The sequence below is a fragment of the Magallana gigas genome, chromosome 3, assembly GCF_963853765.1.
Source record: "Magallana gigas chromosome 3, xbMagGiga1.1, whole genome shotgun sequence".
NCBI lineage: Eukaryota > Metazoa > Mollusca > Bivalvia > Ostreida > Ostreidae > Magallana > Magallana gigas.
The window spans coordinates 10,939,580-11,011,668 of NC_088855.1; the positions used below are offsets into that span (position 1 = coordinate 10,939,580).

A 72,089-nucleotide genomic window follows, 5' to 3' on the forward strand; every position below is an offset into this window, starting at 1 on the left:
ATCTTGGGATATGATAGGAACTGTTCCATAGATGTGCATTACGGTTTTGAAAAATTAAATTTAACCCTGAGGCCCATTACCTACCGGTTAACATACCTTTTGATGCCCTTTAAGGATCAAGAATATATATGCTTAAGGGGTGGGGATCTCAACCGTTTTCGAGATATTCGTGCACTTCCTGTTCAAGGGGGGTCATGACCACCCCCGGGGCCCATGACCTACATACCGTTTGATGCCCCTTGACACAAGGAACAAGAATATATATGGTTTAAGGGTGGGGATCTCAACTGTTTTGAAGATACTAAGGGACTTGCTGTTTGAGGGGGTCAGGACCACCCACAGGGCCCATGACCTACATAACATTTGATGCCCCTTTTGATCGGAAACATGAATATATATGGTTTAGGGGTCATGATTATAACAGTTTCTGAGATATATGGTAATTTCAAATTCCTGGGGGGTGGGGATGACCCCTGGGGTCAGATCTAATAAACCCTATATATTGCCAGTAACAGCCAAAATATGATTATGAAAACCCTATATTATTATCTTTGTCCGTTTTCAAGTTACCATTTACAATAGAGTCTACGATTCTTTCTACAAGGTTCAATGTTAGACCCCACACCCTTTTGACACCCCCTCCCCCCCTCCCCCGAAAAGTGGTTGTCTAACCCAAAATGAGAAATATCAAACCAGGTGCACAACTAGATATGCAGGCCTATCATATCCTAGAGTTTTGTATAATTCTGTTCAGCCATCTCTGAGAAATAAGTTCAGAGCAGGGAAGAAGAAAAAGAAGATGAAGAATAATAATACTTGTATTAAGAACCGTACAAGAACAATAAGTCTCCAAATTTCATTCGGGAGAATTAATAATAAAATTGAAATAGAGATACGATCATCAAACATCAATAATTTAAAGATAATTGACAATTTCTGATTCTAAGGGGGTCAGGATGACCCCTTAGGGTCATGACTTACATGCCATAATGATCTGATGCGCCTGCATGACCTAAGGAGAAATAAAATCTTTGGATTAAGGTGGGGATCTCAATGGTTTTTATGATATTTAATAATTTCAGGAAGAGCACTAATGGGATCATGACCTACATACCATCTTAAATGCCTTGAAAAAAGAAACAATAATATAATATGTACATGATATATGATTCAATTTAAGAACCCAGATATAGATCAATCATCTGTTTTTTAATACTTCCTGTGTATATATACATGTACATGTATTAGTTTGTGTTTTGTTCTATACTATTCATGTTCATGACTGTATTATGGCTTAGTCTTATTTTAAATTACATTAAAAAATTGTCAAATATATGACTTGGAACCCCACTCCCAAACAAACTCAAATATAAACTGTCCCCCCCCCCTCCCTTGTCGAATGATCTATTAAAATCAAAATATAATTTGGGTGTCTAAAAACTTTTATAAACTGGTAAAAAATGTTATTCTTAAAAAAAATTATATTACACCTTGCATAATTGACAAATGCATCTATTGAGATATGATCAGAGGTCATATTTCTACCTTGGGATCAATAAGTAGTATTCATTGACAAGTTAAAATTAATAACAATAAATGATTCAAATTATAAATGTTTATACTCCACATTCACCCCCCCCCCAATCTAACCTGGTTATAAAGATTCAGTCTTTTTAATACATTCTTACATGTGTACAGTAGCAAATTTTTCTTGATTGCTTTTTCTCTCGTGATTCACATTAACATTTTGGAAATTGCTTAATTTTTAAGATTTATAAACAGAATGTTATATGCATCACTTCCATGTGTATTCGCCTATTTGGGGCAATTGTAAAGTCTCCTAAACAAAGCAGTGACATCATTAGGCTAGGAATTACCTACATTGATCAAACACTACTGTATTACATATGAATAAGATAAAATACATTATTATTTCTAGTTCTAAAATGTCAGGGTGTCTCCAAGGGGGCATAATCTATATACAATTTTACGCGCAATGACACAAAGAGCAAAAATAAATTATATGGTTTAGGGATGAGGATCTCAGATCTCAGAAGTTAACAAAATATACAGTGTATCATATCATTTCCTATTTCATAAAGGCAGGGGGGGAGTTAAAGACAACACCTGGGGGTCATTAATGTACTTTACACCATTTGATGCATCGATCATAATGACATTAGAAGATATTTTGTATTTTCCTGTTTCGTGGGGCCAGAACAGTCCCATAAGGTCATGACCTACATTGTATTTGATGCATTATAATACATTAAGAAAGAAATGCTCCTTCCTTCCTATTATAATACACCTACTTACATGTAATACACAAATTTAATAAGAAATTGTTTATACAGGGTCAATATGGGGTCACTCAATAGTGCATGCAGTCTGACAAATGAAAAAAATAACTTTTGCAACTAAAATGACAGAAACTTTACAAATGCGATAGGATAGGTAACGATGATAAGCTTATTTAAATATTAAAAGATAATATGATACAGTATGCTGTCAAAGGGAGATTACATTTAGAAAGTGAAAGTAGAACTTACATTATGTATGCTGGCATCTCATTATATTGTGCTACTGCTACTACATGTATTATGCTTACCTAAATTGGTCAACATCATAATGATAATCCAATTAAAACACAATAATGAATTCCTTTAGGTGATCTTAACTAATCCTTTTCTGCATACGGAAAACACAGACATGTATGTATGAGTGTTGCTAAAACGCGGAACGGAAAACGGAACGGAATGGAAAATATCATCACGTTTATCGCTTAAAAAGGGTATAGACTGGCCAGAAACGATTTACTTTGTATCTTTTATCTATATCTAATGAATGATTATCAGCATGTTGCTATCTTATTAATATTCATATGAATGTCTATCAAGTATAGCATTGTATTCATTCGGCTTTAGTTGAGTTCGAAACGGAAAAACCAAATGTATACGAATTGTGAAACATTACCATGATTACACGAGCAAATTAGCTATAACTTTTTTGCTCATTTTTCTTATATGGTATTGCTGGCATATCAGCGTAACGTACGCAGTTAGTGAAAGCGGTTTATGCGTGTTTTGAGTATTTTTATATTTCAAATATGATGTACATGTATATATAAACTTACATCAAAATTGAATTATTTTCGGTGTTCTAGACGATCTTTTATCATACAGACGATACAGTATAATTCAGATGGAAGAAGAAAAAACCGTAGGACTGACGACATTAAAAATTAAAATACAGTAAACATTAAAATACCCGGTAATTTGTGAAACAAGTAATTTGTGAAACTAGTATTTTTAGCAATGCAATTTTGTTTACGTTTGCATTACTAAGCATTTGTTTATTCCAGCAGCTATATACATATGATCCGTATAGAGAGCTCTAGACGTTGCATGGTTTGATTTTCCGATTATATATTGGGACTATAGTCTGTCGATCCCAAAATATTCATGCAGCACATTCGGGCGATTTATAATGGAAAATGTTGATATCTTTTCTCCATTTGGAAGTCACTCAGAAGACATTGCACAATTTTTCAACACTATCATCCGGGTCTGTTGAAATGCAAAACCCCGTAGACTTCTTTATTTTTAGCCGTGTATTTATACCAGCTGATAAGCTAGAGAGGACGTTTTAAAGAAAGAATAATGATAATGTTTAATGCTTCTAAAAGAGAATCGCTTGAACCCTGAGGTATATATAAATATAGAGCAAAAAGTGAATCGAGGATATTTTGGGACAGAATATAGGGGTCAATGCATGTACTGTTAATTTTGAGGAAATAAATATTCTTGAATAAATGATCTAATATTGCTTATCTTTCAAAAAAAATAAAAAGGTACATAAAGTATATCGTTTTAGCATGATTAACAAATCTATGAGGTAAATAACATTAGATAAGATTTTCCGTTTTCCCTTCCGTTCCGCTTTCCGTTCCGTTTTCCGTTCCGCGTTTTAGCAACACCCACGTAGTATACACGTGAACCCATCTAATCGAAGAGCTGGGTAAAACTAGTACCCGCTAATGAGATATGCAGACCTGTGTTGTGTACGTAACTTCAGACAAAGATCATACTTTGTAACATGCATGTATTTTTATGACATATTCTTCAAATCCACTTGCACTATAACAGCTTTAAGGTGGTGCAGGACACCTGCATATTGTGATGTACATGTATACTTTCTATTGAGATAAACAATTAAGTATATTAAATATTGATTAAATATTTACCCCCAAAATAATGTTACCTAACATTGAAGCGCAATGGGTTAGAGCGTTTACATGTCTGTAAGAGCATTGGGGTCCAAGGTGTATTTTTATGGTAATTTTACAATTGATATAAATGAATTTTCATGGGGGGTTGGGGGGGGGGGTCAGGACCCCTCACTCCCACCCCTTCTCTAGATCTGTGCTCACGATGATGTTCATGTAGGCACACAGAAGCAAATCTAAAACCGGCAAACGCCACGGGGAGGGGGCATAATTTAATTTTTAATTTTGTTTGTAATAATTATATAGATCATTATACTTTCTATTACATAAAATGTTAAGATTATTGATTAACTGAAAATTCACTGCAAACAGTTCTACCCCAAATTGCACATAAAGTGCTGCTCATGTCACGATGTGTATTATCATATGGGAAGGGATCTCATCCTTCAGTAATGAAAATTATAAATTTTAATTGTATTACCGGAGCTTGCATGTAAACTGGTACAAAACAGTGTTATTTAGGGGCAAACACATGGTGCGGGTATTACTGTCTAATGACAGCATCTAGTTTCATTTGCTTGTATCAGATTGGGTGCAAGGAAACAGGAAATGTACGAAACATTCTAAACGAAATACTCGAAACACAAAAATACGACAAACGAGTACGTCCGGTGACGAATGAATCCCGATCAATTGGTGTCAGTGCTTCTCTGTTTATTTCAGGGATAAAATACCTGAACGAGAAAACTGGGGTATTTTCCGTTACAAGTTTCTATGGGTAACTTGAAGAGATGAGTATCTCGTTTGGGAACCTAAGCTGTACAACAATGTGTCTTCGTTTAAAAGAACCAACAGCTTTAGGTGGGGATTTCTACTATTTACTTGTCAAATATACAGGTGAAGTCATATGGTGGCAGTTCTCAGTCTTTGAGGCTCGCTGCAAAGTCCCTTACTTCCCATTTTAAAACCCAAATATGTCGACTGGTTTTTTCTATTTGGAACCATGATAATAAAACAGTATACATTTTAAAAACTGATAGACATGTTGGTTTATATCATTTCTTTGAAAACAGAATATGGTCTATTGCAGAAAACAACTCAGCTTAAAGTTTCATTTACTCTGAAAAGGAAGTACCGGTTTTATCTGTGGAATGTAGTCGTTCCTGCAATTCTGTTGGGATTTTTAAAGATCTTTGCGTTCCTCATTCCTGCTCAAAGTGGAGAGAAGGTTTCATTTGCGGTGACCCTTTTCCTGTCGAATGGAGTATTCCTGAGAATTCGGACTCGGTTTGTCTGATTTGCGCTTACATGGTGATTCAGCTAACTCTCGAAGTGTTGCTCGTCTTTATTGTGAACATGCACGTACACATCTGTAATCGAGAAAACTACCTCCTGTTCTTGCAATATGAAATGCGCCTGATTCGGCTTTTCAAGAAGACATCTCTAGAAGAATGCAACAGAAGACACAATGAAAGGAATACTGATTGGATGGTATTGTCGTGTGCTATTGACAAACTGATGTTGATTTTGATGACAAAATGCACTACCGTACAATGCCTTTATCAACCATTTTAGTAAGAGTAAAAGATTCGCAAAAATATGTTGCAAAGAAAGAAAATACAAAGTGAGAGATATGAGGTGAAATATCGTGCGACACACTGCGTTACTGTTAGGGTTCTGGAAACGGGTAGTTTGGACCAAGGCTCATACTCTTCCCTTATGTCATTCAGCCTGCAGTTTTAGGGCACTGATTCTCTTGATGACGATTAATAAAGGTAGAGGTAGTTTCCTCATCTCGGGTTACGTTAGTTTACTATGGTACGACGGTTTTCTTTACCTGGGACTAAGACTATGGAAATATGAAAATATATTTGCCAAAAACGACATTTTGAACCAGACTTGCATCATTTCGCGAGATGGGAAAGTCTTTTTTCTATCAATTGCTAAATGCAATGTATATACCCACTGTTGCCATTTCAAGTTTGTGAAACAAAACTCAACATAGATGTACATTGCAACTGCATTGCGTCTATCTTTTGCCGTGTTGTTAATAGTTTAGATTCTAATTAACTTTCATGGAACTCTAAGAATCGATTTTCCTGTTTATGTCGCCATTGATTTAATTGTTTTACTTTTTATTCTAATAATCACTGCAGTCAACATATTTCAAAGATGCCATTTTCAGTTAATCGAGCTACGAAGCGATTCACGTGTTATAGCCGATTCCTTGACTGCAAAAATCGGCAATGATATTGAAAAAGGTTTCAAAAGTAACCTTATTTCATATAACATACTGTATAACTTAATGCACTGCTGTTTGTGTTTTAGCTTTTTGTGCGATGTTAGTCTTTTATTTTTTTTTTTATCACAGCCCGTATGACTTTAACGTAACCTACGATTTTTTGATAAAAAAAATTAAAACTGTCGAAACAGAACTTCTCCTTGATAGTGGCAATTTTTTGTCCAGAGATTATAACCAAAACGTCTAATTACCGATTTCTTGAAGTCATAAAAACTCTATTTTCCTTAATTTTCCAAACTTTCTCCACATTAAATAGTATACGAGGTTTGATTGTTGGTCAACGCCTTTTGCAACAGAGAACACAAAGTTTTAAACAGTACAATGTGTCAGTAAAACTCAAGTCGCCCGGATTTGTCGTAGCAGCTGTGTCGTAAGGAATATTACCATAAAAAATTATTGGCAGTTCATGTTGTATATCTTTTGTAACGAAAACATTTAAAGCGTAAATAGAATTACTATTTCGACCGCTTGTGTTTTCTCCTATCAATGTGACTTTAATCAGTGACATTTTATTTATATCTCACTTCTACTTATCATATACCTTTTCAATTATCATTACATTAGTAGGTTCGCCATCGTTGCACAAATGATCTTTCTACGTTTGATGGAGATGAATCAAATTTATTTGGTAAGCCGAATGCTATTTACTAATTAAAATCAAATACCTGTCGAAAAAACTTTGTTGAATTTTTCCCAAATGCCTCGTATAAATGTATTGTCGAATGTGATGCTTATTAATAGTAGCCATTCAATTGAAACGGACTGTTTCCCCTTGTGCATTCAGTTAATGGACCCGATTAGATAGCCTTCTACGACAATAAAAGACAATTGTGTTTTATATCCATTCAAGCTCTTACATCATCGATTGAATTATCAATAATTTTGCCAAATATCTCAATAAAGCTTTGTGTGAAAAAAAATAAACGTTTTTTCATTTACTTGTCGTCACACGTCTACTTCTTTAAGCACATTTTATAAGCATCACTGCTTCTAAAAATGGCTGGTGTGAGAACATTCTTATGTGGTTTCGTCTTTTTCTATTGCTTAAGTCTCATTGGGGGTCAGGAAACAGAAAATGTACGAAACATTCTGAACGAAATATTTGAAATACAGAAATACGACAAACGAATACGCCCTGTGAGAAATGAGTCCCAATCAATTGGTGTTAGCGTATCTCTGTTTATTTCAGGGATAAATTACCTGGATGAGAAAACTGGGGTATTTTCCGTAACAGGGTTTCTCCAGGTAACTTGGAGAGATGAGTTTCTTGTTTGGGAACCCAAGTTGTACAACAACGTGTCTTCGTTTACCATTCCCCAAGATAGCATTTGGATACCTGACTTATTTCTCAGGAATGGGGTAAAAGCAGCAACTGGTTTAGGTGGAGATTTCTATTATTTACCCGTCAGTTATACGGGCGACCTAATATGGTGGCCGTTCTCGGTTTTTAATGCTCACTGCCAAGTTGATGTCGCATTTTTTCCGTTTGATACTCAAACCTGCCGACTGGTTTTTTCTATTTGGAACCATGATAAGAAAACCGTGAACATTGTAAAAACTAACAGATACGCGGGTACATACCATTTCTTTGAAAACGGAATATGGTTGGTTGCAGGAAACAAAAGTTTTTTAGAACTGGACGAAGTTTGGGAATATAGCCAGCTAACTCTTTCATTTACCTTGAAAAGGAAGTACCAGTTTCATCTGTGGAATTTAATTATTCCAATAATTCTGTTGGGATTTTTAAAAATCTTTGCGTTCTTCATTCCTGCTCCAAGTGGAGAGAAGGTTTCATTTGCGGTGACCCTTTTTCTGTCGTACGGGATATTCCTGAACTTGCTCACCTCATCTTTGCCTGAGAATTCGGACTCGGTTTGTCTGATTTGCGCTTACATGGTAATTCAGCTAACTATCGGAGTCATGCTCGTCTTTACTGTGAGCATGCAGGTACACATCTGTAATCGAGAGAAATACCTCCTGTTTTCGCGATATGAAATGCGTCTGATTCGGCTTTTCAAGAAGACGTCTCTAGAAGAAAGCAACAGAAGACCCAATGAAACGGATACTGATTGGACGGTATTGTCGTCTGCTATTGACAAACTGATGATAATTTTGATGACAACATTTGAGTTCTTTTTGATAATTTTATTCTTTGTTTTATTCTATCTAAATTGTTAAGATGCGACAAACCCTCGAAGAGTTTTGTGAGTATTATTACGAGAACATATTTTTAAAGTGTAGAATAGCAGATAACCTATCTGAATCAAACTGTTTGGTTCTTTTATTTTGATGTCAAAGGAAATATTTTAGAGATTCTCCGAAAGAGAAAAAGCTGCCAAGCTTTGCTAGTTTATTGTAGGAAAGAAAAAGGAATCTGAGAGAGAGAGAGAGAGAGAGAGAGAGAGAGAGAGAGAGAGAGAGAGAGAGAGAGTTGACATTAGGGTTTGGGAAACAGGACCAAGGCTCAAACTCTTTCATTTTGCCATTAGACAGAATGCAGTTAGGTAGAAGGTAACAACAAGGAGACCTTCATAAACTTTCTTATATTAGATATGATTATCATAGCAAATAGATAGTCTATTTAAAATGGTTGTTTAAGCAGACAAAGAAACAAAACAATGCAAAACAAAACTTTTCCATAGCCATCAAGTTAATAAATAAAGACAAATGATGAGAAAAATACACGTATTCTTTGTTATGTAGAGTTTGGTTACATGATCAGCGACCATATGCGACTGTAAACTGACTCTTGGTTAGAAAAAGAATATAAGTTAATAATATATTTCTTGTAAAGCAATATGACAAACAGATTCGAAGACACGTTTGTTTATTTGTCAGCCCACACTAAGAGGCCATCAACTCTCTCGATGATGTTAATTAAGGTAGTTTCTTCTCCTCGGATTACGTTTATTTAGCTTACGATGGTAATAAGGTTTTTTTTACCTGAGACCAAGACTATTTTGAAAATATAAATCTATTTGCCAAAAAACGAGATTTTTTAAACCACATTTGATGTAAAAAAAAAAATGGACTTTTGAATCATGAAGAAAAATCATTTAACGAGATGAGAAGATTTTTTTCTATCAATACATAGAACATACTTGACAAGTCACAATGTACGGGTGTATATTAGTCTTTTCAAGTTTTTGAAACAAATTCAACATAGATATACATTGTGTACGCAATGTTCCTATCTTCGCCGATTTTTCAACATCTTCTCTTCTACTCCCATACATGTGAGGAAAAAACTGAATGCATAGTTATAATGTCCATGAAGCCTTCTACCAGAATTTTGAAATTCATGGCCCCTAGATCAGGAGGTCAGACTGTAGGGTGGACCAACTTTGGGCATATAGTGAAAATGTATTTTATCTTAGAAAATCTTCTTCTCTACTCCCAGATCATCGTCCGATACCCACGGTTGGTCTCGCTTCTAGCTTCTAAGAGAAGCGAGACCGACCGTGGGTATCCGACGATGCTCCCAGATATATCTGAATAAAACTGAGTGCATGGTTATGATGTCCACAGACTCCTTTACCTAAATTGTGAAATTCATTATCATGCCCATGGGACAGGGCTTAAGGCCCTATGGCGGGGTCAATTTAGCTATATAGTGAAAATGTATGAAATTTTAGAAATCTTCTTGTTTTACTCCCACACATGTGGGGGAAAACAGAATGCATGGTTTTAATGCCCACGAACTCCTCTACCTAAATTGTGACATTCATGGTCCCTGGGTCAGGGGTTCATTTCGTAGGGTTGGGAGGGGGGCAAAATGGCCATATAGTGTTAGTGAATATAATGTTTAAGAATCTTCCCATAGACACAGATCATGCAAAAAAAACAAACTGCATCATTAGAAAAAAAAATCATCCGGTCATAATATTTCATGTCACCTGCCTGTAAGGCAAGGATTATGGCTGGGAAGGACGGGGGGGGGGGTATGTTTTTATCTTATTATTGTATTCTGCTCAGGAATTTCAATGAAAGAAATGAGTTAATTTAACTGTTTAGAAAAGAAAAATAATGAAGCTGTCCATCAAAATTATCGATAAGATATTGTAAAAGCATTTGAAAAGAGTTCATGGAAGAGAATTATGACAGTTTATGGAGTTTTCTTCCCTTGCTTCTTCATAATGGAGTTATCTTCCTTTGCTTGTTCACATTTATCAAATTATCATTAAATATAGTTTAATTAAGAAGTTGTATGATCAAAGTAGTTTTGCAAGTATTTTTATCATTTAAAACAAAAACAGAATAAATAAGGCCCATATGAACATAAAACCTATTTTGAAAGTTAGCAGACCTGGGAAAAATATTATGTATGATAGTTGTGCTACTTTTCAGTAGTAGGTCATACACTCTGCTACAAGTGATGGGTTTTGTGCTAAACTATAGGATAAATAGGATTTTTTCCAAAAGATTTCAGGCAGGGAAGTGAATGTCATTACAATATTATAATTTTCTAATCCATAATGAAACTCAACTAAATGCATTTATGAGACTCCTTCACAATTTTGTACATGGGCTATGGTACTCAGTTGACCGTTTATTAAGGCCTATTGGCCTCCTTTTTCGTTTATCACGGAACTTTAAGAATACTCTTTTTCTGTTTATGTTTCCGTTTTTATTCTAAAAGTCACTGCAGTCAAGATACCATTCTAACGAATTTTCTAAAAATTCGTCCGTAAGTTATTCGATCCACGAGGCGATTCACGTGCTTTAGACGATACCGCCATTCCCAAAATCGGCAAAGCAATTGAAAAGGGTTTCAGAAGTAACGTAATTACAGGTAACATACTACAGTATATAACTTCTGCTGTTTGTGTTTTAGGTTTATGTGCAATGTTTTTTCTTTCATTTATTATTGATAACAGCTCGTATGACTTAAATATAACGTATTTTCAGATTAAGACTAGGTATCGATTAGAGTGAAACGCAAGGTATGGATGTTGCGCTAGTTGTAAACAAATACTTGTATTGCATTTTTTAAAATGAATACGATGGTATGTTTACAATCATTATTATGACAGTGACCTGTGTGAGAACATTGTTTTGTGGTTTCGTCTTTTTCTATTGCTTTAATCTTATTGAGTGTCAGGAAACAGGAAATTTAAAAAATATTCTAAACGAAATATTTGAAACACAGAAATACGACAAACGAATACGCCCTGTGAGAAACGAGTCCCGATCAATTGATGTCAGCGTTTCTTTGTTTGTTTAAGGGATAAATTACCTGAATGAGAAAACCGGGGTTTTTTCCGTAACAGGGTTTCTTTTGGTACGTTGGAGAGATGAGTTTCTTGTTTGGGAGCCTTAACTATACAACAACGTGTCTTCGTTTACCATACCCCAAGATAGCATTTGGATACCTGACTTATTTCTCAGGAATGGGGTAAAAGAAGCAACTGGTTTAGGTGGAGATTTCTATTATTTACCCGTCAGTTATACGGGCGACGTCATATGGTGGCCGTTCTCGGTCTTTAATGCTCACTGCCAAGTTAATGTCGCTTTTTTTCCGTTTGATACCCAAACCTGCCGACTGTTGTTTTCTATTTGGAACCATATGTATAAGCAAGTGAACATTGCAAAAACGGAAAAATACGTGGGTACATACCATTTCTTTGAAAACGGAATATGGTCTATTGCAGAAAACAAAAGTTATATAGAGCTGGACGAAGTTGGGGAATACAGCCAGCTCAATATTTCATTTACCTTGAAAAGGAAGAGTTGGTTTTATCTTTGGAATTTAATTATTCCCATAATTCTGTTGGGATTTTTGAAGATCTTTGCGTTCCTTGTTCCTGCTGAAAGTGGAGAGAAGGTTTCATTTGCGGTGACCCTTTTCCTGTCGTACGGGGTATTTCTGAACTTGCTCACCTCATCTTTGCCTGAGAATTCGGACTCGGTTTGTCTGGTTTGCTCATATATGGTGATTCAACTAACTCTCGGAGTCCTGCTTATCGTCATTGTAAACATGCAGGTATTAATCTGTAATCGAGAGAAACACCTCCTATTTTCGCGATATGAAATGCGTCTGATACTGCTTTTCAAGAAGAAATCTCTACAAGGATGCAACAGAGGACTCAACGTAAGGAATACCGATTGGACGCTATTGTCGTCTGCTATTGACAAAATGATGTTGATTGTAATGACAACATTTGAGTTCTTTTTGATAATTGTATTCTTTGTTATGTTCTATGTAAATGTTTAGAATGCAGCAAATCGTCGAAGAGTTTGGTCTTGTAAATCCAAGAAAGATAAAATTGTATATGTAAGTATAATTATTTACTAAAACGTATTTTTAAAAATGTAAAAGAACAGATAACCCTTCTGAAATCGAACTGTTTGGTTCGTTTAATTTGATGTAAAAGGAAATGTTTTAGAGATTCTCCAAAACAGAAAGTTTATTGTTTGGCAAAGTCTCATAATTTTTGTTTGGTAAATTGTTCTCTTCCTGAATTAGAATTAAACTAGAATTGATATTTTATGATCTATATGTAGTATTGCACACCTCAATTATGTGAAAACCAGCCAATGATTTGTCAAAATGGATTTCTTGTTCATCACATATTTCTTGCAGCTCTTAAGTAGGCGGATTACCACACACTGCAAAAATTTGATTTTTACAAGTAAAAATATTATTTACTATCAATACATGTAATAAAATTAGTCTTAAAACTGAGAGAGAGAGAGAGAGAGAGAGAGAGAGAGAGACAGACAGACAGACAGAGAATGAGAGAGAGAGGGAGAGGGTGTGTTTGAGAAACGGGTACTTTGACCAAGACTCAAACTCTTACCTTGTGCCATTAAACATAATGCAGTTGTGTCAAAGGTGACAACCAGAAGACCTTCATAAACTTTCTAATATTAGATATGATTATCAAAGCATGAAGATGGTCTATTCAAAATGATTGTTTAAGAATTCATTTATGATACTATGCACGAAAAATAAAACAAGCAGACAGAGAAACAAAACAATACAAAGCAAAACTGTTCCATAGCCATCCAGTTCGTAAGTAGAAAAAAAAAGATGAGAAAAGTACAGATATTTTTTGTTATGTAGAGTTTGGTTACATGGTCAGCAACTATATGCGATTGTAAACTGACCTTTTGTTAGAAATTAGTTTATAATTAGTTAATGATATATGTGTTGTAAAGGAAAATGACAAACGGATTCGACCAGTTTTGCACGATGAAGACACGCTTGTTTTTTGTCAGCTTACACTTATAGGGCACCAACTCTCTCGATGACGTTAATTTAAGGTAGTTTCTTCTCCTCTGGTTACGTCTGCTTAGATTACGATGGTACGAAGTTTTTTTTCCTGGGACCAATGCCGTTTTGAAAATATAAAAAATTAATAGCAAAAAACGATGCTTTTTAACCAACTAAGTGTATAAAAAAATGGAGTTTTGAATCGTGAATAAGGAATCATTTCACGAGAAGAGAAGTTTTTTCTATCAATACATAGAACATACATGACAAGTTACAATGTATATTGGCCTTTTCAAGTTTTTGAAATAAAATTCAACATAGATATACATGTACATTGTAATCGCATTGTTTCTATCTTTTGTTGTGATTAGTTTAGATTTTATTTTTGTTTTTCATGGAACTTTAAGAACACGCCTTTTCTGTTGATGTTTCCGTTTTTATTCTTATAATCACTGCAGTCGAGATACCCTTCTAACAAATTTTCTAAAAAATCCTATCGAAAATTATTCGATCCACGAGGCGATTCACTTGCTATAGACGATGCCGCCATTCCCAAAATCAGCAAAGATATTGAGAAGAGTTTCAGAAGTAACGCAATTTCAGGCAACGGACTGTTTAACTTAATGCACTGCTGCTGACGTTTTATATGTCTGTGCAATGTTTTTTTTTCTTTCATTTATTATTGATAACAGCTCCTAACGTGTATTTAGATAAGGACTATCGATTAGGGTTGGCAAAATGTACAAAATGTATATACTTGTATAACTATCAAGAGAGCAATATTTAAATGTTGGCATTAACAATTGTTCGTTATTAAATCGAACTGATTGGTTTAGTTTGATGTTAAAGGAAATTTTTCAAAGCTTAACTACTATAATTATAACGCGATAGAAAACAATTTTATCTTGGTTTGTACTCTTTTCGCAACAATTAATTTTTTTTAATAAATCCATAGAACAAGACCTGTATGAAACCATTTTTTAAAGAGAAAAAAAATATTTGGAATATGTTTTATCTCATTGAGGCAGTGCAAAAGTTTACATCATCTATATATAAAAGTGGAAAAATTTGACCCTTGACATGCCGGTATCATTATGGTTTTTTTTTCAGCCTTGTCGTTTAAGGCTCTTCTCTAAATACACCTAAACGAGGGTTGTTCGATAAGTTAAAATTATGTATTGTATGGTATCTTAAAAGCATCTAACTCAAAAATAGTGGAATGAACGTTACACTCCTTCAAAATATTGGCCGCGGTTTGAAATATATAACAAACGGCAAATACTTTCATGAAATGTGTCACGGTACGCTGATTTAGGTAGACCACTTGGGCACTGACTGATGGCTGAGTTAATGGCTTTTCGGGAACAGATAAAACTTTGTAAGTTTGGGGAAAAAGGAAAAAGTCGCATGAGGCTAGATCTGGATAAAATAGTGGGTGTGGCAAGAAGGTAACCTTCTTCGACTTTAAAAATTACTTCACAAGCTCAGATGTATGTAATGTCGCATTATCATGAAGTAGACGAACAAGTCTAAATACTGACACAGGGTGTCGTTTATGATAATATTTCTTGAGTTTTTTAAAATATTTTATAAATTAATTTCGGTAATACCGATCTGCAACACTTTTGTCCTTCGGCACCGAAATTTCTACGGCTAAACCATCATATTAAAAGAATATGCAATAAAGAAACGTCTTTGTGTTAATGGTTGTTTTGGCAACAATACAGTACCGATCAGACCCAACCTAACAGAAAGTAAACCCCAACTAAACCCTGGGTTTACTTTCTGGGTTTACTAGAGTGGACCCAGAGTAAACCCAGTGTAAACCCCAAGTAAACCCAGAGTGGACACAGAGAGTAAACCCCGATCAGAAGAATACCCTGAAAGCAGACGCTACATGTGAAGTCGCAATATACAAGGGGCAGGAATTACAGGCAGTAGGATGATAAGATAAAATACAGGTCTGCTTCACACTTCAGTGCGTATAGCTGACTCCAAAAGCAATTCTCGAGTAAACCGAAAGTAAACCCCGAGTAAACCCAAAGTAAACCCCGAGTGGACCCAAATTTTCAAAAAGTAAACCCAAAGTAAACCCAGAAAGTAAACCCGGGGTTTAGTTGGGGTTTACTCTGGTGTTAGGTTGGGTCTGATCGGTACTTTATGTCTTCTACCGTCTTTAGTGAGCCGTGTTTGGTTTCTAATTGTTTCTTACTGGCTAGAAATAGAGAGGCTCTGTTTTGTCACCAGTAAAGTATTTGCAAATTTTCTTTGATTGAACTTGGGAAATATTTTAACAATAAACAGTTTGTACTCGTACCCGTGTTTAAATGGTCATCCGTGGTAAAGAAATATTTGATTATCGATGTGGCAGAAGTTTTTTTGTACTTTAAAAATACATTTCAAAATCAAATGATTCAGTGAAAGCCATACGCCAACAGCATTGGTTTTATCACTAATCGTTCATCTGATATCAATCTAAATTATTTGCATGACTTTGAGAAATTTGCATTTAATTGCCCCTGTCAGTCACAAGTCGGTCAGATTTTCCTGCATCTTTGACGGACTCTTTCTCGGTCAGAAATATCTGTCTCCACCCACGAACAGTCTCATAAGATACCTCATCAGACACATTAATCCCCTAAATCCGAAAAATTCTGCACTTCCAAACGACCGAAGTTTGTCAGAATTTTTATATAAGCTCTGATTTATTAAATATTCTTAACCAGTTTCCCAACCATTTTTACAACAATGGTCAACGACTGACTCTATTGAAATGACTATAAGTTTAAAACTGTATGGAGTTGAAGGGTCGTGTTTATTTTGTGTTCATATCGTTTGAATGTATAATAAACTTTGCAAGAGCATCATCATCCACGAAATCGTGCAAAGCGTTAATAAGCGCTGTGCTCAGTATATATATATATATATATATATATATATATATATATATATATATATATATATATATATATATATATATATATATATATATATATATATATATATATATATATATCCAATGAATAATAAACACCGACTGATGAAGACCGGTAACACGGTCGAAATATTTTGAAAATGTGTTTTAAAGTTTTAATATATATATATATATATATATATATATATATATATATATATATATATATATATATATATATATATATATATATATATATATATATGAATAGTTTTCCATACTCCATAAAACACATTCATGATATATTTCAAATGAAAAATATTGATTCAATATAATCGTATTTATTGGATAACATTTAAGCATACCTTGTCAAGTAATTCAAAGCAATAAATGTACAGAAAAACTATTTGAATTTTACCAAGTCATTGATTAACAATAAAAACTGGCCTCTCATCGGCAGGTGACACCAAATCTATGCGTTGTAAAATCATGCAACTTCTAAAAAAATATAAAAAAATAATGAAAAAAAAGCCTAGTAGTTAAGCGAAATGAAATGACCGGGAAAGTAGCCTTTGTCCTCTTTGCGTCAAGTTTGGTTACATGGTGTGCCACCATGTGTGAAGGAAAACTGACCGTTGGTTTAAAAAGGTTAATTTATGATAAATTTGTTGTTGATGGATATGACAAACGAATTCGACCAGTGGTACATCAAGGGGACACTCTTGATTTAGATGTCAGCTTACAGTTTTCGTGCATCAACTCACTGGATGACGTGAAAGGTATTTTCTCTACTTCGGGTTACGTTATTTTACAGTGGTATGACAGTTATTTGACCTGGAACCCAGATCATTACGAAAACATAACGAAAATGTACTTGCCACAAAACGACATTTGGAAGCCAGATTTAGTGTTGAAAAATGGACTGAAATCATTTCGCGAAATGGGAGGTTCTTTTTTCTATCTATACGTTGATCATACTGGACTAGTTGTATGGTGGCCTTTTCAAGTTTTTGAAACAAAATGCCACATTGATATAACATACTTTCCATTTGATAGACAAATTTGCAACATAACACTAACAATATGGACACACACAATTTACGAAGTCAACATTTCCAAAAGCAACCACGGATTAAACTTTTACGAGTTTTACCCGAACGGACTATGGGCCATCGATTCAACTTCATACTTTGTAAATACCAGTTCCGATGAATCAGAAGTAACCTTTACCTTTAACCTCAGCAGAAAACCCGGATTTTATATTCTGAATCTGATTTTGCCCATTTTCTTTTTAGGAAATCTGAACCTTGTCGTTTTTTTAATCCCAACCCAAAGTGAAGAAAAGGTAGCATTTGCCATCACGTTGTTCCTCTCTTTCGCCGTGTTTCTGAATATTTTAGATTCCATTCTTCCTGAGAACTCTGAGAACACGTCTTTTCTCTGTCTGTATGTCGTAATTGAGCTAACCGTTTCCGTCTTTATTCTAATAATCACCGCAGTTCAGATAAGAATTTGTCACAGAAACCCTTCAACACCTTTCAGTAGATTCCATCGTAAGCTGATCGATCTATCGAGGCAAGTCACGTGCTACAGACGATACCAATTCCCCCAAAACGCAGACGAAAAGGATGAAATAGAAATTAAATCGGAAGTGACGTCATCAGAGGAAACAGATTGGACGGCTTTGTGTACTGCTGTTGATGTTTTAGCTTTCTGTGCAATGTTAATCATTCATGTATTTGTGATCACAGCTCTAATGACTTTAACATTCGTATACAGATAAAAATCTAGCATACTTGCAGTAAAACACTGTTACATCGAAGTGGTCTTAAGTTACAACTTAAATGAGCAAAATTCAAACTTTTTCTCAACAAATGTAGAACGGACACAAGTGAACCCCTTTCATATTTTTTTTCAGTTTTTAAATCTTCAAAATAAGTCTACAGCTGCGCAGTTCGACAGCTGTTCTGAGTGATTGAAAAGGCATTGTCCTGTTCTTGTATGCATACTTTTCAAACAAAATGACATGAAGGACTTCATATTTATTGATTTTATATCTTCATGCAACATTTTTGGCCAGTTTGGGGCAGAAACAAGCCAGTTCAAGAGATGTTTACAATCTTATCCTCAAATGTACAAGATCATCGGGCCGCACATCCCCCTTAAAGAAAAGTGACATTCAGTGTATTTACCTTCGTACAATGTGATCGATGTTCCTGTTTGCAGCGACCTAATGTTTTATCAAGATTGCGTTCTATTAGAATCCTTCTAATGTATTTTTGCTTAATTGCACCAGTATATCAATGCTATAACTTGTGAGATATGACAGCAATATCAACTGTGAGAAGTGCATGGAATAAAACAAATATTATACTAAAACACCTTAATTCGTCTGGAACTCGTATGTTGTAGATAAATATTATTGCACTGTTTTAATTTCTTTGATATCAATGTTTTAATGTCCATGGTTATAGTCGAGTATTCATTACAATCAAACTACGAGGTCATATCTATTACATATGTAAGTATCTACAGTCCATGTAAATACAGCATTGCTATAAAGTAAATAATTAAAATCGAGCAACCATTGATTGATGTGCAGGAGTTCATTTGTTTGGGTATACTGGTGTCTGTTAAACAGCAATGCAATTAAAGAACTTTGTAAACTTTTAATGAAAACAAATCAAACAACAGCTCTGTTTTTACTTGTTAAATAGCCCCATAAATTGACAGCCGTTAATGGTTCTTTAAATAAAAGTTAATACATGTAAACCACTTACAAAATGACTAAAAACAGATTTGTACAGTCCATCTCACTGCACTTTTTATCTCTCCCTTCCTTTCTATTTTAGTGTATAACCGTCTGAGACTTAATGGTACTACATACACTTGTTACAGTACGCATGTACTTCACTACACAACACAGTGGTCGATGCAGATGACGGTATTTCAGACAATTAAGTTGTAAAATGCACATTTTCGCCTGAAAACGCACTTCAAAACCACGTTCAAAATTAAAAGCGGTTGTGTTTTATATTACTCAACACAATAAATGTGAAGACAAATTAGGATTAGTCTATATAGAAAATAATTAATATGTGGTCCATGCCATTTTTTTCAAAACGAGCGCTAGCCTGATTGCAAAACAAAGAATTCTTTAACGTAACTCTGCATCTCGCTTACTTTATTAAAATTTTTGATCGAGCATTAGTAAATACCCCCCCCCCCCCCCCAAAAAAAAAAAAGCATTTTAGATTACATATACGATAAAAAAAAATTGGTTAATATAATGAAATTTATACGTTTTTAGCGTAAATCGCAAGGGTGTCCCTTTAACTGATCATAGTTTGTCATACATAATTATATCTTTACTACGACGTTTACTAATAAAGTAAGCGCCACGTTAAATAGTTATCTTACGTCAATCTCCTGGATAGACAAAAAGATTAAAATTTAAAAGTTTCAAAGTATGTCATTATTTTTTACTACCGCAAAAAATGACGAAATTTAACTGTCACATTTTACTCCCTATATCACTTAAGTTTAGAAAAATATATCCCATGAAAGTGTACAGATAACATTCAAGCTTGCATTACTTGTATTTTAAATGGATGATAGCTACATATAGTCTGTCAACTTCTCTGAAGAGCTTGATAATGAAACTGTACATGTTCCTTCGTTTTATATTACAAAGTAGTTGTGGACGCGATGAAGTATCATTGGATTAAAAATCTACTTTTTTAAATTAATAGTCTTATAGATTAAGTCTAGTTTCATCATTATCATTTTTTAAATGTATGAGCAAAACCTCCCCATATCTATTAATATTGCTGGTATGTTTTTGCTTCAGTATAAAGAGCAGTAACTGGTGCGAGGCATCGCTTTTTATTAACGTCATTTTATTTATCTTCGTAAAGTAAATAGCGATGTTCAAGACGACTATCATGTTTCACATAAACATTTTATTACATTAATAACGCAATACGAATAAGACACTGGGAAAAGTATTATAATGGGGGTTTATTTTACTATTTGGTCCATTGTTCTTTTGTGAGAAAGTTCATTTAACAACCGACTGTTATTTTCCTGAGTATACATGTACTTACTACCAGTTCACTATAGTGCCAATAATACCCATATTCTGGTCACCATTATATAAATAGTGCCTGTTTGGGAGGGCAACAGTTGAAATTGACACCCCGAGGAAACCATTGCCAACCGACGCGAAGCGGAGGTTGACAATGGTTTTCGAGGGGTGTCAATTTCAACTGTTATCCTCCCAAACAGGCACTATTTATTTTATTATACTGAATGTCTTAATTTTAGAGATTTTTTTTTACTGCTTTTATACAGAAATGACGTGAATTCCACGGCAAACCGTACGCGCATAATTTACGCGCATGTAACAATTCGTTGTGTTACCCGTTGCAAAGTTTGTTGCTTACGCTGAGGGTAATAGAAGAACGGATTATCAACTGCGCCTAAACCAATCAGATTTCAGTATTTAACATGAAAGTATAATAAATTACATTGACTCTGGTGATATAACCAAACTTGACAGCCCAATATGTTATACATGGTAATTTAGTTGCTTCACAAGTTTTCAGAATTCAGATTATCCCCTACAGGGGAGTACGCAGTATCCATTTATCGTTAACATTTATCCCAACCTTAAGTAGTGAACAGAAAATATCAAATAAGAGGTAAACGGTAAAATCTTTATTTGAAAATAAAAGGATAAAATTCAGTATCACAATATGTTGAACTAATGAGTTTAAAAACTAAATATCAAAATCATTGAACTTCTAAACCTAGAAAGTTGAGGTTCCATCAGAGACCGCACAAGTTTTGGTCAAAGACTTCATAAAATCTTGTCTGTGTTTGAAATTCAAAGAAGATATCTAGTCTTTAAAACTAGTTCAATCCATTTATAGCAAAGCTATGACACAAGATACAGTATATTTACAGTATTCCGTCAACATGCATAGTGGGTTTTTTTTCACTGAATATCTTAAAGCAATTTTTACTTTGATATACTCAAAAAATAATATATTTGAAGAGATATCTTTATGAAAGCATTTCTCAAAAAAAAATGATCAGAGTATGTATAATATTTAATTATAAATTTTAATGAAAAAAAAAGAAGAAAAAAAATAGACTTTGGTAATCTATGGTAAAAAATATTGCTGTCATTTGTGGCTTGTATAAAATAGCAAAGTAATATTTAAAAATGAATTCAAATTTCAAAATAAATAATATTCTCTGACTTTTTAAAAAAAAAATCATATACATTTACATGTATTTGTTTAAGAAAATTAAATTCAATAATGCACTAAAAGCAATATACATTTAGTACATGTATTGTTTCAAGAAAATCTTCCAAACATGAGTAAAAAATATTGCTGTTGTGTTTTCTACAAAAATGGCACAGATAAATAAAACTTATATTTTCATAATTAAAGCTCTTCCTTAAGTTTGTAGGGACCCTGTCTAAACTCTTCTGGGACTTCTTCACTGGCTTCTGACTTCTTATAAAACCCTCTCTGAGTCAATAACTGGTTGCATTCTTCACGGTTCTTGTGCTCCAACTCAATCCTCTGTTGAAAACAACATTCCATCAAAACATTTATCATAGCTATCTTTCAAAATATACTTACTAATCAAATAGACAATGCATCAAATAAAATACAAATGTAATTATTGAGAATATAATTCCATAATAACAAACAACATCAAAAATATTATTTGCACATCACATTCAATCTCTTGTAAATGATCTTTTAATTTTTTTTAACTAAATAATAAAATTTTATCAAAATATCAAGTATATAATATTAATAACATGAAATCTATATCATATTTATAAACTCTGTGAAAGTGTGGCTCAGAGATGATTATCAAATGTAAAAATTAAAGAATCCAAGACAAAGCTGAGCCTTCTATGTACTTTAACAACCCGTTAGTCAGTAGCAAACTTAATAAGAGTTTAAATTTTTCAAGACAAACATTTTGTATATTAATTAAAAAAAAAATGAGGAAAGATATAAAATAAAAAACTGCTGTTATAGCCTCCATATTGCTGCAGTCTATGACTATAAACCAACTTTTATTTGCAACATCTTTATTTCGCAATTGACCAGAAATAAACTGGGTCACTGTGACATATTTTAGTGATCATGCCTTATCCAAATATGTGTTGTTATTATACTCGTGGCAAGAATTGGTTTGCCGTGAGAAATATTTGCAACAATGAGACTCTAGCAAACCACATGAAAATTTCTCACACGCAAATAAAAGTTGTTTTTACAGTATTTGCTATTTGCCAACTATAGAAATATGTAGACGCCAATCATAAGTTTTATCCTATGAATTTGCAACATTTAAGTCCAAAGAAAAACAATTTTCAATAACAAATTAAATGATTATGAATCATTTTAGTGTAGCATTTAACCTTAAGAGTTAATGAAAAATATAACTTGAAAAGCCATTTAGTAAACATTATCATTTTTTTTTTTATTGTTTTATTACCTCCAGTTCCTCTCCACCTTTCCCTATGAGGATCAACTCGGGGGGAGCTCCTCCAACCTTCTTAAACTCTACATTATGACTGCAGTGTTTTAAGGAAAATCATATATTATATATGTACGGTTTATTATTCCTGTTCATGTTTTAAGTGTTTATCCCCAGTTACTGGTTAATACAAAGAGAAAATGGTGTCAGTTCTTAGATTTGGTACATGCATAATATAGTTAAATATTTACAATAATGAAAAAAGAATAATTATTTTTTAACCATAATCACCATAATCACTGCTGATAGGATACATACAAAAAATTAAGAGGCAAACAAATATGTTTGCAAAAGAATTTAGTCTTCTTCATGGGTTGGGTGTGGGAAATTTTCGATTTATAAGCCAATTCGCGGGAGTCTACCACAAGATGTTGGAGGCTAACATAAATGTCATTGACAGCTAAACCTACATAGAGGTGAAACGTCATAGTACAAAATGTCTTTGGAAGCAGCAAAACGTCTTGGCACAAACCATCCAGGTGAAACATCTTGTCACTCTTACACTAAACACTTGAAAGCATATTATTGAGGAGTGGATTTGTGGTTTAACTTTAGTTACTGCTAAAAACAATCTGACAAAAACTAAGTAGAATGTTCTATCGTTAAAATGACAGATGTCCTACGGACCTGGTTTAACCTGAGTGTAGCCTGGTCACAGTAAGATTATTCTTTCTACAGGTTCGGCACAACCCCCCGTTTGGTGGTTTGAGTCCCATTTGGTGGTTAAATGCCCAAATGGTATACCTGTTTTACCTACCAAATGGGACTCATTTTTCGTTCATCGTGGATTACATTTTTCTGAAGAAAAAGCGCATCATATTTACCACCGGGGCTAGTACTCAGACATGTTTTCTTCATAATAATACACTCGTTAAAAAAATTCTTTGTCGATTTTTCCGCACAGGTGTTTAGAAAAAGATGAAAATATTATGCATCCCGGGAGTCGCATATAAACAAATTATTTTTGTTTCCAAAAAGATCGATTTTATTTAAAAATCAACATGGCCTTACTCCTCGAACTCTTTACTTTCGATTCCTATCATCCGACAAGTGAAAAACACTTGGAGCCAATGAAAATAGTGATCTTTACTGATGTACGTTGAAAGCTCAATTTAGGTATGGAGGCCTATGCGTGCTTTTAATTTAGTAAAATGCTGCGATTAAAGTCAGTCAAATTGTTAAAAAAATACCAAAGGTACAAGGTTTTAACGAGGCGGGGTCTAATTTTGTAAAACTTCGACCCCCCATTGTGGCCCCACCCTACATCCAGGGGTCATGATTTTCACAACTTTAAATCTACACTACCTGAGGATGCTTCCACACAAGTTTCAGCTTTCCTGGCTGATTAGTTTCTGAGAAGAAGATTTTTAAAGATTTACTCTATATATTCCTATGTAAAATTTCGACCCCCAATTGTGGCCCCACCCTACCCCCGGGGGTCACGAATTTCACAACTTTGAATCTACACTACCTGATGATGCTTCCACACAAGTTTCAGCTTTCCTGGCTTTCTGGTTCTTGAGAAGAAGATTTTTGAAAAATTCTCGAAATTTTTCATTAATTTCTAATTATCTCCCCTTGAAAACGGGTGTGACCCTTAATTTTCACAACTTTGAATCCCCTTTGCCTAAGGATGATTTGTGCCAAGTTTGGTTGAAATTGGCCCAGTAGTTCTTGAGAAGATGTTGAAAATGTGAAAAGTTTACGGACAGACGGACAGACAGACGGACAGACGGACATCAGACAAAATGTGATCAGAATAGCTCACTTGAGCTTTCAGCTCAGGTGAGCTAAAAAACCTTTTACCTCCTGGTTTGTTCCAGGGGTCTTATCAAAGTTGTTTTTTGTATGCCCAATTTCCCAGTTTGTCAGATAATGGCCATTTTTTATTTGACAAAGACGAAAATGGTGATCTTTATAGTATTATTAAAAAATTTAGACATAGTTTAGTAATAAATAAATATATAACATCACATATTTAAGGTCATTAATATAAAATACATGGTTACTGTTTTGAAATATATGAAGTAAGCTATATTTAGGCGGGTTAAGAAAACGTGGCAGAGGGCTAGGCTTGCTGAACCCTCTTCACGTTTTCAACCTGAGCCCAAATATAGCTTATACTTCGAGACATTTATGTTTATTCCACAATATCATATCAATTTCACGCATCAAACGAGCTATTTTCAACAAATTTCGCTGAATATCTGCAGTTGAAACTATCATACCATGGAAACCAACAAAGCAAAGAGATGACGTCACAATACAAATGAAACGCTGCGCGAAAGCGTGCGTAATCGTTCTGTACTCGGCCTCCTTAAGTCATTAATTAGTTTAAAGTTAAAAAATTTTGATATCTTAGTTTTTAAGTACTTTTTAGTGAAAATTATTTTATTGCGCGTACATGCCTCCATATTAAAATTAGGAGATGGCATGCATCTAGAAATCATTCTTTTGATTGGGTGCAATTGTTTTTCACTTGCCGGATGATAGGAATCGAAAGTAAAGAGTTCGAGGAATAAAGACATCCTGTTCTAGACAAAAACCAACTCCAACAGTTAGGTTTCAGAAAGGATACAACAGAGGGAGATCCTCATAAATGAACCTCTTAACCTCTGGCAGCCTGTTTAAACGTCATCCACCACAGCTCTGTAAAACAGAAGAAAAAAAATTAAGGTAATCGATTTAAAAAAAAAACATTTTGTAAAACTATTTTCCAATACAGAGATACTCAGACAGTTCAAATGTGAAATACCTCCACTATAGCTCTGTACACTTCTTTGTCTTCCTCTGTTGCTAAAATGCCATGGGTTATTATACCCAAAAACAGTATGGTCCGCACGACAGACATATCGTGACTTGTGCAGTCACAATGTGTGTTGTGCTTTGTGTTTTCTCACGACGTGTCACACACCGGTTACGTTCTGTGAATTTATCGGGTTCGGGAATCTTCTAAATTGGAACGACAAAAATCCGAGACATTTGTTTTAAGAATTAAATTTTTTAAAAAAATTAAAAAAATAAAAACAAAGAACCAATAATATTAGTTTTCGATATATTCGAAATCTTTCTATTAATATCAAATATTCATTCAAATGGAATTATTTTTCATTTTGTTTTACTTCTTGAATACCATTAAATTTTATAAGTTAATGCAATATGTTAAAAACAATCAGTATAAAAAAATGAAATTGGAATATTTCTTCAATATCACAATTCTACAAAGTCATTGACATTTCTTAATTTTATCATATTAATAAGGACTTTTATGGTAATTAGCATTATCATAACAATTTTGGGGCACCGGAAGTTAGTGTTTCACCATATTGGTTTTTGTTGACATTGGTGAGGAATTTCTTGCCTACGAAATTAGTTTTTTTGTACATCAGAAAAGCAAGATGCCAGCAAAAGCAGAAGACATCATGAAAGGCTTTAAATTGTATCCTTTTAAGAATAGAAAAATGATACATTCATATTGATTTTAAATGATAACTGACATGTGAAAATGGTAATATTTCCTGATCAAACTCGCAGAGATTGTGAAATCGTAGTAAGTTACCTTAAAAAACCCACCAAGGGTTTATTCAGTGACTGAATATAGCGCTATAACAATGTAATTGTTGAAATAACATTTAGATTTGTTTTCAAGTTAAGCTTTTTCGCAACTTCTCAGGAAATACTGAGAAAGATGTAGAGAATAGTTTTCAGTTGTTTTCCATAGAAACTCTTCTCAAAGTTTTGAATTTTAAAATATGTGAAACGGCGTAACCGTTGAGCCGATAGCAGATTTTTTTATGCTTTAAATTGGTGGCGCAAATGAGCCGAAAGAAAATTTTTCAGCCTAGTATCCTGATTCAACTTTTTTCACAGATTTTCTTATATATATTAAGCCTTCGCAAGGCAGACTTCTTCCGCCTCTCACTGCGCTTGGTATTAAAACATATTTTCGTTCATGGCTAGCGAAGATGCAATTTCCATATATCATCATACTAATTTAGCTTCTGTGTCCTATTTAAGATGTTTGGCATCACATTCAAATAAAATAAACCTGATGTCCAAATATAAATCTATTGTCTGTCCCATGTTATTGTTTCCATTGCATTGGGACAATTTTAATTAAAATACACATATCTGTGAAAAAAGTACAGTTGAAATCAATGAAAGGGAAAATATTCAAGATACATTTATTCATTAATAATTTACATTTAATATCATTTTTTTACTTCAAAACAATCACAGGAACAAAACAGATTTCTTACAAAGATTAATAATGGAAAATGTTGATATTTTTTCTTCATTCTGAAGTCACTCTGAATACCATGTACAATTTTTCAATGTTATCATTCAGGTATTATTCAGATTGTTCAATGCAAAAACCCATAGACGCCTTCATTTTTTAGCCATGTACTTAAACCTGATAACTAGAGGGGGTGATTCAAAGGAGAAATTTTGGAAATTGTTCATTCTTTTGAATATCATATGAACCCCGAGGTATTTATGATTATTGAGTAATTACGCAAAATGTAAATTGAGGATATTATCTTGAGACAAAGTATAACTGATAAAAAATCTGTAGAATACTCCTTTAAAATGAGTAGTTAAGAATGATAAATATGGTTAAGTAAAACAACTTTAGAATAATCTATAGCAAATAACTTCATGTTTGTCAATTTTTCAAGATATAAAGGTGTGACATATGAACAAAGAAATCTGGGATTTTAATTGTTCATCAATGATATGCATGTCAGACCTGAAATTGTCAGTATATAATTTTTTTTTTCAAATCATGCCCAATATCAAATCCCAATATGTTTTGTTTATGCAAGCTTTCAGAAATGCAAGTGAAATCAATGCTACTGTGTATATTCATTATACACTAATACTACTGATACCATCCTTAACATGATAAAGAAATTGGATGAATTTGAGAGATGCTGACAATGGCAAAATTTTATGGCAGTCAAGTGATGATCTGTAAGTATTCTCTGTATTCATTTGGTATATTATGTGACATATGTCTAACTGGAAACACATTTTTCTGTGATCTTAAATATCATTATTTTTAATATTTACATCATAAAATTGTAGATCAGCTCCAGGGCAAGACCATGAAGGTAAATGTAGATTAAAATTATTATTGAAATATTGTATATGTATTCATAATTTATATTGATGTAATTAAAAGAAGGAACATGTTAGTACATGTACATGAAATATGATGTAAAAAAGACAGCACAACAAGCATTTTGTGTTTTATTTCAATTCAGAAGTCTAATATACAGAGTGTTTGTTGATGAAATATTTAATACGGATATTTTGTCACTTTTAAATGTTAAATGATCTTGTTACAGCAAGAGTTCCAAAGAAAATATTAAAGTGTAGAGCAGTTTCTCGGGAAATTAATTTTTCGTCTAAGGAAGCCATGGATAAATTCAGATTAGAGCAGAGAGTCTTATTTAAAGGAAAATGTCTAGAAGGTAAAGAGCTTTGACAATTATGGTTTTATTGTATTGATTCAATTCATTTTATAAAAGAATATTTATAGATGAATGTACACAAACTGAAAATTATCTGACAAGCACAGTGATCACATGACACATATTTAATGGATGGATACACATTGATGGGAATTTAGTCTCTAAAATGAATTAGGTCATAAATTGTCTTTCAATAAGAATAATATGACAATTAAATTTTTTCTAATTGTCTAGGCAAGGTTTTTTTTTCTCCATAAGTATGTTTTGCCCTGATGAATGTTCAGACCTGCAGCATTTCAACCTGTAATAAATTAAACTTATACCAATGCAGTGGACTGTATAGAAAAAGTATGGGGAACATATATGTAGCCCAGTCAAGGCCAAAATGAAAGAATGCTAAGTTTCTCAGGCACAGCCTCATTGTGTCAAATGCCTCTGCATCGAACAATATTATTTTCATTGAAAAGGAGAATTACTCAATTTTAAATATTTTGTTTTAAAAAAATCAAGTTGAGGTATTCCCTTGTCCAAATCTTGCAATAGAATACTGTGGAATCATTAGAATTTGTGGTGGCTCAATTTTCGTGGTATTCGTGGGTATACCTCCCCCACGAATTCAAATCCTCAACGAAAACAATTTTATAAAGAGTTATCTTTGTTACTGAAACAGTAACCAACACGTCCACGAAATTAAATCCCCACGAATTAGCAAAAAAGTCACAATCCTTGTAAATTGGCCCCCACGAATTTAAATGATTCCACAGTACCTGCTCACTGCCTACCGTAAAGTATCGTGTATAATATGTACTCGTGTATAATACGCACCCCAAATGTTGACCCAAATATGGCGAAAAAACATCAGGTACTAAGTATAATACGCACAGTACATAAAATTTAAATTACACCTACACAACTACACAAATGGAATATAAATTTTAAGTGTAAAAAATAAAAAATTATGATTTTGAATTTTTGATATAAATCCGCATTAGAATAGATGAAATGCAACAACTTTTGGTAAACAACTTTTTCTGGAACCGTACTGTTACGGAGATTGATCCCTCAGTATATCCCAAACTTCTTGGGGATCAATCTTACAATCTATAGACATTTAGAAAAACTTCTTAACCAAAAGTTGTTGCATTTGATACACATTAATGCGGATTTACCGGTATATCAAAAATTTCAAAAATCAAAAATGTTTATTTTTTGCTCTTAAAATTTATATCCCATTTGGGCTATTATATCCAAAACGGGTTATTATATCCCATTTGGGCAACTGGCCCCAACCTGATGAAGACACAAGTGGCGATGCAAAATAAACATGAAATTGGATATTTTGTTTGAAAGCTTTTTCCTGTAATATTTTGTCTGTTTTTAGAATGGTTCTTTGAGTTTGGCTTTGTAATACCTGGTTCCACTAACACTTGGCAGTCTGTGATAGAAGCTGCCCCAGAGAGTCAAATGATGCCAGCAAATGTTTTAACGTAAGTCTGGAGAAGAGGTTCATTTGGTTTAAAACCTGCATAATGAAATTAAAATTCCAACTAATTAAGGTTCACTTGTTATATATTGATGTAGAGAGGTTACAGGAAAACATTTATGTCAAAGGCTCAAAATCGATGTTTGTCAAAATCTATAAAACCTTGAATTAATGTATGAGGACATGATAATATTAAAAGGCCATCATTTTGCTTTTAAAAATGAAAATAATTTTTTTTGACTCTGTAGATATGAAACTGCTCTAGTAATAAATTGATAATAATTGTACTTTAAACATTTTATATTATGTCCATTTGTTTGTTTATTTCAGGGGTAATGTAATCATAGAGACACATTTTTTCGACGGTGATCTCCTAGTCAGCAAGTCCAAAGTGAAGATATTTTATGTATAGAACGGTTCACCAAGGCTGCAATTTTCCATTTCGCTGGTGTGTAGAAGATTACAATTCTGTTGATTTTATGAAATGAAAAGAATGATGACACCTGTGTTAGTAAATCATGAATTATAGTTGATCACAAACAGGACTCGCTCTGCTGTCAAGGTCATGGACTCGGACTTTGGATCTTCCTTTGTACAATGATTGAAAGACGACATAGAGTTACTGTTCCTGTTGTGCACTTAAGATAAAAATCATAATTAATAGATAGTCTTAGATATACGTGATCTATATTTTGTGGTTTCGTTGTAATTCAAACTTGATATCAGTTGATATGCTAAGGTTCCTCAAAACCTCATCTTTCTTCTTGACTGTGGCATAGTATAGAAATCATTAATGAATTGATATGGAAACTTTGATAGTAACCTGTAGAATCTGCACCATTAGAGGTTCTTTTGATACAATTTTGTAGAATCCTAAGTAAATTCTTTCATGTGTGTTTATGTTCACTTGAAATTGCTGTCATTTTGTACTTGGATGAATGTCTACATATTATGCTTCTGATATGATTGTCTTGAAATTCATGTTGAGAGAATAGAAAAATCGAAATGCTTGAAGGAAGTAAGAATGATTGTGGTCATTGAGAGTGAGTGAACAAGTCTCCATTGCTATGAGATTATTTATATATCTGTGTCTTCATATTTTATGTCTTTTGATCTATCATTTGTTCACAAAATAATGATGGTTGAAAACCGTACATTTCTCTGTTGTTTTGAGTTGTTACGTGCAGTGTATGACAGAGATATGTGATGATATAGCTAGGGTAATAGCTTAATATCTTTATACAAAAACTTTGTTCTTTATGACATACCATATTTGTGTTGCTGCCCCTCTGTTAGAAATTCTGTATGTATACATGTACATCATGTGATATACATGTCAAAACATTCCTGTTCTGCTTGAGTGTCATATCTAAATGTTTCACAAAAAACTTACTGTAAATGTCTTTTTAACAGGTTATGTTAACCAGGTATTTATTTTACTGTGCTTGATATTTGAAGTATTAGCAATGTATATTTTCCAAATGAACTTTAATTCATTGTATATTGGAGAAACAAAGTTATTCTGTAGACATTCCTTGCAGTTCTATCTTAATTCTTATAAACAGGTGAGGAAATGCAACAACGAATTCTTATTTTATGGTGACTGCTTATACATGTACTAACAGTAACTTAAAATTGAGGAATTTGAAAGTTATTTCACTTTTAAACAAATAATTTTACATCAAAGACATAGCCATTAATGCTGATATGAAGCATGATAAAAACAAATTATATAAAGATATCAAATTGATATTAAATGAAGATTTTACAGATAGAGAATTATTTATTTAAGTAAGGAAAGGGATAGTGCATGGATTTATTTATATTTAATAAATGACGACTATCTGCGATGTTATCTACTGATTAACTTAACATGACTGTTGTACAAGTGTCACAATGTCTTGATTTGCATGTATATGTAGGCATGATTTTACACAATTTCTAACTGTATAATGCTTTAATTGTGTTTTAATTTAGATGTACAATAGAATAGAAATGAAACAAAATAAATGAAGTAACAAATTAATTTGAAATTTTTCCTAAATATTTTTCTTATGAATCTATGATCTATACAAAAAATGAAGACCTGGCCATTTATAAAAGAAATTTACAATGAACTATACATTGTGAATATGCATGATCCTGGGGTGTAACACAACTAGGACAATATGAAACTGCAGGCTAATATAAAGTGTAGGTTTTCAAAATATATCATTAACAAATTCTTATTCATTTGTGATTCCTGTAGAATTTCACTAATACAGTTCTGCTCTTTTAATCCTTTTTGTTTTAACTGTAGAAGTTAAATTAATTCTTTCAAATTATACTGTAACAACCTTTAATTGAATTTTAGTACATGTACAAAATTTTTCATTCTAACATCCAATAATTTACTAATACAGCTGCTGCAACTCCGTGAAAATATTAATTAGATTTTGATTTTTTATAACAATTTATTCTTGCACATATTTTAAAAGAAAATTAGCATTTACTGTAAAAATTAGGTAATTACAGTCAGTGCTGTAGCATTTTTACACAGCTGTAACATTGCTGCATTAAGACATATATTATTTTATGAAAGAAAATCATAAGGTCTTGCTTATAAGTTGATACCTGCGCAGGCACAAAAAATATTATTAGCCATGGAGTGTTTGATTTAAATGCAACTGAATAATAGATGGTGATTTAATGATTTAACAGTCTTCAGATCAATGCAATTGAACTAATTTAAAGAATTGATCAATAAACATGAACCCTATTGAAAAAGGTATCTTCAAAAAGTGTTTTTCCTTGATCTAAAGTGGTTGATATACTCTGACAACTGTTTGTACTACACTGCATGAACAAACAACATATCCCACATAACCCTGAACATATAGCCTCATGATTTACCCACAATGACAGTTTTCTTTAGAAGTTGAAAAAATGTGAAAAGATGAATAGACATATCGCAGGTTATGAGACAATGGGTGATCAGAAAAACTCATTTGAACAGTTGAATATGGGGTTCAGGTGAGCTAAAATAGTTGCTGGTAGAAATGAAACAAGAGGCCCACAGGCCCTGATGGTCACCTAAATACCATAACCCTTAGACTAACATACCAGAGTCTCATTTTTGCAGTTAAGCTTCATACTGAAGTCTAAACCCTAATCTGGGACTCCTCTGACTGTTACCCTGCATTTATCAATTGATGTTTGGACAAGAGGCCCAGGGGCCACATTGCTAACCTGAGGAACAATAGCCATAACTGATCAAGTCAGCATTACAGTATGCAAATTCAGAGTATCTTGACAAATAAGTTCAGTAGATCTTTCACAAAAAGGGGCCACGAATTTCACAATTTAGGTAGTGAATATCAAAACCATGCATGCATTTAGTTTACTTACAAAAAATATGGGAATAAAGAAGAAGATTTTCAAAGATAAAATACATTTTCACTATATGCTTTGCTATATTGGCCCCACCCTAGGACCTGAACCCCTGTTCCAAAGGTCATGATTTTTACAATTTAGGTATATGGCTTCATAGACATCATAACCATGCATTTTGTTTTTCTCAAACGCATATAGGAGTAGAGATTTTCTTTTTAGATTTAATACATTTTCAAATATGGCCATATTGGCCCCAACCAAGGGTCTAAACAGCTGACCAAGGGGCCATGAATTTCACAATTTTGGTAGAAGTCATCATGAATATCATAACTATGCATTTGTTTTCTTCCCCACAGAATTTGGCCCTTTTTGGCATATTTGGCCATGATTATGAGGCCTTGGGGATGGTAAAGCCATGAATTTAACAATTTAGATTTCTCTTACCTTAGAGATGCTTCACAACAAAATAGGTAACAATTGGCCCTGTAGTTTTCCAGAAAAATGTTAAAATGTAAAATTGTTTATAGTGGACAATTCACAATGCGCAATGGATGACACACTAAAGAGAAGAGACTAAGGTATACCCGGTAATTTAATTTTTTTTTATTTTAAAAAGGAAGTATATCACAAACTGGAGGTGCCCAAGCAATACTTAGTATTAAATGAGATTTCTTCTGCACATCATGTAACCATGAATGGCATTTGTTTTTATCTATGAACATGTAAAGACAATTTCAACAACCAAAAACAAATATATTGTATCAATGAAGATCTCTTACATTTTCTAAAATCTTAATTTACCAACTTGACCATTTTAGATCTAATAACTAAAAAAATTATCATAAAAAATTCTGTTAAGCGTTTTATTGAAAATGAACATGCATATATAAATGCTTTCTGCAAACCCAATATGAGTACGATTCAGCCTACATCTTTCCTCAAAGATGGCTATAAAAATGTATGCCACAATTTTAACAACCATGTTGGTCTAAATATTTAACATAATTATACAATAACAAGCAATCCAGCAAAATATTATACTGCAAAACACTAACAATTATTTGCAATGCAGTCATATAAAACATTTACATACATTTACAAAATCCATTAATTTCAACCACATGTATCCGGCTAAACTGAATAAAATAAAACAAGCTTATGTAGAACAGACTTGGTAAAAAAGCCTGAATACATGAATCTTTGCAACTACAAATGTAGTGTGACATAAACATTATGAAACCTCTATTTTACAGTCACAAATTCAAAAGCAAATTGCAAGGGTTAAAAAGCATATTATGTTGCAATGGTGGTATAAAAGTTACATTCAAGGAGATGGCATGCATTTTAGTCTCTCAAAGGCTGCCTTTTCTAATGTCTCTCTGTAACTTGGATGTGCCACTTTGATCAGCTCGTATGCTCGTTGTCTCAAATTCTTTCCAAAGAGATAAGCGATGCCAAATTCCGTCACAATGTAGTGCACATGGGCTCTTGTTGTTACCACACCAGCTCCTTCAAAGATTAAAGAAAAAAGATAATCTTACAGTGTATCACATCTATATATACAGTTCATTTTAAAATGTTAATAGTTTGAGTTCTGTGATATATATTGAAATCCTGATTTTCTGATTGCTTGTTACAATTTAAAAGCAGCAAAACAATTTACAAGATTTTAATATATCTGTACATATACAGAGTTATAGAAACTTGGTATTGAGTCAAGAGCTTGTAAAACTGTAACAGACTTCTTTCAACCTCTATACCCGTTAATAGAGAAAGAAAAACAAAACTGGAGAAAAATCATTCCCCATCAATTTTCTCAGAATCACAATTTTACCTTAATTATTGGTATTCAATTTATTTGTTACTTTGCCTGCTTACCAAACATGTTGTCCCCCCCAATATACATATAACAGAGAATTGTAATTGAGATCATATTGTTTTGAGGAAAATCATGTAGGGCATTATGTATTATGCATACATACATATACATGTAACTTAGATCAAAGTAAATATGACACAAGTATATGTTTCTTAAAACTACTTTGAAAATAATTATACATAATATCAAAGCTCTATTACACTGCCAGATAATATCTTGAGTTCTGGTTAATATCAAGACAACATGATTGAAATGTACATTAATTGACAATTAATTAAATTAAAGCACTCGCTCTCTTACCTGGTTTGAGGTTGGTAACAATTCTGGATTCCTCCACAGATTTTCCGTCGGGGGTGTGTCTGTGGACAGTTGAGGTACATGCAATGATTGGCTTACCCTCCCCATCTAAACTCACAGCGGCCCCCCGAATAAAGTCAATCTGTCCACCAAAACCTGGAAATATAAACCAATGAAAACATCAGTTTGCGGGATTTATTTTGTTATGTTTACTTCTTAATCAGCACATGCATGAGATAACTTAATCTTTAAGTGTGCATAACTTAGTACATGTATATAACTTGTAAAATATGTACATATAATTATAAAAAAAATATGATTCATCAAAATTTCTAAAACTAGAACACGCTGATTGCATCCGCTCTTCAGCACATTGCGAACTTAGTTTTTCAACCTACCTGAGTACATGTATGTTCCTAGCGAGTCTGAGCACACCTGTCCTGTGATGTCAATTTCCAGACAGGTGTTGATGGCAGTCACACGAGGATTCTGGCAGATGATCGACTGATTGTTGGTGAAGCTGCAGTCACACATAGCTGTACAAAGGAAGAAACCAAAATATCTTACTTTCTCCTTCAACCCAAATTAATTACTTTCAGAAAGTATTAAATGGGAGGGGATTGTTTTGAAATTGATAGATTATATGAACGCATTATTCGCTCTCCCTTGGGTTCTTGGATCTGAACCGAATCTGAATCTGGAGCAATAAAAATAAGATAAACTTTCTTTCCATCGTTATCCCAATTAAAGGTAAACACTAAATGATAAATAAGAAAATCATGCAAGGCATTGACTGTCAGAATTTCAGTTATTCCTTCTGTGTATGTCTGTGATATGGCCACAGTAACAAATTCAAGGTGTCATTTACTTAAGATTCCTAATTAAAAACGAAAAATAATAAATATCTGCATAAAATCACGAGAGGCACATCTTGCAGATTTTAAAATCTCACTTTTATTTTTCAGATATGTGTTAACTACATGAAACTTGAACAAAATTTGGCATTTGCAATTTTTGTATATTTACATTCAGTGTATATTTCGCCTTAATATGTTTGCATTGAAAATCTGCTACGTTTAATTTCCTGTGAATACACTTTGCTAATTCATGCGCCATGAGCACAAATATAAACGTCTTCATGTGTTTTGAGTATATTCATTATAGTAAGATTAAGTAAAATGTTCAAACCAGCATAACCAATTTGATATGTATTAATGAGATATAATTGTTAAATCATATTTTTTCATCAATAAAAAGAATTTTTTGACAAAGTATATAGCACTATATTTTAATTCCCGGAAGTTAACTTAATAACATATTAATATGGCTGTTCCATGTATGTTTCATAGCCCTGACTAATAGTGAATATAACGGCTTTAAAGCGACGATACACAATTACATGTATAAATATAAGGCTTAGCATTCAATGCTTAAATTCTCGCAATTCAATTGAAACGGTTGAATCACAGGATTAAGTTCTAGGCTTCTAGCTTAAAATAAGGAATCTATAGGATCTCATAGTAACACTATTCATTTAACACTAACAAAGCTTTAAAATAAAATTTTTAAGAAGAAATTATTTACCAACAAAGGAATTGTCATCCATAAAATCATACAATCTCTTTGATCCAATGGCAAAAGAGCTGATAATTTTTCCAGTTTGAATAGCTTTCTTTGCGTTAGTAATTGCCCCGCACTCCACAAGATCCACCACTGAATCACTGAACATCTCTGTGTGAATTCCTAGATCCTTGTGATTCTGCAGCTTTTGTAGCACAGCTGCTGGTACATTACCTATACCTATATATAGAAAAAATAACTTGCATGTTTTACCACCTTATGTCATGTAACATTTTATTCATTTCATTTACTTCTGCAAATTGCAGTCTTCAAATCAAGTAACTACATTGTATATAACTAAAAGGAAAAAAATATGAGAGTGATTGAGAATTGAACCCCTGACCACTGCATTTCTGTGTCTCCATTTACCTGTCTGAATGGTGGCCCCATCCTCTACCAGATTGTCAGCAATCAGCTTGGCAATTTCATGGATTTCTGGAGTGAGGGAGGGTGGGGGGATCTCCCCCAGTGGTTCATCCCCCTCTACCAGGACATCGATGTGGGAGCTATGAACTAGGCCGTCCCCAAAAGTACGCGGCATCTGCTTGTTTACAAGACCTGCAGTAATTTTACATGTCAGTTAACATTTTCAAACACAATAGAGAATGTTAAATATCGTTAATTTTCATTTAGTTTTTTTTCAACACATGGAATATACTACCTGGCCCATATATGTACACCTGTACACTATGATTAGTGCCCTTTTTTAAACTTTATTATTTTAACATTTTAATTCAAAATAATAACTGATTCAGTATTCTTTAACTTGATTCATTTTAAAAATACATAATGAAAGCATTGCCAAATTTTTGTAAATAATAGATAAGGGATTATTATTCAAACCTATAATAAACTGGGCATTTTGGACAGCTGCTCTTGTGCAGTCTACACCTGGTCCTAATGAACAGAATCCATGATTGTCTATCGGACTAACTGATATCAATGCCACGTCTAGGTTTAACAGTCGACGACGGAACAACAGCGGAATCTCACTGAGGAAAATGGGAATGGTGTCGGCTCTTCCCTCAGCCACCGCCTTCCTTATTGAGGCACTAATAAAGAAGGAATTTGGGCGGAAAATTCCTGCAAAACCAAAGTAACTCAGAGTTAATAAAACAAAGGAAATGCAATAATGAAACACAAGTACATTTTATCTTATCTCTTTTTTTTTCTCTCCAGCAAAATCAGCCTCAGTGCTTTAAAATTACAGTGGGTTGATGAAAATAGTTAAGGTCCTCATTAACTGTCAGGTTACACGTTATCATTTTTTTTCTTCAAATAATTGCACAAGAGCATTGCAGCACGCTCATTCTAAAGCATCAAGAAACCACAAATAAAAAATATCAAAATTGAACAATGTAGTCCCTGATGTGTGTAAAGGTATGTCAGCTGTACCACAATTGACCACAGTCCTAGCTATAGTAAATACGTGCAATGTGATTTTACAGCTATACCTTCATACTTGGGGTCAGTGTATGGTGCCTTTGCCTGTATTGGAGCCTCTATCACTTCAATTTCTCTCAGCTTCGCCTTCTCAGCATAGGAACACATAGCATCCACCAATGACTGAGGACTAGAGGCCCCACCCTGGATGTATATCCTTTGACCTGTAAAAACAATTGTTAAGTACTATACGTGTCTGTTCTTATTTTCATGACTCAATAGTGGACTTTTTCTAGCAAATCTCTAGGATATTTATTGCTTGATCCGAAGTACATGTACAACATAACTATAAACAGAAACATTAAGATGACTGCAATACCACTTCTTAGCGGGGCAAATTAGAAAAAATTCATGGATTTTGGCAAAGTTTAAGTTTGCATATTTTATGACCCCAACCTACATATATCAATTTTCCTCGCAATTGAGCAGTTTTATAAGTATCGCAATTATGAAATATCTATACTGGCGTGCGACCAGTTCTCGCCAATTACCATTTCTCCCCAGTGCATGGCTACGTAATTTTTTGTATATTATTTTATGTGTTGATAAAATGACGTAACAATGCACTGGCGAGAAATGGTACTCTGCAAGAACTGGTCGCACGCCATGGGATGGAAGACATAATGACAGATGGACAAAACTTGGATTTGGTCTGTCAATTTTCTCCTATCCTGTTCCAGATTGACCCAAGGACAACCAACCTCATTTATATCTATTATAGAGATTTAAACAAAAAAACAAAAAAATAAAAATAAAATGGTCATATTAAACCAGTACACAATTCATTTCCTTGGAAAACTAGTATATAGTAATCTTGAGATATTGATAAATCTTATCATTTCCAGTGAAAAATTGTAATGTCATCGACTCATGCAGTCAAACAAATGTGGTAAGTATCAAAGTATAAACTTTACGCACAATACACACATAGAATGTACAACATAAAAATAATTGCGCATACATCGTAACTGTATACATGCAATGCCATCCATGACAAAAAGCCCATTGCAGACGATCGGCAACCTTTTTTAAGAGCAACAAAAAATAGGAAGACCGAGTTGACACTGTTTCTGGACAGGAGTCAGTGTACGTATTTTTGTTTACCAGACTGAATGGCCTCGACAGCCTGGTCTGCTGTTTTCCATGTCGGTTGCTTTCCCAGCAGTGCGTGCAATGGCTCCGGTGAATAAATATAAAATGACCTAGTCACACAAGGACTAAGCCTTGATGTCCTTGCTAACAGACGAGGAACTTTCTGCAAAATATGCATCACCGTAATTAATCTGTTTTAAACTTTCAGTTGTTTGCTATGTGTATTCGAGTTATCTTCCTTGAAACTTACAACCATCAAATTGAACCAGTTTGTTTCGATTTTGACCAGCATAATAGTGGGGGGTCAATAGATGAAAATCAAAACGTGTCGAATCCGGCGTTAGTTAGCATTTAAATTATTCGTGTGCGGGTCTAGACGGGGAGGGGGTTATATAGGCTATATCTTAAAAATGTTTACATACACACGGGAAAGGCATCGCCCTCCTTCCCGCGCAAAACAAAATTATATGGGCCATATTTGATTAAAATATTAGGCCTTTCATATTGCCTTTTGTTATCATTTGACAAGCAGAAAACAAGGGCGTTCGAGATGAATCGTCTAATTTATTTTTTTTATTGACAGCTAGATTGCCCTCGGACCCCCATGAAAACAAATCTGGATCCGATGATCCAGAATTTTTTTTTTTTCGTGGGGGTGGGGGTGTCTGTACACGAATATTTATTGTGAAGTGTCTGCATTGCAAACTACATAAAATATATGCACAAAAAGGCTTTGCACATAGCTGAATTCATCAAATTTTTGGTGGGGTTGTTATTTTACTAGTATATGCTCAACAAGTTATACCTATCATATCTACATGTACATTTCATATATACGTGATTTTAGCCATTAATTAACAATTTAGTAAAGAAAGAATCTATATAGATATTTTAGTTTAAAAATTTGAATATTTTCTTATATCTTTACACAGATCTCTTCATCAATGAATGCCACGGCCATCGAGTCCTCTTTAGGATAAGAGTCTGGCTAGCTAAATCTGATCATGAAAGAAAGAAACGACTCGCAGGACATTGGTCACTTATACAAGAAGGTGTTACATTATCTTTTTCTAAGGTCTTCCACAAAGTCGATGACCATACTTTCAGGGCATTGGGCAACGCACTTTGAAAAAAAAATTCAAAGTGCGTTAAATTTTTAACAAAATCAACGCACTTTGAAAAGTTTTTTCAAAGTGCGTAAAATTTTGGACCAAGTTAACCCACTTTGAAATTTTTTTCAAAGTGTGTTATTAAGGTACATCAACATTTAATAGTATCGAGACACTTAACGCACTTTATGGAATATGTATGAATCACAAATTCTGGAATTAATATAAATTCCTTATTTGTTGATAGTATGATGATTTGTTAACACTAATGAATCTTATTGACCGTCTTTAAAAACGGGAATAGGGGTGGGGGTTAACCAAAGATACAGGTCATATACCAGTGCCCCATTTCATTGATTACAAGGAGAAGGTCCCCTACCCCTCATCTTACCTTCCCAAACATATGATATTCAGCAACTTTGAGTAAATGGGGTGAATAAATACGCTTTGTTGTAAATAAAGTACAGTGTTTTTGAAAAAAAAACGAGCTGGTCAAACAATAATTATTCCATTGGTATGTTAAAGAATCTATAAGTGTTTCAACATAGACACTCTTTTCAAATTCTAATCCAATAAATCACTTCATTATAAAAAAAAATTGCATGTACATAAACAAACATTAAATTATAAACTTAAAAATAAGCATTAGGGTGTGAGGTTTTTTTTTTCTCGCACTGATCCTCTAAAAGATCATATTGTTTTTGATAACCATAACTAAATTATCCCTTTTTCACATCGTGTTTGATTATAAGCACATGCAATTAAGTTAAAATAAGATATATATTATCTCCATTATCAATAAATAAATTAAATAATCTTCGTTTCTGGCACAGCACTATGTACAAAAAAAAAATTAAGGAAAATGCAGTTGCTAAGCGATGCAGTGTATGTCATATTTGAATAATTCAAATTTCCCGAGTTGTTCTTTACGTAAATTTTCAAACTACGTAAGCTTATGTGAAAAGGGAAAAGAAATTCTAATCGAGAAAATGTTTATCTTGTTAGCTGAGAATGCAGTGGACTGTGGATTCTTTCTAAAATATATCCCATTAAGCTACACAAGGCTAAAACAATTATTCATTGTATCTAAAATTATATATTATTCGACTTTACCCTGAACAATATTTTTTCAAAGTGCGTTAATATCGACGATATCAACGCACTTTGAAAAAAAAAAATTCCAAAGCTCGTTGACTTGGTCCCAAAATTAACGCACTTTAAAAAAAATTTCAAAGTGCATAATTATTTTAAAGTGCGTTGTAACAGGGCATCGATTAAAGATCAGTTGTTGCACTTAATAGGTCTTATCACATACAGTCAAAAATTAAATGGATGCCATTTTGTTAAAACGTATGTCTAGACATCCAAAGACCAAACTTCCGTTTGGATGAAGGTCATTCCCTTCCAAGAGGATATGTTAAGTTTGCCCGGGAATGAGGTAGGGATGGGGTGGGGTGTTCCGAGGCATATTTTCGGTAATTTAATATATGTATTCAATAAAGAAATATTTTATTTTTCCGGGGGGGGGGGGGGGGTCGGACCCATCCATCCCAACCCCCTCTAGATCCGCGCATGTGTTCGAAATCGGTTAAAAATGGGGGAATAGTTTTTACATACTTCTCAATAACCAAACATCTTGTAAATTAAATGAAAACTTTAATAGTTTAGCTTTCTTTCCTTTCTAATAAGTTTAGATTCAAGTTTGTTTAACCACGATATGCCCAAAAGGGAGATGACCATGACCCACTCGTGGATCAGTAATGAAAACAACAAACTCCTAAAGATATTTTTTTTTTAACGAGATGCTAAAATATTGAAATTTTGTGGAAACTAGATATTAAAGAAGAAATACAGCAAGGAATGTAATTCAAAGACAATGAGAATGTTTTTAAGACACCGGGGAAATATTTTGTGAAATATATTGTTTGAGGAAGTAGCTGACTTTTAAAAATAAAAACAAGGACCAACCATCAACGAGGATTGTCGAATGAACGTACATCTAAAAGGCGGGGGGAGGGGGTGGGGTCCGAACCACCTCTTCGGAAAATTCAACTAGCAAAATTACTGAGAGGAGCTAGTCCTCGGACATTCACCACATCCCTTCCTGGCAAACAAAATAATCATTCTGACCCCCCTCCCTCAGATAATTTTACTGGATCCGCGCATGAATAGTCGCGGTGTTGTTTTTTTAAGGTATCGTACGTAGGACCGCACTATACTGTATGTTTTTCTTCTAGCTAAATGTAGATCTCTATCTTTTTGAAAATTTAATTATTAAGCGAGTAGTGTTAATTTGTGAAAAATAGGCAATGATAAAATTCATGTCCTAAATTAAATGCACATTCAAAAAGCATTTAATGTAATAGAAATGAATTTATTTGATTAAAGATGTTCTTAAAATATGCACTAATGACTGAGTTTGCAGATCATTGCAAATATACACAGTATAACGACCATAAAGCACATTTATTCTTAAAATCAAGACATAACTTCGTTTCGAAACAAATCAACTGTAGATGACAGTGCAAAAAATTCAGTAAAAAGTGGACAATATCAAATTGTTGACAATACCACACTCGCGATGTATCCCCAAGACCTGACGGTGAACCTTAAACCCTCTGTTTAGATCGTATGAACAGTGTTGTGGAAAGTTTGATTCACGCAACTGTACAAAGGGGGATTATATATCATTATACGGAAGCATTGATGCAGCGCCGATAAATTAATGGGGGCGAGGGAGTAAAGTTGTTTGTGGGTAGTGTATATGATACAACCTTTGTTAAGTTGGATGTTTACCCGACAAGATAGTATATGGTGACTAGCGAGGCATAGTATGAAATCAAAGCAATCACTCCACTCTAAAAAAATACATGGCTTAAAAATAGATATACATTTAAAAAGTTAAGCTTTTAGGCTTAAATTTTGTGTATGATTTTAAAATATAAATGAGGACAATACTCCTCGAAAATGTGTTTTCATTGAAAAACGTTCTAGATAAATGCTTGGATTTTCGGGCATTGATCAAAGTGAAAATAATACAAAATAGTTTTAAAAACACTTTTAGACATTTTGCGAAAAATTTAGTAAAAATTCGAATGTTTTCCCTCAAATTGCCCTTTACATTGTTCAATTTCCTATCGTTGAACGTCCTTGAATTTAAATGTTTACAAAACATAAATAATACACAAATCCTACTTTTAGACATTTTACAAAATATTTAACAAGACTATGGATGTTTTCTTCGAATTGCCATCAATATTGTTTATATTATTTTTGGAACGTTCTTGAATTTTTCACGCTTATTCAGTGAAAATGATACAAACTTGTGATAATCTAAACCCTTTAAAACATTTTGAGAAAAATTATCAAGAATGAATGAAGTTTCCATCGAACCACCCTTTATCACCGTATACAACCCATAACGCGGGGGAGTCGACAAAAAGTAGGGGGGGGGGGTGATTTTTTCCGTTTCGGAGCGGAAAAAATATAGGTCACGCCTCTTGTAGGTATTTATAACAAATATTTCCAAAATATATATATGTAAGTGCAATAAACAAATCCTAACAAATCTTAGGAAAGATAAATAATCGGGGTATTTTCTGTTCTGTAACGGTGACATAGGGTAGGGGGTCGTTTTCCAGAAAACAGTACGCACGGGCGAGAGGGAGTAGAAAAGATTGTATGAATACTTATATCATCCTACAAAACGTATTTAATATTAATTGTGAGTAAATAAAGTATAGTATATAATAATGGTTTTATAAACAGTAGCTAGAAATGCAAAATATGTGTTCAAATAATGAGATATATGAATGTCTTAATATCAGAGCGTCCTTGAGTTTCACATGCTTGTCCATGGTGACTATGAGACTCTCAAAAACTACTTGAAAATTTGCTTGAGTCCTCTCTCTTTTGATGTAATAATTGTACCTCGTCTAATACCACACATACTGTATAATTAGTTATAATTTACAAAAGCGTTCAAATAGATGTAGCCGTTTTTAAAATCTAATTTAAGCCAATTTATTTTAAAATGACAATATTTGAATGAGATGTTTGTAAGTGAGATGTTTGTAAATGAGATTTTTGTAGATGAAATACAGGTGCAATGTGAGCTGTCCTTTTAAAAAAAAATATTTTTCTGCAAAAACCTATTATTATGACAATCCTACGTGTTTGTAACTGAGACAAGATTATCATAAAATGAAAGAATTCTCTACTAAGGAATATATATAGCAAATCAATGATTTGTGCAGAATGACAATAATGCAATCCTGCTTCTAACAGGACCTTTAAATAGCTTTTCTCCCTAAACCATGATTAACAGAAGTATATGCATATTTTTCGTCGTTTAAGGATTTATTACAATACTCAAGAAATTTACCGACATGAAAATTGCAGCTCATTAATTGCTTTATTTGTGCTTTATTGGAATGTAAGCATATATATGTACTTACATAGACGAGAGAGAGAGAGAGAGAGAGAGAGAGAGAGAGAGAGAGAGAGAGAGAGAGAGAGAGAGAGAACGAACATAAACTGTTCAACTGTTCAACTCAATGATGACAAAGGACATGTAGAAAAACACACTCAACCCAATCTAGTTTAATCATTTTATTCAACTTGAGGTTGTATGGGACACCTCCATATTGTGTCGTACTTTCTACCGAAATAAACAATAAAATCAAGAACAATTTTATAAATACTTTCTTTCTCAAAATTGTTACCTAACAGCGCAGCGCAATGGGATAAAGCATTCACTACGAATCTGTAAGTCATGGGTTTGAATCTCACTGGTAATTTTGTAATTTTTACCTTTACAAAAAAATGTTAAAACGTATTTTTTGGGTCAGATATTGTATTTATTTAGTTTCTAAATCGATGGTTGTATTTTGATTGTAATGTACTTTAATCTACATTAATATTGACATATGTACCTTACTACCTTAACATAATCTGTTTATTGGAATTTTTTGTAATGTTTTTTTTTTCAAATTTACAGAATCCGATTTACACTAATCTAAAAAAAGTTCAATAAAAAAGAAATGCTTCAAAAAGTCACACGTTAGCGTTTTGTTTTGTTTTTTCATGCATGTCCTTTAAAAAGGCCATTGGTGTGTTATTGTCAATATATTGGCAGGGTTAAAAAAGATTGAAGGTCGCAAACAGCAATGTAAATGCCCCGCCCCTGTAGAAAACGTACTTATATAAAAGGGGGTGGATGCTGCTTTTTGGTTAGATCGGAGGGCCTCAGTTTGCTTTACTTAGTGCTGTCCTGGAATCCACAGGGATGCTTAGTTGGCTGTATTTATTCTCGGCTATTCTCTTTACAAGAGCAGGTAATCAGATTCTAAAATTTAAAAATTTCAATTGTATTTTTATCAAAAGTTTTAATGCATACATTAGGAAACAAACGTGAATACTGTGGAAACATTTTATTTCGTTGGGCCAATTTTCGTGGATTGTGGGTTTTTTGCTTATTCATGGGGATGTAATTTCGAAGATGAGTCAGATTTCAGTTTCAGTAGGATAATCTTAACCTTTTAAAATTAGATTTCGTTGAGGATGTAAATTCGTGGGCATAGGTTACCCACGAATACCACGAAAATTGAGCCACCACGAATTGTAATGATTCCACAGTATATGAAATGAGTTATATACGGGTACTTTAATGTGTCTCATAGTCTGTGCTAATTTCTTAACAAAATTTGTTACTTATTTTATTAAAAGCTTTGCTAATAATTAAAAAAAAAAATCATGATAAATTTTAGTCCTAATAAAGTAATGTATTAATTATTATACAATTATAAAAAAAAACTTTAGTATAAAAGTAATTCATAATAATTCATCTCTTTGTGTACAATATAATTGTTCAGGTATTTTTCGTATAGGGTAAATATTATAATGGTGTTCAGTTTCTTGGCAAATGTAAACAATGAACTTGATGCCACACTGTATATGTAAACAGAAAGAACACAACTGAAATAGTACTAGCTATAGCGTATTCTCTACAGTATATGTAATTGATTACTGTAACTTGACAATAGCCACTAAAACTGTGTATTTATGCATATATCCTTTTTACTTTCCTATTTTCACATCCTCTTCTTATCCCCTTTCTTTTATCATCAATATTTTTTGAAATATTGGAGTATGCTTATTTTGTCAACCCCCCTTTTTTGTTTTAGTTTTATTCAAGTGTATTCAAATACTAGTGGTTTTATGATTTTAGTAAATTGACGAAATGATTTGAGCATGCAGTGAACCAGATCGATCGTAAAATGTTTAAGCTTGCATCATTAGTCATTAAGCAGCGTATAAGAATTATTTGAACTTTTTGCTTTAATTTCATTTATTTTAAGCAATATCATTTTTTTTTTCAGTTGAATGGCATTATTTTGGAGATCACGGTAAGGAAAAAATAGTGTCACAATTAAAAATCCAAAGTATATCAAATTCCATTATGAGCATTTCATTTCCTGTATAACGCGATTTGAAGTGTTTAATCAATTTGTAAATTTATGAATTTATAAACTCCCTTTACTTCGTTCGTCCAAATATTAAACAATAAGGTGCTACATGAATAAACAACAAGTATAATTAAAAACTTAAGGAAAGCTGTTCGCGAGCGCCTCTTTTATTTCATATACAAAATATTATATTATGCAACATTCTATCAGCTCAATGTCACCATATTCTACCTCATTTTCTGCCATGCTATGAGTATATTGAAATCCTTGCAAATTATCCAACCAGCAAGCAAGCTTAGAGTGCCACGCTCATTCGTTTTGACTAAGAGACTCAAAATCTATTCGAACACGTTTTAGAAACCATTGCGCACATTATTATGATAAGTTATCAGTCAAAATAATCATCATAATATTGATTTTCAGGGACCTCGCACTGGTATGAAGACTACCCAATATGTAGTCAGGATCGCCAGTCTCCGATCGACTTCCCTCAGGTCGAGGACATGCATTATGACTCACAACTGGTACCATTCCGCTTCACTGGCTTTGATGACGTCAGCAGTTATGGACTTACCCTTGTAAACAATGGACATACAGGTAGAAAAAATAAGAATTATTTTCAGCTGTGTGGGTATTAATAGATCCGCGAATGTTAAACCTTTTAGAAGAGGTAACAAAACTAAATATGTGTTATTTTGAAAAGTTATTTGAGGTTTTGCATTGTCGCTAAAGTCTTAAAAAATAATTAAAACCCCTTCCAATAAAACCACAAGGTTGATGGTAAATTTGTTGATTTATTTTTCATGTACACACAACATTAAACTTTTCCCCGGCAGTGTTCTGTCTGTTTTAGCCGTGATCAAAGTGACGAGCGGGGAGCTGTTCGTGGAGGGCGGGGGACTTCCGGGAAGGTTCCGGACCGCTCAGTTCCACTTCCACTGGGGCCGCACTGACAGTGGCGGCTCGGAACACACCTTGAATGGACACCGATATCCTCTGGAGGCAATTACTTTATCTTCTAACACATTTTTTGAATAATTGCATGCTTTTGGATTCATTTACGAGATTCAGAACCGTATCGGTTATTTTTATGTTTTCCCCATTATAATGGTTGATTACCATTATAATTTAAGAAATCTTTGCTTGAAAAGATATCTTCCATAGTGTACTTTCATGTCAAATCAAAATATTAACAAAACCAATTTTACCATCTCTTGACAACTTTGATTGCCTAATCCAAATTCAGAGCATTCAAATCCAAACCAAATCCAAATTGCACGGATATCTTTTCAATTTAAATTAATACATGTACTATGTTGCTAAATTTATCTGATTCAAAATATTTATGAGTGACAAAAGATGATCATTTTCTCACAATTCATATGACTAATTACATATCATTGATTGACTACATGTAGTCACATCTCATTGATTGACTAGTCACATATCATTGATTGATTAGTCACAATTCATTGATTGACTTATTTATATCGAGATAAAGTATGGTATGGTTTCGTGATAATGTTTGATTTAATATGATTTTTGCTTCTTCAGCTTCACATCGTTAATTACAACGAGAAGTATGGTGACATCTCAAATGCGGCCTCCAAGGAAAAGGACGGTTTGGCCGTGCTGGGGTTCTGGTTTGAGGTGAGTTAATTGAAGTGTAAATCCTTTATTTTTTAGTTTCTTTATGTGAATGCATTAACAATTTATTTAAACCTATATTGCAGGTGTCAACTAAAGACAATGACGCCTTATTGCCTCTCATTGAACAGCTGAGCCATGTGAAGACACAGGGTGAGAAATGACCTGAGCCTTTTTGCCTTTTTTACGAATTCTTTTAATTGTTTTACCAAATAATATTTCAGCTGTGTACATTGAATTCTGTAGTACTTTGTCTCATTTTAAGGAGGCTGTGTGGTCAACTAATTAGTCATCAGATCATCTACCTTACATTTTCAGATATGATTGATCACTGTATACAGGGAAATATTCACCCTGTTTTATTTTCGCCCTTTCATCATCCTTGTCTACGGGCGACTTTAAAAATGGGCGAATTGTATTGGCTCAGACTATCTCTATTTAAACACAACTTTGTCTGCTCGAATTTAAGACGGAGCAAAACTGTTTGCAAGTGTAGAAGGGCAGAAATAACACCGGGCAAAAATAACCCTGTATACAGTAGGACTATTTGTATGAGAAAAAATTAATTAACTGATACTCTTACTTTAAAATATTTAGTATTTTCGTACACATGTGTGTAATACAGATCTTTTCTCAAGAAGACCAATATAGTCTCAAATTGTCAACGACCATCCAGCACTCAAAATGTTTGGCACAGATTACCTTCCAGTGATAGTTTGGCTCTGTTTTGGTAATACTTCAGTTCTGCATTTGTAAAAGTTGGCTCTGTCAAGATACTATCTAAGGTACAATTCGGTCAAATATTATTTTGTTTATGTGATATCTAGTCAAGGATTCTTTATTTTGGTCACATTGTATGCTTTTGGTAATAATAATCTGTGTTGGTAAAATAGCTTTGTTTTGATAACATTAATATGTTTTGGTAAATTAATACGGTGTAGCTCCGTGTCGGTTTCTGGTGTAGCTCTCTCTAGGTAAAACCGGTGTAACTCGTTTAAATGATACCGGTATAGCTCTCTCTAGGCAATTCCTATGTAGCTCTTTGTCGGTTCCGGTGTGCAGACCTTTGTTTAGGTAATACTGGGCAAGATCGTAGCAGCTAGCTTAGCTGCTAGGTAGTAGATATCTAGGTCTATTGAATCGTATCACTAAATAAATAGATTTCGTGTTTGATACAAAGTGGTTACTAAGGTGGCCATCTTGAATTTAATGCTTAGCATAAAATTTTAAGGCTACGAATAACTACATAGCGGCTAGGCTAGCATGCAGTTCAACTACGTAGCCCTACGTAGCAGATGTACCAGATGTACCAGATGTACCTCTGATTTGACCTAACCGATGTCTCTGTGTCGAAAGTACATGTACCGCTGTAGCTCTGTGTCTGTATCATTGCTATAATTTATTTGTGTCTTTGATTAGGGTCGTCCGTCGTTTTGTCCGGAGTCAACCTCGGCCAGCTACTGCCGATCCACGACGACTTCATAGACTCCCACTACTTCCGGTACTCCGGAAGTTTGACCACTCCCCCTTGCTTTCAGAGTGTTATCTGGACAGTGTTTCATCACCCAGTTCCAATTTCTGAGCAACAGGTGGGACATCAGAATTAATCAGTTATAATAACTGATTAATTATTACAATTTTTATCCCAAACTATAGCCGTTTAGAAAATTGTATCAAGTTTAAAAATGACTGGGTGGTTTTGATTGAAATACACATGTATCCGTAAGGCGCCACCCCCCCCCCCTAAAAAAAACAAAAAAACCCAAAAAAGCCCCAACAACACTTAGCTCGATTTTGCATTTTTTTTTTTAATTGACAACTTTAGTTAATAGTACTGTTATACAAAAAAAAAACAAATCTCGTAAAAGTCATGATTGCAATCTGACTTCTTTCATTTGGCATTTAAACTACAAAATATTTTTTTTCAGTTACACATGTTCCGGGCTCTTCACGAAGACCAACAACCGGACAGTGAGCACTACCTTATCGACAACTTCCGGCCAGTTCAACCCATCAATGGCAGAGTTATCTCCCGTAACTTTCAGCCGCAGTCCACCGATACTGTTGACACCCCTTCTGCAACCACAACAAAGCCAAAACGCGATCTGAAAATCAATTTTCGAATGCTTAAACTTTGGTCTAAACAATTTCAAATATAGCGCAGGAATATTAGCATAATGATTGCTTTTTAGCTGTAGAATTTTAAAACGTATTATATATAGTAATAGATTTAGGAAAAAGGTAATGTTTTCAATTCATGCAAAGCAATAAAATGCGGAAAACCTTAATTATCAGTTTATTTTTACGACTTTCACGAATACGACTAGATATCATGTTAAAGGATAAAACTAGAGTACAAAAGCCCAGAAAGCTCATTCGAAATTCGAAATTCAAGATTCTAAATCAACCAATCAAATAATACATATGAATCCTGTATTCCAGCGTCACCAAACTATAGATATAATCCCTACAATCTCTGACTTACAAATAAAAGACACGTTATCTCATATTAAATAAACGTCGATGAATATGTGAATTATCATATAAGAACTCTATAATAATGAGTTTTGTAAACAAAATCCGTCAATATAATAGGTTTTTTTGTGCCATGATCGCTATCTTCATACTCCGCATGAATCATCAAAGAAATCATATTATTCTTTATTCTACATCTTTCTTTAAATTTATAAATTGACTGTAAAAAGTAATTGAAGTTAAATTAACTATATTACTGTTAATGTCAATTGGTACGTTAGATAAAAGAAACAGCCAAATCGTCTTCTATGGGAATTTGAGTATGGTATTATCATGATAATTGCGTGCAGTTCGTGATTTTTCTCGGGTCTCTGTAGGTTTCAACCAATCGATAAACGGGGCGTGTAGACTTCAGTCCTGTCAATATCCTGCCAGTTTCAGTTGCTGTATGTTTCGACCAATCAATAAACGGGGCGTGTCGATATCACTGAGTCCTGTTAGTTTCTATAGAGATAAGAATTAACTAAAGTAAGAAAAAGAGGGTACAGTTGTATATCATACTCGGAAGATGTAAATATATTGATATGAAAAGAAAGTTTGCTTGCCAAATACACTACAGCTTCCAAAATAAAACAAGTCTCAAAGCATGTTATTTAATTTCTTTGCTACATTTTTGGGCCCCCATCTGATTCGTCAGACACCTAGAATTTAAAATTACGTTAACCATATATAAAAATTAAACATTTGTCCGTTTGTCGTCGGCAAAGTTCAAAGTTTTGTATTTGCAATAAATAAGAGAGAGAGAGAGAGAGAGAGAGAGAGAGAGAGAGAGAGAGAGAGAGAGAGAGAGAGAGAGAGAGAGAGAGAGATGGACCATCTAACCTACATGTATACACAAACAGAAAGGTTGCTATAAATACAGCTAACTGTACCCCTCTCGCAAAAATGAAATATGTTTGTTGTATGCTTCGATTGTTGTTTTTTTTTTTTTTTGTGTATTTTTTTCTGTGTTTTTTTTATAAAAAATTTGAGGGGGGGGGGGTGGATGGCTGGGGTGGGGGGTGAATTTTAGTAGAGATAAGCAATGGGACGTACGTTCACGATAAAGGATGATGTAAAATACAGACCCCAGTATTGGCAAAAGAAAAAAAAATTCTGGCTTTTTCTTTCTATTTGCATGTACTTTATCTTTGATTTATGTACTCTTATAGATTTTTTTCATACCGAAGAAAAAAAACATTTTCACGGGATATATAAATTTTTGGTAGGGGTACACTGTTTACATTAAATCTCTGTAGACTTTTAAAAGCTCCGCCTCACATTTAAAATACTTTAAAATACACGAATGCATTAAGATACATTTATTTCTTCAGCTGGTCAATGTACTTTGTCCAAATCTATCGATCGTATTTCGAATGAACCTTCTGGGCTTTCGTACTAGAGCGTTTGTTTGTATTTCAGTGTGTCTTTTGAAGATATTTTATATCCGAAGCGAGCGAAATTTATGAAGATTTTACACGTACCGAATTTACTTGTATTCTTATGAAAAGCAACGAAATAATCAAATTTACTGAATATAAGCTTAATTCAGAAAAGTACCTCTGCAACAAAATAAGAGAATGTAGAAGGAGTAGGGGTCGGGGGGGGGGGGTCGGGTCCGGACCCCCTCCCTTCCTCGGAAAAAAAATCTGGAAATGCGCATGCGGATTGACTTGCCAAAGTTTATTTTCTTCATCAAAAACTAAACTGTATTTCATTATAAAGCAACCAAATACAAAACTAATATGCCAAACTATAAATATACATGTATATCTAAGCTCAAGTACATATAGTAGCAATGCCAAATTGTATATCTGATGCTTATATTTATAAAGGTAACATGCTGTGTTTAATTTTGTTAACATTACATTTTCCATTTACATAAGTGGAACTGTCATATTCGATGAAAATTAACGATAATATGTTTATTTTATGTAAATGACTAAATACGCTGGCTCGCACCTGCCGCTGTCCACTATGATACCTATATTTACCATCAAAGCACAGCTGCATGTTGGTGATGGACCACAAATATATGGCATTCATAGATGTAGATAATAGGTCAATTAAAATGTAATAATGATAATTTAATTTTGAAAACCTCGGGCCGTCAGCATCTGCGTCAACTGAAAGAAGGTTCTGTGTAATAGAGTTGAGTTACATGTAGTAGACTTATTATCAATAGAATCGAGATCAACTAATTTTATTTTATATAGTCTGCACGAACTTATCATCCCTAAAGTTCCCTTCATTCGGCTTATAAGTTCAGGGAAAGGTTGTATATAGATACAGGTCTGTAGCTCCCGGTCTGAAAAAAATTCGAATAGACGACCTGGGTCGTCCTTGTGATTTTTTTCAGACCGGGAGCTACAGACTTCAGGAAAAGGTTGTATAGTAATTGTGTAGATTTTAACATTGTATTTCTTTTTAGTCATTGAAATTAGGGTACAAACAACTTTTGGTCTCAGAAACACAAATCAATTTATTAGATGACCGCACGCTTAAAATACATGTACTTTATCATATTCAGAATGTGTGAAGTGTTGCATAGATTGTCATATCTTAATAAATAATATAGAAAAATTAGTATCTATTGATTTGCATGCTACTGCTAATCAAAAATATTGATTTGAACATATTTTATTGTGTAAGTAACACAAAAGGATCGGAAACAAGTTCTTGCAACTTACAAGTTCCTCTCCTAATGATAATACATACAATATATACAATTGTCATAGTACATGTAATATTACATGTTACTTATAGTTATTGACTTTATAATAAAAAATATTATGTATGTACATTTAGTCATTATTATTTTTTAAACGCAAACTGTATTTGTACCTATTGAATGTTAATGTAAATTATTGAAATCAAATAATATTATTGATGACAATATTCATTTAAAACACGGTGCCGATGCTTACATAAAAACCCCGCAAGAAATGTGGTTTGCGATGACCTGGGAAAGATTTTAATTTGATATGTTTTATAACACATATTTGATATTTATATTGTAAAATTCCCAGCTCTAGAGAAGCTATTATAACAACCAATTTACTGGTGAACAAGTTGTTGGATCAGGATCGAGATAAAACAAGGCACCTGGTAAATAGAACAGTTGCATGTTTTACAATATACTAGTATATACACATATCTACAATATCTATACAATCATTTTACGTATTACAATCAACTCAATATAGAATATATTGGTGTTTTTTGTTTAAGAAAGTCTTATATAATATAAAATTAAATATAAAATGGGTGATCAGCCAATAGATCTACACAAACTGTTAACAAATCGCAGGCTTGAATGATGATCATTTCCAGATATCAATTTAGATAAGTCGACATCACCAAATGTCAACGGCTGAACATTAACTATTGCGTTTACATTGTCAGTGGCATAACAGTGAGATAGGTGGGTCAAATTGAAATCAACTATGATAAAATTAGTTCAAATGTATAATTACAGACAATTATTCAGGACTACATGACCAAAATATGATGTAAACGCGCAGTGCACAGAGACTCCGTCTGCAGTTGGAAAAGGTTTGTTCATATGTATATTGAGAGACTTCAAAAATATCTATTAAAGCCTTGATGTAAAAAAAAATTCGATGAAGTAATTTTATTTTGATGTCGGGCATGTTTATTTTTATGTCTCTAGGAATTTACATTCTTTGATAAGTTTAACATCCACCATATTTAACGATGGTGCCTAGAGGAATAGCAGTGTTTTGGGCAGTGGTTTTGGTTGCCGTAAGGACGAGCTTCTGTTCGGAACAGATTGCGTGCACAGCAGATTATAGCCCTGTGTGTGGACGAAACGACAGGACGTATGACAATGAGTGTCTGGCTCGCTCGGCGTAAGTACAGTCAATGTACCGACAAAGTGAAAATATAATCAATTTATTTTTATACATACAGTGTGCTAAAGTTATAGTTACATGTATACTAAGGAACGAGTGCATGTATATAATACATGCATGTATATCGTATATAACCATTTGTCCCAAGGGAGCTCCCGATTATCAAAAGGTTATGCGATATATCATAGAAATGACCGAGTTATCACTTATTTACTGTATCTGATCTGTTAAACGTTGTATCAAATTTCCCCTATCAGGTTTTGAAGTTTGACCATCTGTTGAAGCAGTCCCGCGCCATGTTTAAAATGAAAACGCTTTATTAGCATGATTTTATCACTTGAAACTAAGGCAATCTAATAAAATCAATCTAGTAAAATATATCAGTCAGGGAACACAGCACCAACGGACAATCAAAGACGTTATATAATTCCTTTTTAGGGGCGTGGGAGTGGCACACAAAGGGAAGTGCAAATGCGCATGTCCAGAAAACATGCATCCAGTCTGTGGTTCCAATGGTGTCACATATGACAACGCATGTTTAGCTAAATGCGAGTAAGTTAATAAAACAAAAAAACATGTACAATTAATGTTTCTTACAGACCTATTTACACGATGTATTTTTTTTTCAGATCTTACTCGCTACATTTTACAAATGCAGCACGTTCATGAGTCAGATCACATTATAGGAAATAAGACATTAAAAATAAGACTGTGTAATAAAAGAACAGTTTCGCGTAATATGTTAAAATCTGTACAAAAATAAACACAGATGAAAATAATTTGTACTTCTATATTTCTAGTTTGGTCGGCTTTAGGCCAGGATCGTGCGGTAAGTATCATTGTATCATTTTGAAACGTGTTGTAAATAATTAGAAATTCATTTGCAAAAATCCAACAGAGTTCCTTTTTTTTTTACAAGTCAATACATTTGTTCATATTTTCTGACATTATCAAATGGTCTTTCTTTTTATAAAAAATATAATCATATGAACATAATATATTAATTGCACACTGCTTAAGTTAAAAAAGACCTCATAGGAAAACGTTTTAGAAAAAAAGACCACATTTTTCACGCAAAGGGAAAAAAATGAAACGTTTTATTTTTTAATCGTGTATCTAAGTCTGAAGCCATGGCATTCATCATAAAGATATTTTTGTCGTTCCAGGAACCGGATAACAACATTGCAGGAAGTTGGAATTTTTCCGCATTTGACGATGGAGAACGATGACTCATCAAGCAGCATTATTTTTTAAGATTTACATGTAGTATGTACAAGTGTGAATGCAAAATACTTATATATATATATGCAACATGATACAAATAAAAATTAATATGTACCATTAGTTTGTTTTGTTAGATGTTCGAGAAAAACATTTCGCTTATTCTTAAAAAAAACCTTTTATCAATACATTTTTATTACAAGCTAAATATTAGAATAAAAAAAAGAACCCTGACTTAAAACATACAGTGAAATATGTTGACTATTTATTTACTAAATAATAGTTAAAGCTAAACAAATTCATATCTTAAAAAGGTAGATCTGATGGTTAATTTGTTGAACATTCAACATCCTTAAAATCATAAAGTAGACTCCTTTATGCCTCATTATAATTATAATATTCGATATTGTTAAGTCTTAACAGTCAAAATATCGTATAACTATTCATGCACTTTGGAGACTCCATGGAATTTTACTGCAAAATTCTATGGAGACGCTCGAGAATAAACAGGGGGCAATGTTCATGAAGCTTTCTTAAGACTGAGACGTATCCGAGATATATTTTAGGACACATCTTAGTCATAAAAGAGTTTCTCGAAGCTGTCCTAACTTATTAGAATGATCATATATAAATTTATGACCCCCAATTAAAAACCATTAAAGACGTCGTGCAATCAAAGATTAAACGCGTACAATGGGATATATTCCTTATAATGGACGGCTAGCTAACATATATATACATGTACCAAACATTCGTTCACATTGGGTGTATACGGGTAAGAGTTCTTATGTTTCCTAGTAACAAAATGAAATTTCAATTAAAAATTGAATTTACAAACAAAAGTAATTGAAATTATGACATTGTAGAACTACTTTCGCGGTAAAATGGTATGGGACATCTGCCTATAATAATCAGGATCTAAGAAATACTTTAACCGGTTTTGATTTTTCAAATTGAACAATATTTAACCAAAAAGAAAAAAAAAAGCTTTTAAAAATATTTAGAGAGTTAAAAATTGTAAAAGCTCCAGCAGGATTCGAATTCATCACTTACAGGTTTGATGTAAACCTTCTAACCCGCTGCGCTACGGAGATAGGTGACGATTTTGGGAAATAAACTACTTATATAATTACATTTTTTTTTTAATGTTTTTTTTCGAAAAACAACATGGAAGTGTCCCATACAACCTTTAATTTAATGCTAACTTTGAATATAAACATACCGTAAACCAAAATTTATTTGCAGGCGAGACAATTTAGCAAAGATTGCGACTACCGAACCTCATATAGTCGCAAAAATTATCCGCCGCGAACTAGTTTCATTATTTAAGCTGCAGTTTTGTTCACACTGAAGTTATGTCGCTTGCTCCATTCTTCCGTTTTGACAGAAATGAGGAGCGAACTGATAATCGTTGGAGTTGTGTTGGCTGCGGTCGCCTTGAGCGAAGCAATGAGCCTCCCCAAGACTTGAACCCTGCACAGCAGACTGGGACCTCGTGCGCGGGGTCGACAACAGAACCCACGTCAACGCATGTTTGGCAAGAGCCGAGTATGTTGATAGTACTAAATCATAGTTTTACTCACCTGAAAATACAATATACTATAATTGAATCTATATGTTGTTTACAAAACTCTGTCATTCGGTATTAAAGATTTTTATTGAATCGGGGGATCGGGGAAAGTTTATGGGTCTGATAAAGTACATGCATCTTATGAGACAGTTCGTAGGGAAGAAACAACATTTCTGACTGTCACAAAGTCCGTCAAAGTTGCAGCAAAACCTTGACGACCTGTGACTGTAACAGGCAAGGCAAATGTCTAAAAGCCAAGGAAATAATTGAAAGTGATGGCAGATAAACGATTTGTAAAGATGTTGGTATATAATTATCGTGGATGCATTTTATTTTGAAGCGTATTTTGAAAGGTTTATGCCAGATTGATACCACATTGACAGATGACAAAACGGGTACTTTTACAAACCGCTAAGCAATTGCTTAAAATGTTTCCCAAATTTATTCACAGACAAAACACGTATCCAAATATAGTAACTGGTGACGAAGAATAATTGTTCAGGGTTTCGTCGAAATAATTAATAATTTAATATACATTATGTATAACAAGTAGTTGTTTTAAGCTAAAATGGGAGATATTTATAAAAGAACCCAAATGCATTCTCAGCTAACTTGATAAGCTGTTCTTCGATTAGAATTTTTTTTCTCAGAAGCATGTGTAGTTGAAAATTTGCAAATAAAGAACAACTGGGAATATTGTTATTATCCAAATATAACATGAACTGCATCGCTTATAGCAATTGCCTTTTTTCTCTTTATGTATGCGTCAAATTTATTACTTATCTGGAACATTGTGTTGTGCCAGAAACGATTTTTGATTTCCGAAATTGATTTATATAAATTGATTTTGGAGATCAATGTATAACATATTTCAACTGTCTTCATTGTAAAAATAAAATACGTTAGTAATGTTTATCAAAAACAATACATTTATGACAATTTAGAACATCAGTGCGAGAAAATAATCCCACACCTTATGCTTATTTTAAAGTTTATGATAACTGAATGTTTGGCCAAGTAATTTTTTTTTTATATATATAATGAAGTAATTAGAGGGTTTATGATGAAACCCTTTCAGATTTTTAACATACCATTGGAGAAAATATTGTATGGCCAGCTCGTTTTTTCAATATCACTGTACAGTCGTTTTACCGGTAACGAACCAGTATGCGGTTTCGTGGTGCATGCGACTAATATTAACGGAATTCCAAATGTTTTTATTTTTTGTTTAAATCACGTACTTTTGTCCTTCTAAACTGTAGTATTAAACTTCCGAAAATATAAAGGATGAATTATGGAGATAGTAATTTCAACACCCCCTCCATTTTCCTAGTTTAGAATTCGTTTTCCTGTATCGTATCAAGCGCCCTATATTACCTCTGACCGAATATTTTGAAGCGAATTAATTTCAAAAATATACTAGAGGTACGTGTTAATAGACTTATAAATGAAGAAGGAAAAATAAATGTGGGAATATGTCTTTTAAACAAATAATATGATCGTTATTTTTGTATTACCGTTTTACCGTCAAATTGTAACTGGACTTGCAGAATTTTTATTTGCGTTACTTTATGAAATTGAATTTTCATAGAAACACTCTATAATAGTAATTGATGATAAGTAACTGTCATTTGCCTTTGTTTTGCCCGTATATCTGTCAATTTATCCAGCCAAATGATGCTTCAATGAACCGTTACTAGGAAAACTACCTATGGTTCTATTTGAAGTCGTAATTTCATTCAAAGCGCAATAATTATTTGATATGATGCATAATCTTATTAATTGGATCATAATTAATAATGATCCACTAAATAGGGGCCAATAACAAACTTATTTTCTTAGTTAGTCTTAATTGTTTTCACACTCTCGTTTTTTCTGCCTTGCTTTTCCGGCAGCTCATTTAAACAATAAAATGCTTTCTTTGATGATTCATTCGGGATATTCATTCATTCATTCATACTTTATTTCCTCATGACTGAGATAATTTCAAATGAATACAATTAATTTAACCAATACAAATCAGCAATTACAGAGAAAGTGAAGAAAGACAGAGAAAAAAAAAGAAACAAGGACAAACACACAAAATGAAAGTTAACGAATGTTATATACATGTATATCAGGTCACGGCACAGGGTTTACTAATTGACCCTATTCGTTACATCATGATGACGGCGCATGAGCTGATTATACTGGGATGAAGTATCTTGTATCAGCTTAAAGTTCTTGATACGGAAAGTCTCGGTGGCATAAGCGTCCAGTTCCGTGATTGGTTGCCGACCCAAGAGGATGAGGAGCAAGTCGTCGTCAGGGAGGGCACACAGTTCTGCAGACAGATGGATGGTAAAGTTATTTATAATATCAGTCCACCAATTGTTTCGAGTGCCGAGGGTTATTGCACAAGAACATGCAACATGTGCTGCTAGGTTAAAGAAAGGTGCACCACACAGGTGACAAACATTCAGAGAACTCTGAGGACGATCGGTCACAAGTTTACAGATAAGTTTCCACAACCGGATCTCGTAGCAGTTCTTCGGTGCTCGCCAGAAGTTAGAAGGATCCTGTTCACTAAAGACTGCCAGAAATCGAGAAAAGTCTATGTCATTAGACATCCGGTACTGTCGCAGGTCTTTGTGAACTCTGATGGTTGTAGATCTTACAATGTTTTTCCAGGATAGTTTGGATGGAAAGGAACCGCTCTCAACCCACTGATACAGGTAAGTCAGGAGATCGTAAGTGTTCATTAAATTTATGACATCTGGAATGAATCCGCGTTGGCTCTTCCCCAATCCCTCAAAGTAGGAAAACAGTCTTACGAGAAAAATTTGCTTTGGAAGAGTTTGGTAGGACATCCGGCACAGTCGTCCAAAAAAACAGAAGTTTACGTGTGTCTATTTCTGTAGAAATAGGAAGGATATTGAGAAGGCTTTCACACATGTCGGATCTTGTTCGACTTGGGAGATTCTGCGCCGATTTACAGATAGAGTGCTGGAAAACTTGAAGGCGTTGGCAATCAGCGGCGGTAGGATTGTTCCAGAGTTCGCAGCCGTACAGCACAGATGGAAGGACTACGGATTTGTATAAGTTGGCTAACGTTAAAGGATTAAGGTACGGGGATCCAATATCTGTGAGGGCATAGAATGAGTTTCTACCCTTCCTGCAGGCGGATTTTATCCGTTCTGACAGAGAACATTTACTGTTGATGATTATGCCTAGATGGGTGCAGGAGTCTGAACATGGTACAGGAGTGTCGCCTAGAGTCCATATGCTACCTTCTTTAAGCTGATTTCCTTTCGAACGGAACTGCAGAATACTGGATTTGTTGGCATTAAATTTAAATCGCCATCTTCTGGAATAAGTATTTGCTACATCCAACATATTCTGTAGAGAGTTTGGTGTTAAAGCAATCAATGATATGTCATCAGCCAGAGAAGGACAGTTACATATAATGTTTAGTAACTTTGTACATGTGTAAAGTTGCTCTATGCTATTGACTAAATCATTAATAAATACTAAGTGCAAAAATGTGGATAACACCCCACCTTGTCTTACGCCTTGCAAAACATTAAACCATCTTGACTGAGTTTGGTTAACAACAATAGAACTAGATGTATTACTGTGACAGTCATTAATAATTGTCCAAAGCTTGCCAGTAACACCTAAGTTGTACAACTTGAAGAGGAGACCATGTCTCCAGACAGTGTCAAATGCCTTTGAGCTATCTAAAAAACCTACAAAAACATTACTTCCCTGCTCTAAATTATAGTAAACAGTCCCTTGCAAGTTGAACGATGCGGTTAAACAACCTAATTTTTCTTGGAAACCTTGTTGTTGTTTGTTTGGAAAGCATTGACTATCTAAAACATACTTTGATATTCTACTATTAAGAACATTTTCAAAAATTTTAAGAAAACAAGAGAGCAGTGCAACTGGTCTGTAGCTATTTGTAGAAGTCTTTTGTTTGTCACCCCCCTTATACAAAAGAACTATGAGCCCTTGTTTCCATATTGGGGGTATTTTCCCATGTAGAATAATTGCATTAAAAAGTTTAACAATGCATCGAAGTACTTTCTTCCCTCCAAAGATGATATGTTCGTATGTTATCCTATCCGGGCCTGGGGATTTTCTTCTCTTCAGGTTGTTAACAACTGGCGAGAGATCATCTGTAGTTATTGGTCCGCCGGGGATATTTCCAGAAACTTTAGTACACTCTTCCTCTATGTGTCTGTACTTGCTTTCGATGAACTGGCGGAAGTGCATGTTCATCAAAGGTGTCATCTTCGGAGGGAGTGTATATTTTTTCGTAGTACATTGCGAAGGCTTCAGCTACACCTTCAGGGTCTTTGAAAATAGCACCATCGTCTCCGTGAATTTCGGGATACGTGCGTGAAGTTCTCTTTTTCTGCTTTTTCACCAGTTTCCAGAAGAGGCGTATATCGCACTCGGCTGCCGTGTCCAAGTCGCGATATACGCCTTTCATATGGTTCTCGAATTCCATGTCTAGGACAGTCCGAAAGTGTCTCTTAGCGCGTTTATAATTGCGGTATGATTCGTATATCATCCCCCTAGGCCTACCCTCTGATATCCAGATTTGGCGCAATTGTCTTTCTTTAGTGTGTAGTTCTTTGACATCTCTAGTCCAGCCCGGACGCGTGTATGGATTGAAACCAGAGTGAGGTATAGCAACGGTTGCAGAGTCTAAAAGAATATTGACAAAATCACTAAGGAATACTTCGGTATCAGCAGGAGTATAGATTTCACGCTCCATCAGTTTTATTGTGGATTTTGAGATGCTCTTTGTATTGTACAATGTTATCAGATGTTGCCTTGTGCCATGCTGGAAGCTGTAAGTTGGGGCGGACTAAATAATGGTGAGTACATTTGAGATCTAATTCTGCAAATACAGGCAAGTGGTCTGACGTTATGGAAAGTGAACCTTCAGTAAATATTTTGTACATTGCGAGTTTGTCAATTAAACATTTGTGAACAAAATATAGTCTAACATGGTACATTTTGGTAAAAAAGAAAAGGTTTCACCAAGTATCTTAAAATGAACAGTAGGTATAGCAATATTACAGCGATTTACAAAGCCAGAAAAAATATCATGCTTGAAAACATTTGTGTGCAGTGAACTGATACAGCTGCTGTTAATGTCACCTGCTATAACAACATGGCCATACTCATTGTAATAATTATATAAACTTTCAACAATATTAACTTCGTATGTATAGCAATCTATAAACTTATTTTCTTAGTTAGGCTTAATTGTTTTCACACTTTCGTTTTTTCTGCCTTGCTCTTCCGGCAGCTCATTTAAACAATAAAATGCTTTCTTTGGTGATTCATTCGGGATATGAAGGTAGTGACATTGCAGGAAAAATACATAACCCGCGTTAGCGGGTTATGAGTGACATTGCAGGAAAAATACATAACCCGCGTTAGCGGGTTATGTTAATTTTTCCTGCAATGATCGCTACCTTCATAAGCCGCATGAATCATCAAAGAAAGCATTTTATTGTTTATATTAACATCTTTCATCAACTAATTAATAAATTGATTATGAAAAGTTAGTAAAATTCACTAAATTACTGTTAATGTACATAAGTACGTTAGCTAAAAGAAACAGCCAAATCGTCTTTTGTGAGACTTTGAGTCTGGCATCATCATGATTATTTCGTGCAGTCCGTGAGTTTACTTAGGTCGCTGTAGATTCAGACCAATTGATAAACAGGGCGTGTCAATTTCAGTCCTGTCACTTTCAGCCGTTGTAGATTTCGACCAATCGATAAATGGGGTGTGTAAATTTCAGTTTGGCTGTTTTTATAGACCTATGAATTGACTGTATTTTCAGTAAGAAAAAGAGGAAATTATACATGGTAGATGTAAATATATCTGGGTCACCTTTTTAATCTGTAAACAATACGGTAAATAATCGTGCAAATGTCAAACAACTTCACACACTGATAGAATATTTATTTCTGTTTTATAATTACCTAGCTAGGATTTTTTGAAACCTTAACTTCGTCTTTCACCAATAATTTTTCTAAAAATTATTCGTTACTAGCAAATATTCGTTACCAGTAAAACGACTGTACTTGATTTACGATTTTCTATTACTCTTTAGATAGGACATCAGTTAACCCTCTTCATATTTTGTTCAGATTTTTAAATCTTCAAAATAAGTCTGTAGCTGCGCAGTTCGACTGCTGTTTTAGGTGATTTAAAAAGGCAATGTCCTGTTTCTTTATGCATAATTTGCATACAAAACAATCTAATTTCTATTGCATTTATATATTTTGGCAACAGTTTTGGTAAGTTTTGGGGAGAAACAAGCCAGTTCTAGAAATGTTTAAAATCTTATCCTCAAATGTACAAAATGGCCACACATCCCCCTTAAAAAGAAATTATACAATATTAATTTTAAATTTCCTGCCTGGAAAGAAATTCCTCTTTTTTAATATTAATTTATCACGTGGCGTTGAGAGCTAATTTTAGATTAGTGGAGGGTCAGCATCTTAATAATATTTGTATTGTTTCAAACAAACATATGAATTGCACTACAATGTAAGAGGAGGGAAATTTATAATTACAATGATTTAGTATGCAGTACTTTATGAAGAGTATTATTACTCATGACTCAACATTTTTCTCAATTCATGCAATCCTACTTTACAGCAAAACACTTCGGTTTTTTTTTATCGCGTGTATAGATTTAATGCTATAATATAATCTGCATTAGTAAAGTAATATCATTTTCAAAAAGTTAACTGACTTTGTTAAATAAAATAGATCCCGTCTTTGTGTGAGATAATAGATATTTCCCTTGACCGCCATCTTGTGGTTCAAACCTGTGAAATAAGCATGTTTAGATACATACATGTAAATAGGTCTGCATATGATACACAACTATAAATAAACTCTACTCTAAAATGAAAAATGATTCTCATTAATTGACGAAAACAGCAGCTGTAAAGCTTAATAATAATTATAATATTTCCAGATGTCACAAAATGACCCTCAATTAATTAGCCTTGGGCAGTAGTTGGACAATTATGAACAAAATCACGTAATGGGATATATCCCCTATAAATATGGACAGTTTGTAAACATGTAGCACACAACTGTTCGTTCACACAAGTGTATACAGGTAGGAAATCTTATGTTTCCTTTTAACAATTCGTTTCAAATTGCAGTAAAAATTCAATGCAAAATTAGAATGTATGAACAAAAGTAACTGGAATTTGAACAAGCTGGAACTTTTTCATTTTAAATGCTAACTTTGAATTGAAGCATACTGTAAACTGACTCTTATTCGTAAGCAAGAAAATTTCGCATATTTCAAACAGCATAGTAGCGAAAATTATGCCGGTACAAATCATTCTTACTATTTCAACAGCAGTAATGACAACACGCTAGTTATGGCTCTTGCCCCATTCTTCCGTTTTGACAGATATGAAGACCGGACTGATAATCGTTGGAGCTGTGTTGGCCGCCGTCGCACTTTGTGACGCTAGGAGCCCCCCAAGACCTCAAGTCTGCACTGCTGACTGGAAGCCCGTATGTGGAGTCGACAACAAAACCTACGGCAACGTGTGCATGGCTAAAGCTAAGTATGTTGAGAGTACTAAATTATATATATATATATATATATATATATATATATATATATATATATATATATATATATATATATATATATATATATATATATATATATATATATATATATATATATATATATATCAGGCTTGGGGCGAATTACATTGTAAAGTAACGCATTACATTACCATTACTTCATGAATTAGGGCATTAAATTACCATTACCATTACTACATTACCATTACATGAGTAAAGTAATGCATTACCATTACCATTACTTTTTTTTAAAAGTAAAGCTTATAAAGAGTTTTTGCAAATGTTTCAAATATTAAACACTCTTAACTATATCTACAGCTTCATGCTCAGTATCAGGTTCATATTCAATGACTTAATATACAAGAGTCATTCTTTATTTACTCAATATATAATCATCTTGTGGCATTATGAATAACATAACATAGCCGATTAAGTTAATGTGTACATATAGTCAACGTACATGTAATTCTAATATACAAGAAGGCGGACGTATCAGGCGGGGATCCAGAAAATTAAATTTCAAAAATGATCGGTTGAATTACATTAAATGCTTTGAAAATTGTTTTAAACTATCGCACGGGTCAAAATGCGTGATAGAAGCTATGTACAGTGTAATTGGAAACTCTCATTTTATATCAATATGTAGTATTACCTATTATAACAAATGAGAGTATAGCACAACTGCCACAAGCAATACATGTCCTTTACCGGCACCTCCTCCCTCCCCATAAAAAAAATGAAACAATTGTCGTTTTATTTGCTAAAATGTGTGTGGTTCAAGATTTTTCTAAAGGACATACCCGATTAGAATTGAAAAAAGAGTCGTACGTTTAAAACTAATTTTGTCAAAACTTTTAGATTCATTTGGTTATATTTTGGTCCATTTGGGTAAATATATGCACCAGCGCAGCTCTAAATTAAATATAATCAGGCCATAAATTCAAAGAATTTAAAAAAATTAATAGCTTTAAATCCAGTGGATGAAAGAAAAGGAAAGCAAGTCGAACTCGATGAGTGCTAATACCTGTGTTGAATGAATGGTACAGTAGGATATGCGCAAAAAAGTCCCGTCTACTCTTTCCTACCCTATAATTATTGGAATATTAAATCCGATTATAAGAGTCAAATTAAAAATCAAGTACGGATATGTACCTGTTTATCAAAAGTAAAACTACTCATAATTTATCTACAGTGCATCGTTATGGAGCTACACAGAAAGTTTTATATTAATTTGCCGAGCCAAATAAAAGAAACCCTGGAAAACGAAGAGAAAACAAAGTGGGGACAGAATAACTGACAAATTAATTAGGACTATATAGCCCCCCCCCCCCCCCCCTTGAAATGTATATACTGAAAACAGATTATTGGCGTATAACATCCGCACACAATTTAAAGAAAATTTCATGTTTTTTTTATCATTTTCGCTAGCTAATGTAAGACATCACAAATACCCCACGGAAAAGGAAATGTTAGGTGATGAGAGAGAGAGAGAGAGAGATAGAGAGAGAGAGAGAGAGAGAGTAGATGTAAATCACAGGTGCGCTAACACCGTTAAAATTAAAGCTTGCTAGCTGGTCTGCCCTACCCTAGCTACCTCCTCTCTTTTCTCGTTTTAGAGGTTTAATTATTGTCTATATATGCTTGTAACAAATCAAATCAATTTCAAATTCTAAATCAAACTGAATTTGACACTACAAAACTCTCTGTGTGTGTGTGTCTCTCTCTCTCTCTCTCTCTCTCTCTCTCTCTCTCTCTCTCATATCGACAATGGCATTGCCATACCCTACAATACACTATTCTTATCTGGATTTTTGTCTTTGAGGTTGTAAATCATTATATCTTCTATGGTTTAAAACTTTATCATAACCTATATTTTGACATGTCGATTATTTTTTTGAGTTTCGTTTCATAGCTAAAACATTTAGATTAAACAGATCTTTCTTCGCGAGCCGATTTTTACACAGTTGGGGCGAATACACTTCGGGTTAAAATTGTTCGGGGGGAAATACATACAGGGCAAACAAAACCACTTAGATTGTCAAAGCCAACAGTGTTATTTCTAATTTAATTGTTTATACTGTGTGGGGTTAATTTATCAATGTTAATTTAACCATTTTATAACCACTATAATATGTTTTACGGTGCGACCGTTGGGGCGAGCACCGCATGTGATCAAACAATGAATTATAATAAATTAATACAATAAAATTAACAACGTGAAATTTGAATGCCAAAAAATAAAACATACCTATTTTTCAGTAAATTTTCATTATTCATAGTTTATAAGATTTGTTATAATTTATTTATTTATATGTAGAACAATAGTTTAATCTCGGATACAATGTTGTTAAATAATAAAGATTTTAATATATAAATATTCATTGCACTGCATCTCCTCTTTTAAAGTGATTGTGATTATGATTGATTGATTGATTTCCCCCTTTTTTTGCAGTAGACATTTTTTCTTAAACTAACATATAAAACTTGACCCATCATAGAGCTCCCCCCATGCTAAAAAATTTTTCCCTCATTTTTGTCAATTTATACATAGAAAATCGACTTACCATGGATTTGCCCCTCCACTTAAAAAAAATAATTTATGTTTAATTTTATTTTTAGTTTACGCTTAAAAATATTTGCTTATCATGTTAAAAGAACATTGTGTTCCCCCCCCCCCCCCCCCCGCATGTAATAAATGGAAGTGAAAATAAAGAAACCATTGAACTGCTAAAGAGCTGAAGGATTAGAATTTTCATGATTTATTTTTCTTTTTGCTTGCAAAGATTTTTTGGATGAGGCTGCCATCCACCCACCCACCCCCTTTAAAAAAAGGCGCTGCTACGTATAACGTTACGTTTCAGGAAATTACCGTAATTATAGCGAGCGCAGCTCGCCGGCGCGAAGCGAGCTCTACCGGCAAGGCGTGTGTGAATAGAAAATTCGGACTAGTTGCACATTCATTCAACGGATTTTTTTGGCGTCAGTAAATCGGACCAGTAATGCATCGTTTTAATCGTCCCAGTAGTTCCCTGTAATCATGGCAATTTTTATCACTTCACACTCTCACGAGAATCAGCAAGACAAATTTAGACAGTAAAAACAATAACGATGTAAGCGACATACAGTCAATGTTACCTCTAAAGTTCACCTCAGTACACTTTCAATCAAAAATAATCGTGTGACGTCACAAACGTTTACACATTGATCCGATATATTTTTTCGGAGTCAGTAAATTTTGACCCACAATTCATAGTACCAATGGTTTCCAACCTCACGTTCCAACATCACGTTCTCCCGAGAATGAAAGTAAAACCTTTGAAAAGCTTATAAGATGTGTAATTTTAAGAACATCATGCTTTTTAAGTAAATAAAACAGTATACTTCGCAAACTTTTATTTCTCAGGGGAGTTTTAAAGAGTAAGACGACACTTAACCAACGTCAGCTTTGACGTCACAATAAGCACTGATAATCTAATCTACTCTACTCTAATTGAAGTTATTGTAAATCTGCTGAAATGACCAAAATCCTCTCAAAATCTTGCAAAGGCTAAGATAAAGAACAGCTGACGAATAAGGACATTTCTTCAGATACAGGAAACAGTTGTAAATTGCACTAATTTGGATGAATGCTCACAAATATTTTATTCACTATAATTACGGTAATTTCCTGAAACGTAACGTTATACGTAGCAGCGCCTTCATGGTAAGTCGATTTTCTATGTATATATTGACAAAAATGAAAAAAAAATTAGCATGGGGGGAGCTCTATGATGAGTCAAGTTTTATATGTAAGTTTAAGAAAAAATGTCTACTGCAAAAAAAGGGGGGAAATCAATCAATCAATCATAATCACAATCACTTTAAAAGAGGAGATGCAGTGCAATGAATATTAATATATTAAAATCTTTATTATTTAACAACATTGTATCTGAGATTAAACTATTGTTCTACATATAAATAAATAAATTATAACAAATCTTATAAACTATGAATAATGAAAATTTACTGAAAAATAGGTATGTTTTATTTTTTGGCATTCAAATTTCACGTTGTTAATTTTATTTTATTAATTTATTATAATTCATTGTTTGATCACATGCTGTGCTCGCCCCAACGGTCGCACCGTAAAACATATTAGTGAATAAAATATTTGTGAGCATTCATCCAAATTAGTGCAATTTACAACTGTTTCCTGTATCTGAAGAAATGTCCTTATTCGTCAGCTGTTCTTTATCTTAGCCTTTGCAAGATTTTGAGAGGATTTTGGTCATTTCAGCAGATTTACAATAACTTCAATTAGAGTAGAGTAGATTAGATTATCAGTGCTAATTGTGACGTCAAAGCTGACGTTGGTTAAGTGTCGTCTTACTCTTTAAAACTCCCCTGAGAAATAAAAGTTTGCGAAGTATACTGTTTTATTTACTTAAAAAGCATGATGTTCTTAAAATTACACATCTTATAAGCTTTTCAAAGGTTTTACTTTCATTCTCGGGAGAACGTGATGTTGGAACGTGAGGTTGGAAACCATTGGTACTATGAATTGTGGGTCAAAATTTACTGACTCCGAAAAAATATATCGGATCAATGTGTAAACGTTTGTGACGTCACACGATTATTTTTGATTGAAAGTGTACTGAGGTGAACTTTAGAGGTAACATTGACTGTATGTCGCTTACATCGTTATTGTTTTTACTGTCTAAATTTGTCTTGCTGATTCTCGTGAGAGTGTGAAGTGATAAAAATTGCCATGATTACAGGGAACTACTGGGACGATTAAAACGATGCATTACTGGTCCGATTTACTGACGCCAAAAAAATCCGTTGAATGAATGTGCAACTATAGTCCGAATTTTCTATTCACACACGCCTTGCCGGTAGAGCTCGCTTCGCGCCGGCGCTGCGCGCCGGCGAGCTGCGCTCGCTATAAGAGCTAATATGTTTTACGGTGCGACCGTTGGGGCGAGCGCAGGAGCCACACGTACATCTGTCATCATTGTTAAATGCAACCCGTGGACTTAACCATACCAAAAAACTTTGGCTTTGTCTCGAAAACTTTTACCACCGCAAGGAACCGGAAGATATCAAACTTTTATTCCAATGGTGCCTTCCTAGGCTTATACACTTAAACAAAAAACTACCACTGAGCATTAATAAAATGTTCAACAGACTTACTAAAATATTTTGATAAACACAAAGCCGGTTTTTTTATCTCTCCTTTTCCTTTTTTAATCAATAAATTGTGTGTCTGTGTTATTTCTCATTTTGTTCCTTGTTGTTACCGGTGTTTTAATTATTTTCCTCTGTGACATCAATTTTGTTTTTAATCTTTTTAATTTTTGTACGCTATATAAGCGTTGTAGACATATGTGCCCTCCCCCTTTTTTTAGTGTGTGATATCCAATATTATTAAAAGGTTTGACCACATATGCAACTATAACAAATACATGTAGATATTTCAACAGTTTAATTTTTTTCTTTTATTTATTCATTACAAAATGACGTGGCTACACGTAGATCTAATAACGATTAGACTTTTCTTTTTTAATAATTTTTGGGCACCTTCCTAACGTATACAGTGATTGGATCAATATGACAATAAATTTAGCATGGAACTTGCATGTGTATTTACTGAGCAAAAAAAAATCATCAAAACAAAACTAATCAGCCAAAGAGTCACCGTTAATAGCGAGCGCAGTATCAGTATTAACGGTGACTCCATACTGAGTACTTCCTACACGTTACATTCAGTACAGATGCTTGATCCACCTCTAAATGTATCGCGGGAATATAACACGCGAGATCACTGTGACGTCATACTTAACTTTTTGCGCTCGACAGTTTTCGTAAATTGTCGGACAAATTCGGGGAAGGAAATGACGTCATAGGTACAGTTTTTTACGTAAGCATATGTGTTGTTTACTTTAATGTTTTTAAGAGGATTTCTTATTGTTAAATGAAAATGATGTATGCGATTTACAGGTAAGAATTTTCCTTAGAAACGCTTCCTGTTCCGCCATGTTGCTATGTACCGCAAAGGATCACTGGGATAGTAGAACGTTTTCACGCGGGTCCACAAAATTTTCTTTGAACAATGTGCAGATTTCAACTCGAATTTCCTCCGTACGTACACGTTGTCTATGGAGCTCGCTGCGCTCGCTATTAAG

At 33.8% G+C, this 72,089-nt stretch overlaps 8 protein-coding genes across 10 annotated transcripts in view; 6 read left to right on the plus strand and 2 right to left on the minus strand.

The window, feature by feature from the left end:
- The first annotated feature begins 7,523 nt into the window (after window positions 1-7,523).
- Window positions 7,524-9,511, plus strand: LOC117693107 (neuronal acetylcholine receptor subunit alpha-6-like). Its single transcript, XM_034483271.2, has one exon. The coding sequence runs from the start codon at window positions 7,524-7,526 to the stop codon at window positions 8,703-8,705; it is 1,182 nt and encodes a 393-aa protein (XP_034339162.2). The 3' UTR covers window positions 8,706-9,511.
- A 7,699-nt stretch (window positions 9,512-17,210) lies between these two features.
- LOC117693167 (acetylcholine receptor subunit alpha) lies at window positions 17,211-18,440 on the plus strand. The gene has a single exon (XM_034483570.2). The coding sequence runs from the start codon at window positions 17,211-17,213 to the stop codon at window positions 18,438-18,440; it is 1,230 nt and encodes a 409-aa protein (XP_034339461.2).
- Window positions 18,441-21,361: 2,921 nt separating this feature from the next.
- On the minus strand, window positions 21,362-26,176 carry LOC105333595 (selenoprotein M-like). The gene is made up of 4 exons (XM_020069432.3): window positions 25,983-26,176; window positions 25,806-25,876; window positions 23,186-23,264; window positions 21,362-22,254 (listed from the first exon to the last, which is right to left on the minus strand). Exons 1-4 carry the CDS (start codon window positions 26,076-26,078, stop codon window positions 22,114-22,116), a joined length of 387 nt encoding a protein of 128 aa, XP_019924991.1. The 5' UTR covers window positions 26,079-26,176; the 3' UTR covers window positions 21,362-22,113.
- Window positions 26,177-26,512: 336 nt separating this feature from the next.
- Window positions 26,513-31,341, plus strand: LOC105333594 (retinal rod rhodopsin-sensitive cGMP 3',5'-cyclic phosphodiesterase subunit delta). The gene is made up of 7 exons (XM_020069431.3): window positions 26,513-26,666; window positions 28,139-28,201; window positions 28,316-28,341; window positions 28,579-28,704; window positions 30,086-30,191; window positions 30,518-30,635; window positions 30,731-31,341. The coding sequence occupies exons 1-6, from the start codon at window positions 26,626-26,628 to the stop codon at window positions 30,597-30,599; spliced, it is 444 nt and encodes a 147-aa protein (XP_019924990.1). The 5' UTR covers window positions 26,513-26,625; the 3' UTR covers window positions 30,600-30,635; window positions 30,731-31,341.
- Window positions 31,342-34,140: 2,799 nt separating this feature from the next.
- Window positions 34,141-40,136, minus strand: LOC105333593 (4-hydroxybutyrate coenzyme A transferase). The gene is made up of 8 exons (XM_011436638.4): window positions 39,903-40,136; window positions 38,810-38,962; window positions 38,199-38,438; window positions 37,725-37,913; window positions 37,320-37,535; window positions 36,134-36,271; window positions 35,739-35,891; window positions 34,141-35,068 (listed from the first exon to the last, which is right to left on the minus strand). The coding sequence occupies exons 1-8, from the start codon at window positions 40,066-40,068 to the stop codon at window positions 34,884-34,886; spliced, it is 1,440 nt and encodes a 479-aa protein (XP_011434940.3). The 5' UTR covers window positions 40,069-40,136; the 3' UTR covers window positions 34,141-34,883.
- A 6,062-nt stretch (window positions 40,137-46,198) lies between these two features.
- LOC105333592 (carbonic anhydrase 2) lies at window positions 46,199-51,399 on the plus strand. Its single transcript, XM_011436636.4, has 8 exons — window positions 46,199-46,335; window positions 47,380-47,406; window positions 47,890-48,063; window positions 48,320-48,468; window positions 49,021-49,116; window positions 49,200-49,266; window positions 50,533-50,702; window positions 51,042-51,399. Exons 1-8 carry the CDS (start codon window positions 46,287-46,289, stop codon window positions 51,270-51,272), a joined length of 963 nt encoding a protein of 320 aa, XP_011434938.3. The 5' UTR covers window positions 46,199-46,286; the 3' UTR covers window positions 51,273-51,399.
- Window positions 51,400-55,039: 3,640 nt separating this feature from the next.
- On the plus strand, window positions 55,040-56,846 carry LOC105333590 (ovomucoid). Of its 2 annotated transcripts, none has more exons than XM_011436634.4 (5): window positions 55,040-55,182; window positions 55,301-55,499; window positions 55,941-56,054; window positions 56,303-56,331; window positions 56,669-56,846. In XM_011436634.4, the coding sequence occupies exons 2-5, from the start codon at window positions 55,345-55,347 to the stop codon at window positions 56,677-56,679; spliced, it is 309 nt and encodes a 102-aa protein (XP_011434936.3). In that variant the 5' UTR covers window positions 55,040-55,182; window positions 55,301-55,344; the 3' UTR covers window positions 56,680-56,846. The 2 variants fall into 2 exon arrangements, with proteins under 2 accessions (XP_011434936.3, XP_011434937.3); XM_011436635.4 differs by having other exon boundaries at window positions 55,063-55,182; window positions 55,322-55,499.
- Window positions 56,847-60,793: 3,947 nt separating this feature from the next.
- The window catches only part of LOC117693168 (serine protease inhibitor dipetalogastin), a 16,385-nt gene continuing 5,089 nt past the window's right edge, over window positions 60,794-72,089 (plus strand). The window contains exons 1-2 of one of the 2 annotated variants that reach the window (XM_034483573.2): window positions 60,794-61,007; window positions 65,741-65,900. In XM_034483573.2, the coding sequence (XP_034339464.2) occupies window positions 60,974-61,007; window positions 65,741-65,900 (194 nt within the window). In that variant the 5' untranslated portion in view covers window positions 60,794-60,973. Of the gene's footprint in view, window positions 61,008-65,287; window positions 65,438-65,740; window positions 65,901-72,089 lie in introns of those variants that run through there. The other variant, XM_034483574.2, reaches the window with a different exon arrangement.

Coding starts and splice junctions, on each gene's coding strand:
- LOC117693107 (XM_034483271.2), top strand. CDS start 7,524: ATGGCTGGTGTGAGAACATTCTTATGTGGTTTCGTCTTTTTCTATTGC.
- LOC117693167 (XM_034483570.2), top strand. CDS start 17,211: ATGACCGGGAAAGTAGCCTTTGTCCTCTTTGCGTCAAGTTTGGTTACA.
- LOC105333594 (XM_020069431.3), top strand. CDS start 26,626: ATGCCAGCAAAAGCAGAAGACATCATGAAAGGCTTTAAATT. Junction 28,342..28,578: donor TCCAGGGCAAGACCATGAAG/GTAAATGTAGAT, acceptor ATCTTGTTACAG/CAAGAGTTCCAAAGAAAATA. Junction 30,192..30,517: donor ATGCCAGCAAATGTTTTAAC/GTAAGTCTGGAG, acceptor TGTTTATTTCAG/GGGTAATGTAATCATAGAGA.
- LOC105333593 (XM_011436638.4), bottom strand. CDS start 40,068: ATGCATATTTTGCAGAAAGTTCCTCGTCTGTTAGCAAGGACATCAAGG. Junction 37,536..37,724: donor TGGGGCCACCATTCAGACAG/GTAAATGGAGAC, acceptor TTCTATATATAG/GTATAGGTAATGTACCAGCA. Junction 36,272..37,319: donor GGATGACAATTCCTTTGTTG/GTAAATAATTTC, acceptor TCCTTTGTACAG/CTATGTGTGACTGCAGCTTC.
- LOC105333592 (XM_011436636.4), top strand. CDS start 46,287: ATGCTTAGTTGGCTGTATTTATTCTCGGCTATTCTCTTTACAAGAGCA. Junction 48,064..48,319: donor TGTAAACAATGGACATACAG/GTAGAAAAAATA, acceptor TGTCTGTTTTAG/CCGTGATCAAAGTGACGAGC. Junction 48,469..49,020: donor GACACCGATATCCTCTGGAG/GCAATTACTTTA, acceptor TTGCTTCTTCAG/CTTCACATCGTTAATTACAA.
- LOC105333590 (XM_011436634.4), top strand. CDS start 55,345: ATGGTGCCTAGAGGAATAGCAGTGTTTTGGGCAGTGGTTTTGGTTGCC. Junction 55,500..55,940: donor GAGTGTCTGGCTCGCTCGGC/GTAAGTACAGTC, acceptor ATTCCTTTTTAG/GGGCGTGGGAGTGGCACACA. Junction 56,055..56,302: donor GCATGTTTAGCTAAATGCGA/GTAAGTTAATAA, acceptor CTATATTTCTAG/TTTGGTCGGCTTTAGGCCAG.